This window comes from Rattus norvegicus, chromosome 8 (genome assembly GCF_036323735.1).
Source record: "Rattus norvegicus strain BN/NHsdMcwi chromosome 8, GRCr8, whole genome shotgun sequence".
Lineage (NCBI taxonomy): Eukaryota > Metazoa > Chordata > Mammalia > Rodentia > Muridae > Rattus > Rattus norvegicus.
This window is the reverse complement of record NC_086026.1, coordinates 1,682,870-1,754,958: the sequence shown is the minus strand read 5'-3', so window position 1 is coordinate 1,754,958 and position 72,089 is coordinate 1,682,870.

The window sequence follows — 72,089 nt, the reverse complement described above, 5'->3', positions numbered from 1 at the left end:
ATAGGATTCGCATGTAATAAACTCGTTTTTCAAGATAGAGCAAAGTTTTAATGAACTGAAACACTGTTTCTTTGTGAATTCAGTTAGTTGCAAGTAGAAGGCTCTTGTAATATGTGTACTTTTAAAGATTTATCAAAATTTGGTGATCCGAATCTCAGTAACTTGTTGAATTCGGTTAGTTCCCAATAGGCCACAGAAGTAATAAGTGGACTGTTCCGGATATAGAAAAATTTTCACGAATGGAGTCAAAATTTCTAGATTATTTCAGAGAGTTCCCAATGGGACATGCTTGTATGAGTGTGCATTCAATATATAGCAACATTTTAAAGAACGGAATCTAAGTATCACTGTGAATTCAGTAGGTCCCCAATAGGATTCGCATGTAATAAGCTTGTTATTCAAGATAGAGCATCGTTTTAACGAACTGAAACACTGTTTCTTTGTGAATTCAGTTAGTTCCCAGTAGCAGGCACTTATAATATGTGTACTTTTAAATATTTATCAAAATTTGTTCAGCCGAATCTCAGTAACTTGGTGAATTCAATTAGTTCCCAATAGGCCGCAGTAGCAATAAGTGGACTGTTCGGGATATAGACAAATTATCACGAATGGAATCAAAATTTCTAGGAGAATTCAGTGAGTTCCCAATGGGACATGCTTTTATGAGTTTGCTTTTCAATATATGGCAACATTTTAAGAAACGGAATCAAAGTATCATGTTGAATTCAGTAGGTCCCAATAGGATTCGCATGTAATAAGCTTGTTGTTCAAGATAGAGCAACGTTTTAACGAACTGAAACACTGTTTCTTTGTGAATTCAGTTAGTTCCCAGTAGCAGGCTCTTGTGATATGTGTACTTTTAAAGATTTATCAAAATTTGGTGACCGAATCTCAGAAAATTGGTGAATTCGGTTAGTTCCCAATAGGCCGCAGTAGTAATAAGTGGACTGTTCGGGATATAGAAAATTTTTCACTAATGGAATCAAAATTTCTAGGCGAATTAAGTGAGTTCCCAATGGGTCATGCTTGTATGAGTGTGCTTTTCAATATATAGCAACATTTTAAGGAAGGGAATCTAAGAATCATCGTGATTTCGATAGATTCCAAATAGGATTCGCATGTATTAAGCTTGTTTTTCAAGATAGAGCAACGTTTTAACGAACTGGAACACTGTTTCTTTGTGAATTCAGTTAGTTCCCAGTAGCAGGCTCTTGTAATACGTGTACTTTTAAAGATTTATCAAATTTTGATGAGCCAATCTCAGTAATTGGTGAATTCGGTTAGTTCCCAATACGCCGCCGTAGTAATAAGTGGACTGTTCGGGATATAGAAAAATTGTCACGAATGGAATCAAAATTTCTAGCCCAATTCAGTGAGTTCCAAATGGGACATGCTTGAATGAGTGTGCTTTCAATATATAGCAACATTTTAAGGAACGGAATCTAAGTATCATTGTGAAATCAATAGGTTCCAAAGAGGATTTGCATGTAATAAGCTTGTTATTCAAGATAGAGCAACGTTTTAACGAAGTGAAACACGGTTTCTTTGTGAATTCAATTAGTTCCCAGTAGCAGGCTCTTGTAATGTGTGTACTTTTAAAGATTTATCAAAATTTGGTGAGCCGATTCTCAGTAACTTGGTGAATTCGGTAGGTTCCCAATAGGCCGCAGTAGTAATAAGAGGACTTTTCGGGATATAGAAAAATTTTCACGAATGGAATCAAAATTTCTAGGTGAATTCAGTGAGTTCCCAATGGGACATGCTTGTATGGGTGTGCTTTTCAATATATAGCAACATTTTAATGAAGGGAATCTAAGTATCATCGTGAATTCGATAGGTTCCAAATAGGATTCACATGTATTAAGCTTGTTATTCAAGATAGAGCAAAGTTTTAACGAACTGAAACAGTGTTTCTTTGTGAATTCAGTTAGTTCCCAGTAGCAGGCTCTTGTAATATGTGTACTTTTAAAGATTTACCAAAATTTGGTGAGCCGAATTTCAGTAACTTGCTGAATTCAATTAGTTCCCAATAGGCCACAGAAGTAATATGTGGAGTATTCGGGATATAGAAAAATTTTCGAGAATGGAATCAAAATTTCTAGGCGAATTCATTGAGTTCCCGATGGGACATGCTTGTAGGAGTGTGCTTTTCAGTATATATCAACATTTTAAGGAATGGAATCTAAGTATCATGGTGAATTCAGTAGGTTCCCAATAGGATTCGCATGTAAGAAGCTTGTTATTCAAGATAGAGCAACGTTTTAAAGAACTGAAACACTGTTTCTTTGTGAATTCAATTAGTTCCCAGTAGCAGGCTCTTGTAATATGTGTACTTTTAAAGATTTATCAAAATATCCTGAGCCGAATCTGAGTAACTTGGTGTATTGGGTTAGTTCCCAGTAGGCCGCAGTAGTAATAAGTGGACTGTTCGGGATATAGAAAAATTTTCACGAATGGAATCAGTATTTCTAGGCGAATTCTGTGAGTTCCCAATGGGACATGCTAGTATGAGTTTGCTTTTCAATATATAGCAACATTTTCAGGAACGGAATCTAAGTATCATGGTGAATTCAGTAGGTACCCAATAGGATTCACATGTAATAAGATTGTTGTCAATATTGAGCAACGTTTTAACGAACTGAAACACGGTAAATTTGTTTATTCAATTAGTTCCCAGTAGCAGGCTCTTGTAATATGTGTACTTTTTAAGATTCATCAAAATTTGGTGACCCAAATCTCAGTAACTTGGTGAATTCAGTTAGTTCCCAATAGACCGCAGTAGTAATAAGTGGACTGTTCAGGGTATAGAAAAATTGTCACGAATGGAATCAAAATTTCTAGGCGAATTCAGTGAGTTCCCAATGGGACATGCTTGTATGAGTGTGCTTTTCAATATATAGCAACATTTTAAGGAACGGAATCTAAGTATCATTGTGAATTCAGTAGGTTCCCAATAGGATTCGCATGTAATAAGCTTGTTATTCAAGATAGTGCAACATTTTAACGACTGAAACACTGTATCCTTGTGAATTCATTTAGTTCCCAGTAGCAGGATCTTGTAATATGTGTACTTTTAAAGATTTATCAAAATTTGGTGAGCCGAATCTGAATAACGTGGAGAATTCGGTTAGTTTCCAATAGGCCGCAGAAGTAATAAATAGACTATTCGGGATATAGAAAAATTTTCACGAATGGAATCAAAATTTCTAGGCGAATTCAGTGAGTTCACAATGGGTCATGCTTGCATAAGAGTGCTTTTCAATATATAGCAACATTTTAAGGAACGGAATCTAAGTATCATTGTGATTCAGTAGGTTCCCAATACGATTCGCATGTAATAAGCTTGTTTTTCAAGATAGAGCAACGTTTTAACGAACTGAAACACTGTTTCTTTGTGAATTCAGTTAGTTCCCAATAGCAGGCTCTTGTGATATGTGTACTTTTAAAGATTTATCAAAATTTGGTGACCGAATCTCAGAAAATTGGTGAATTCGGTTAGGTCCCAATAGGCCGCAGTAGTATTAAGTGGAGTGTTCGGGATATAGAAAAATTTTAACGAATGGAATCAAAATTTCTAGGCGAATTCAGTGAGTTCCCATGGGACATGCTTGTATGAGAGTGCTCCTCCGTATTAGCAACATTTTAAGGAACGGAATCTAAGTATCATGGTGATTCAGTAGGTTCCCAATAGGATTCGCATGTAATAAGCTTGTTTTTCAAGATAGAGCAACGTTTTAACGAACTGAAACACTGTTTCTTTGTGAATTCAGTTAGTTCCCAATAGCAGGCTCTTGTGATATGTGTACTTTTAAAGATTTATCAAAATTTGGTGACCGAATCTCAGAAAATTGGTGAATTCGGTTAGGTCCCAATAGGCCGCAGTAGTATTAAGTGGAGTGTTCGGGATATAGAAAAATTTTCACGAATGGAATCAAAATTTCAAGGCGAATTCAGTGAGTTCCCAATGGGACATGATTGTATGCGTGAGCTTTTCAATATATATCAAAATTTTAGGTTCAGAATCTAAGTATCATGGTGAATTCAGTAGGTTCGCATTAGGATTCACATGTAATAAGCTTGTTATTTAAGATAGAGCAACGTTTTAACGGACTGAAACGCTGTTTCTTTGTGAATTCAGTTAGTTGCTAGTAGCAGGCTCTTGTAATATGTGTACTTTTAAAGATTTATCAAAATTTGATGAGCCGTATCTGAGTAACATGGGGAATTCGGTTTGTTCCAAATAGGCCTCAGTAGTAATAAGTGGAGTGTTCGGGATATAGAAAAATTTTAACGAATGGAATCAAAATTTCTAGGCGAATTCAGTGAGTTCCCATGGGACATGCTTGTATGAGAGTGCTTTTCCGTATTAGCAACATTTTAAGGAACGGAATCTAAGTATCATGGTGAATTCGGTAGGTTCCCAATGGATTCGCATATAATAAGAATTTTGTTCAAGATAGAGCAAAGTTTTAACGACTGAAACACTGTTTCTTTGTGACTTCAGTGAGTTCCCAGTAGCAGGCTCTTGTAATATGTGTACTTTTAAAGATTTATCAAAATTTGTTGTGCAGAATCTCAGTAACATGGTGAATTCGGTTAGTTCCAAATAGGCCGCAGTAGTAATAATTGGACTGTTCGGGGTATAGAAAAATTTTCACGAATGGAATCAAAATTTCTTGGCGAATTCAGTCAGTTCCCAATGGGAAGTGCTTGAATGAGTGTGCTTTTCAATATATAACAACATTTTAAGGAACGGAATCTAAGTATCATGGTGAATTCAGTAGGTTCCCAATAGGATTCGCATGTAATAAGCTTGTTATTCAAGATAGAGCAACGTTTTAACGAACTGAAACACTGTTTCTTTGTGAATTCAGTTATTTCCCAGTAGCAGGCTCTTGTAATATGTGTACTTTTAAAGATTTATCAAAATTTGCTGTGCCGAATCTCAGTAACTTGTTGAATTCGGTTAGTTCCCAGTAGGCCACAGAATTAATAAGTGGTCTGTTCGGGTTATAGACAAATTTTCACGAATGGAGTCAAAATTTCTAGATGATTTCGGAGAGTTCCCAATGGGACATGCTTGTATGAGTGTGCATTTCAATATAAAGCAACATTTTAAAAAACGGAATCTAAGTGTCAGGGTGAATTCAGTAGGTCCCCAATAGGATTCGCATGTAATAAGCTTGTTATTCAAGATAGAGCAAAGTTTTAACGAACTGAAACACTGTTTCTTTGTGAATTCAGTTAGTTCCCAGTAGCAGGCTCTTTTAATATGTGTACTTTTAAAGATTTATCAAAATTTGGTGAGCCGAATCTCAGTAACTTGGTGAATTCGATTAGTTCCCAATAGGCCGCAGTAGTAATAAGTGGACTGTCCGGATATAGAAAAATTTGCACGAATGGAATCAAAATTTCTAGGAGAATTCAGTGACTTCCCAATGGGACATGCTTGTAGGAGTGTGCTTTTCAATATATAGCAACATTTGAAGGAACGGAATCTAAGTATCATGGTGAATTCAGTAGGTTCCCAATAGGATTCGCATGTAATAAGCATGTTGTTCAAGATAGAGCAACGTTTTAACGAACTGAAACACTGTTTCTGTGTGAATTCAGTTAGTTGTTAGTAGAAGGCTCTTGTAAAATGTGTATTTTTAAAGATTTATCAAAATTTGTTGAGCCGAACCTGAGTAACATGGGGAATTCGGTTAGTTCCAAATAGGCCGCAGTCGTAATAAGTGGACTGTTTGGGGTATAGAAAAATTTCAACGAATGGAATCAAAATTTCTAGGCGAATTCAGTGAGTTCCCAATGGGACATGCTTGTATGAGTGTGCTTTTCCGTATATAGCAACAATTTTAGAAACGGAATCTAAGTATCATGGTGAATTCAGTAGGTTCCCAATAGGATTCGCATGTAATAAGCTTGTTAATCTATATAGAGCAAGGTTTTAACGAACTGAAACCTTGTTTCTTTGTGAATTCAATTAGTTCCCAGTAGCAGGCTCTTGTGATATGTGTCCTTTTAAAGATTTATCAAAATTTCCTGAGCCGAATCTCAGTAACTTGGTGAATTCGGTTAGTTCCCAAGAGGCCGCAGTAGTAATAAGTGGACTGGTCGGGATATAGAAAAATTTTCACGAATGGAATCAAAATTTCTAGGCGAATTCCATGAATTCCCAATATGATGTGCTTGTCTGAGTGTGCTTTTCAATATATACCAACATTTTAAGGAACGGAATCTAAGTATCATGGTTAATTCAGTAGTTTCCCAATAGGATTCGCATGTAATAAACTCGTTTTTCAAGATAGAGCAAAGTTTTAATGAACTGAAACACTGTTTCTTTGTGAATTCAGTTAGTTGCAAGTAGAAGGCTCTTGTAATATGTGTACTTTTAAAGATTTATCAAAATTTGGTGATCCGAATCTCAGTAACTTGTTGAATTCGGTTAGTTCCCAATAGGCCACAGAAGTAATAAGTGGACTGTTCCGGATATAGAAAAATTTTCACGAATGGAGTCAAAATTTCTAGATTATTTCAGAGAGTTCCCAATGGGACATGCTTGTATGAGTGTGCATTCAATATATAGCAACATTTTGAAGAACGGAATCTAAGTATCACTGTGAATTCAGTAGGTCCCCAATAGGATTCGCATGTAATAAGCTTGTTATTCAAGATAGAGCATCGTTTTAACGAACTGACACACTGTTTCTTTGTGAATTCAGTTAGTTCCCAGTAGCAGGCACTTATAATATGTGTACTTTTAAATATTTATCAAAATTTGGTGAGCCGAATCTCAGTAACTTGGTGAATTCAATTAGTTCCCAATAGGCCGCAGTAGCAATAAGTGGACTGTTCGGGATATAGACAAATTATCACGAATGGAATCAAAATTGCTAGGAGAATTCAGTGAGTTCCCAATGGGACATGCTTTTATGAGTTTGCTTTTCAATATATAGCAACATTTTAAGAAACGGAATCAAAGTATCATGTTGAATTCAGTAGGTCCCAATAGGATTCGCATGTAATAAGCTTGTTGTTCAAGATAGAGCAACGTTTTAACGAACTGAAACACTGTTTCTTTGTGAATTCAGTTAGTTCCCAGTAGCAGGCTCTTGTGATATGTGTACTTTTAAAGATTTATCAAAATTTGGTGACCGAATCTCAGAAAATTGGTGAATTCGGTTAGTTCCCAATAGGCCGCAGTAGTAATAAGTGGACTGTTCGGGATATAGAAAATTTTTCACTAATGGAATCAAAATTTCTAGGCGAATTAAATGAGTTCCCAATGGGTCATGCTTGTATGAGTGTGCTTTTCAATATATAGCAACATTTTAAGGAAGGGAATCTAAGAATCATCGTGATTTCGATAGGTTCCAAATAGGATTCGCATGTATTAAGCTTGTTTTTCAAGATAGAGCAACGTTTTAACGAACTGGAACACTGTTTCTTTGTGAATTCAGTTAGTTCCCAGTAGCAGGCTCTTGTAATACGTGTACTTTTAAAGATTTATCAAATTTTGATGAGCCAATCTCAGTAATTGGTGAATTCGGTTAGTTCCCAATACGCCGCCGTAGTAATAAGTGGACTGTTCGGGATATAGAAAAATTGTCACGAGTGGAATCAAAATTTCTAGCCCAATTCAGTGAGTTCCAAATGGGACATGCTTGAATGAGTGTGCTTTCAATATATAGCAACATTTTAAGGAACGGAATCTAAGTATCATTGTGAAATCAATAGGTTCCAAAGAGGATTTGCATGTAATAAGCTTGTTATTCAAGATAGAGCAACGTTTTAACGAAGTGAAACACGGTTTCTTTGTGAATTCAATTAGTTCCCAGTAGCAGGCTCTTGTAATGTGTGTACTTTTAAAGATTTATCAAAATTTGGTGAGCCGAATCTCAGTAACTTGGTGAATTCGGTAGGTTCCCAATAGGCCGCAGTAGTAATAAGAGGACTTTTCGGGATATAGAAAAATTTTCACGAATGGAATCAAAATTTCTAGGTGAATTCAGTGAGTTCCCAATGGGACATGCTTGTATGGGTGTGCTTTTCAATATATAGCAACATTTTAATGAAGGGAATCTAAGTATCATCGTGAATTCGATAGGTTCCAAATAGGATTCACATGTATTAAGCTTGTTATTCAAGATAGAGCAAAGTTTTAACGAACTGAAACAGTGTTTCTTTGTGAATTCAGTTAGTTCCCAGTAGCAGGCTCTTGTAATATGTGTACTTTTAAAGATTTATCAAAATTTGGTGAGCCGAATTTCAGTAACTTGCTGAATTCAATTAGTTCCCAGTAGGCCACAGAAGTAATATGTGGAGTATTCGGGATATAGAAAAATTTTCGAGAATGGAATCAAAATTTCTAGGCGAATTCATGGAGGTCCCGATGGGACATGCTTGTAGGAGTGTGCTTTTCAGTATATATCAACATTTTAAGGAATGGAATCTAAGTATCATGGTGAATTCAGTAGGTTCCCAATAGGATTCGCATGTAAGGAGCTTGTTATTCAAGATAGAGCAACGTTTTAACGAACTGAAACACTGTTTCTTTGTGAATTCAATTAGTTCCCAGTAGCAGGCTCTTGTGATATGTGTACTTTTAAAGATTTATCAAAATATCCTGAGCCGAATCTGAGTAACTTGGTGTATTCGGTTAGTTCCCAGTAGGCCGAAGTAGTAATAAGTGGACTGTTCGGGATATAGAAAAATTTTCACGAATGGAATCAGTATTTCTAGGCGAATTCTGTGAGTTCCCAATGGGACATGCTAGTATGAGTCAGCTTTTCAATATATAGCAACATTTTCAGGAACGGAATCTAAGTATCATGGTGAATTCAGTAGGTACCCAATAGGATTCACATGTAATAAGATTGTTGTCAATATTGAGCAACGTTTTAACGAACTGAAACACGGTTTCTTTGTGAATTCAATTAGTTCCCAGTAGCAGGCTCTTGTAATATGTGTACTTTTTAAGATTTATCAAAATTTGGTCAGCCGAATCTCAGTAACTTGGTGAATTCAATTAGTTCCCAATAGGCCGCAGTAGCAATAAGTGGACTGTTCGGGATATAGACAAATTATCACGAATGGAATCAAAATTTCTAGGAGAATTCAGTGAGTTCCCAATGGGACATGCTTTTATGAGTTTGCTTTTCAATATATAGCAACATTTTAAGAAACGGAATCAAAGTATCATGTTGAATTCAGTAGATCCCAATAGGATTCGCATGTAATAAGCTTGTTGTTCAAGATAGAGCAACGTTTTAACGAACTGAAACACTGTTTCTTTGTGAATTCAGTTAGTTCTCAGTAGCAGGCTCTTGTGATATGTGTACTTTTAAAGATTTATCAAAATTTGGTGACCGAATCTCAGAAAATTGGTGAATTCGGTTAGTTCCCAATAGGCCGCAGTAGTAATAAGTGGACTGTTCGGGATATAGAAAATTTTTCACTAATGGAATCAAAATTTCTAGGCGAATTAAATGAATTCCCAATGGGTCATGCTTGTATGAGTGTGCTTTTCAATATATAGCAACATTTTAAGGAAGGGAATCTAAGAATCATCGTGATTTCGATAGGTTCCAAATAGGATTCGCATGTATTAAGCTTGTTTTTCAAGATAGAGCAACGTTTTAACGAACTGGAACACTGTTTCTTTGTGAATTCAGTTAGTTCCCAGTAGCAGGCTCTTGTAATATGTGTACTTTTAAAGATTTATCAAATTTTGATGAGCCAATCTCAGTAATTGGTGAATTCGGTTAGTTCCCAATACGCCGCCGTAGTAATAAGTGGACTGTTCGGGATATAGAAAAATTGTCACGAATGGAATCAAAATTTCTAGCCCAATTCAGTGAGTTCCAAATGGGACATGCTTGAATGAGTGTGCTTTCAATATATAGCAACATTTTAAGGAACGGAATCTAATTATCTTTGTGAAATCAATAGGTTCCAAAGAGGATTTGCATGTAATAAGCTTGTTATTCAAGATAGAGCAACGTTTTAACGAAGTGAAACACGGTTTCTTTGTGAATTCAATTAGTTCCCAGTAGCAGGCTCTTGTAATGTGTGTACTTTTAAAGATTTATCAAAATTTGTTGAGCCGAACCTGAGTAACATGGGGAATTCGGTTAGTTCCAAATAGGCCGCAGTCGTAATAAGTGGACTGTTTGGGGTATAGAAAAATTTCAACGAATGGAAGCAAAATTTCTAGGCGAATTCAGTGAGTTCCCAATGGGACATGCTTGTATGAGTGTGCTTTTCCGTATATAGCAACAATTTTAGAAACGGAATCTAAGTATCATGGTGAATTCAGTAGGTTCCCAATAGGATTCGCATATAATAAGCTTGTTAATCTATATAGAGCAAGGTTTTAACGAACTGAAACCTTGTTTCTTTGTGAATTCAATTAGTTCCCAGTAGCAGGCTCTTGTTATATGTGTCCTTTTAAAGATTTATCAAAATTTCCTGAGCCGAATCTCAGTAACTTGGTGAATTCGGTTAGTTACCAAGAGGCCGCAGTAGTAATAAGTGGACTGGTCGGGATATAGAAAAATTTTCACGAATGGAATCAAAATTTCTAGGCGAATTCCATGAATTCCCAATATGATGTGCTTGTCTGAGTATGCTTTTCAATATATACCAACATTTTAAGGAACGGAATCTAAGTATCATGGTTAATTCAGTAGTTTCCCAATAGGATTCGCATGTAATAAACATGTTTTTCAAGATAGAGCAAAGTTTTAATGAACTGAAACACTGTTTCTTTGTGAATTCAGTTAGTTGCAAGTAGAAGGCTCTTGTAATATGTGTACTTTTAAAGATTTATCAAAATTTGGTGATCCGAATCTCAGTAACTTGTTGAATTCGGTTAGTTCCCAATAGGCCACAGAAGTAATAAGTGGACTGTTCCGGATATAGAAAAATTTTCACGAATGGAGTCAAAATTTCTAGATTATTTCAGAGAGTTCCCAATGGGACATGCTTGTATGAGTGTGCATTCAATATATAGCAACATTTTAAAGAACGGAATCTAAGTATCACTGTGAATTCAGTAGGTCCCCAATAGGATTCGCATGTAATAAGCTTGTTATTCAAGATAGAGCATCGTTTTAACGAACTGAAACACTGTTTCTTTGTGAATTCAGTTAGTTCCCAGTAGCAGGCACTTATAATATGTGTACTTTTAAATATTTATCAAAATTGGTCAGCCGAATCTCAGTAACTTGGTGAATTCAATTAGTTCCCAATAGGCCGCAGTAGCAATAAGTGGACTGTTCGGGATATAGACAAATTATCACGAATGGAATCAAAATTTCTAGGAGAATTCAGTGAGTTCCCAATGGGACATGCTTTTATGAGTTTGCTTTTCAATATATAGCAACATTTTAAGGAACGGAATCAAAGTATCATGTTGAATTCAGTAGGTCCCAATAGGATTCGCATGTAATAAGCTTGTTGTTCAAGATAGAGCAATGTTTTAACGAACTGAAACACTGTTTCTTTGTGAATTCAGTTAGTTCCCAGTAGCAGGCTCTTGTGATATGTGTACTTTTAAAGATTTATCAAAATTTGGTGACCGAATCTCAGAAAATTGGTGAATTCGGTTAGGTCCCAATAGGCCGCAGTAGTATTAAGTGGAGTGTTCGGGATATAGAAAAATTTTCACGAATGGAATCAAAATTTCAAGGCGAATTCAGTGAGTTCCCAATGGGACATGATTGTATGCGTGAGCTTTTCAATATATACCAAAATTTTAGGTTCAGAATCTAAGTATCAAGGTGAATTCAGTAGGTTCGCATTAGGATTCGCATGTAATAAGCTTGTTATTCAAGATAGAGCAACGTTTTAACGGACTGAAACACTGTTTCTTTGTGAATTCAGTTAGTTGCTAGTAGCAGGCTCTTGTAATATGTGTACTTTTAAAGATTTGTCAAAATTTGATGAGCCGTATCTGAGTAACATGGGGAATTCGGTTTGTTCCAAATAGGCCTCAGTAGTAATAAGTGGAGTGTTCGGGATATAGAAAAATTTTAACGAATGGAATCAAAATTTCTAGGCGAATTCAGTGAGTTCCCATGGGACATGCTTGTATGAGAGTGCTTTTCCGTATTAGCAACATTTTAAGGAACGGAATCTAAGTATCATGGTGAATTCGGTAGGTTCCCAATAGGATTCGCATATAGTAAGAATTTTGTTCAAGTTAGAGCAACGTTTTAACGACTGAAACACTGTTTCTTTGTGAATTCAGTGAGTTCCCAGTAGCAGGCTCTTGTAATATGTGTACTTTTAAAGATTTATCAAAATTTGTTGTGCAGAATCTCAGTAACATGGTGAATTCGGTTAGTTCCAAATAGGCCGCAGTAGTAATAATTGGACTGTTCGGGGTATAGAAAAATTTTCACGAATGGAATCAAAATTTCTTGGCGAATTCAGTCAGTTCCCAATGGGACGTGCTAGAATGAGTGTGCTTTTCAATATACAACAACATTTTAAGGAACGGAATCTAAGTATCATGGTGAATTCAGTAGGTTCCCAATAGGATTCGCATGTAATAAGCTTTTTATTCAAGATAGAGCAACGTTTTAACGAACTGAAACACTGTTTCTTTGTGAATTCAGTTATTTCCCAGTAGCAGGCTCTTGTAATATGTGTACTTTTAAAGATTTATCAAAATTTGGTGTGCCGAATCTCAGTAACTTGTTGAATTCGTTTAGTTCCCAGTAGGCCACAGAATTAATAAGTGGTCTGTTCGGGATATAGAAAAATTTTCACGAATGGAGTCAAAATTTCTAGATGATTTCGGAGAATTCCCAATGGGACATGCTTGTATGAGTGTGCATTTCAATATAAAGCAACATTTTAAATAACGGAATCTAAGTGTCAGGGTGAATTCAGTAGGTCCCCAATAGGATTCGCATGTAATAAGCTTGTTATTCAAGATAGAGCAAAGTTTTAACGAACTGAAACACTGTTTCTTTGTGAATTCAGTTAGTTCCCAGTAGCAGGCTCTTGTAATATGTGTACTTTTAAAGATTTATCAAAATTTGGTGAGCCGAATCTCAGTAACTTGGTGAATTCGATTAGTTCCCAATAGGCCGCAGTAGTAATAAGTGGACTGTCGGGATATAGAAAAATTTGCACGAATGGAATCAAAATTTCTAGGAGAATTCAGTGACTTCCAAATGGGACATGCTTGTAGGAGTGTGCTTTTCAATATATAGCAATATTTGAAGGAACGGAATCTAAGTATCATGGTGAATTCAGTAGGTTCCCAATAAAATTCGCATGTAATAAGCATGTTGTTCAAGATAGAGCAACGTTTTAACGAACTGAAACACTGTTTCTGTGTGAATTCAGTTAGTTGTTAGTAGAAGGCTCTTGTAATATGTGTATTTTTAAAGATTTATCAAAATTTGTTGAGCCGAACCTGAGTAACATGGGGAATTCGGTTAGTTCCAAATAGGCCGCAGTCGTAATAAGTGGAGTGTTCGGGATATAGAAAAATTTCAACGAATGGAATCAAAATTTCTAGGCGAATTCAGTGAGTTCCCAATGGGACATGCTTGTATGAGTGTGCTTTTCCATATATAGCAACAATTTTAGAAACGGAATCTAAGTATCATGGTGAATTCAGTAGGTTCCCAATAGGATTCGCATGTAATAAGCTAGTTAATCTAGATAGAGCAACGTTTTAATGAACTGAAAAAATGTTTCTTTGTGAATTCAGTTAGTTCCCAGTAACAGGCTCTTGTGATATGTGTCCTTTTAAAGATTTATCAAAATTTCCTGAGCCGAATCTCAGTAACTTGGTGAATTCGTTTAGTTCCCAATAGGCCGCAGTCGTAATAAGTGGACTGGTCAGGATATAGAAAAATTTTCACGAATGGAATCAAAATTTCTAGGCGTATTCCATGAGTGCCCAATATGATGTGCTTGTATGAGTGTGCATTTCAATATATAGCAACATTTTAAGGAACGGAATCTAAGTATCATGGTTAATTCAGTAGGTTCCTAATAGGATTCGCATGTAATAAGCTCGTTTTTCAAGATAGAGCAAAGTTTTAATGAACTGAAACACTGTTTCTTTGTGAATTCAGTGAGTTCCCAGTAGCAGGCTCTTGTAATATGTGTACTTTTAAAGATTTATCAAAATTTGGTGAGCAGAATATCAGTAACTTGTTGAATTCGGTTAGTTCCCAATAGGCCGCAGTAGTAATAAGTGGAGTGTTCCGGATATAGAAACATTTTCACGAATGGAGTCAAAATTTCTAGACGAATTCAGTGAGTTCCCAATGGGACATGCTTGTATGAGTGAGCTTTTCAATATATAGCAACATTATAGGAACAGAATCTAAGTATCATGGTGAATACAGTAGGTTCCCAATAGGATTTGCATGTAACAAGCTTGTTATTCAAGATAGAGCAAGGTTTTAACGAACTGAAACACTCTTTCTTTGAGAATTCAGTTAGTTGCTGGTAGCAGGCTCTTGTAATATGTGTACTTTTAATTTATCAAAATTTGGTAAGCCGAATCTGAGTAACTTTTGAATTCGGTTAGTTCCAAATAGGCCGCAGTAGTAATTAGGGGACTGTTCGGGGTATAGAAAAATTTTAACGAATGGAATCAAAATTTCTAGGGGAATTCAGTGAGTTCCCAATGGGACATGCTTGTATGAGTGTGCTTTTCAATATATAGCAACATTTTAAGGATCGGAATCTAAGTATCATGGTGAATTCTGTAGGTCCCCATAGGATTCGCATGTAATAAGCTTCTTAATCAAGATAGAGCAACGTTCTAACGAACTGAAACACTATTCCATGTGAATTCAGTTAGTTCCCCGTAGCAAGCACCAGTAATGGGTGTACTTTAAAGATTTATCAAAATTTGGTGAGCCGAATCTCAGTAGCTTGGTGAATTCTGGAGGTTCCCAATAGGCCGCAGTAGTAATAAGTGGACTGTTCGGGATATAGAAAATTTTTCACTAATGGAATCAAAATTTCTAGGCGAATTAAGTGAGTTCCCAATGGGTCATGATTGTATGAGTGTGCTTTTCAATATATAGCAACATTTTAAGGAAGGGAATCTAAGAATCATCGTGATTTCGATAGGTTCCAAATAGGATTCGCATGTATTAAGCTTGTTTTTCAAGATAGAGCAACGTTTTAACGAACTGGAACACTGTTTCTTTGTGAATTCAGTTAGTTCCCAGTAGCAGGCTCTTGTAATATGTGTACTTTTAAAGATTTATCAAATTTTGATGAGCCAATCTCAGTAATTGTTGAATTCGGTTAGTTCCCAATACGCCGCCGTAGTAATAAGTGGACTGTTCGGGATATAGAAAAATTGTCACGAATGGAATCAAAATTTCTAGCCCAATTCAGTGAGTTCCAAATGGGACATGCTTGAATGAGTGTGCTTTCAATATATAGCAACATTTTAAGGAACGGAATCTAAGTATTATTGTGAAATCAATAGGTTCCAAAGAGGATTTGCATGTAATAAGCTTGTTATTCATGATAGAGCAACGTTTTAACGAAGTGAAACACGGTTTCTTTGTGAATTCAATTAGTTCCCAGTAGCAGGCTCTTGTAATGTGTGTACTTTTAAAGATTTATCAAAATTTGGTGAGCCGAATCTCAGTAACTTGGTGAATTCGGTAGGTTCCCAATAGGCCGCAGTAGTAATAAGAGGACTGTTCGGGATATAGAAAAATTTTCACGAATGGAATCAAAATTTCTAGGTTAATTCAGTGAGTTCCCAATGGGACATGCTTGTATGAGTGTGCTTTTCAATATATAGCAACATTTTAAAGAACGGAATCTAGTATCATAGTGAATTCAGTAGGTTCCCAATAGGATTCGCATGTAAGAAGCTTGTTATTCAAGATAGAGCAACGTTTTAACGAACTGAAACACTGTTTCTTTGTGAATTCAATTAGTTCCCAGTAGCAGGCTCTTGTAATATGTGTACTTTTAAAGATTTATCAAAATATCCTGAGCCGAATCTGAGTAACTTGGTGTATTCGGTTAGTTCCCAGTAAGACGCAGTAGTAATAAGTGGACTGTTCGGGATATAGAAAAATTTTCACGAATGGAATCAGTATTTCTAGGCGAATTCAGTGAGTTCCCAATGGGACATGCTAGTATGAGTCTGCTTTTCAATATATAGCAACATTTTCAGGAACGGAATCTAAGTATCATGGTGAATTCAGTAGGTACCCAATAGGATTCACATGTAATAAGATTGTTGTCACTATTGAGCAACGTTTTAACGAACTGAAACACGGTTTCTTTGTGAATTCAATTAGTTCCCAGTAGCAGGCTCTTGTAATATGTGTACTTTTTAAGATTTATCAAAATTTGGTGACCCAAATCTCAGTAACTTGGTGAATTCAGTTAGTTCCCAATAGACCGCAGTAGTAATAAGAGGACTGTTCAGGGTATAGAAAAATTGTCACGAATGGAATCAAAATTTCTAGGCGAATTCAGTGAGTTCCCAATGGGACATGCTTGTATGAGTGTGCTTTTCAATATATAGCAACATTTTAAGGAACGGATTCTAAGTGTCATGTTGAATTCAGTAGGTTCCCAAAAGGACTCGCATGTAATAAGCTTGTTATTCAAGATAGAGCAACGTTTTAACGACTGAAACACTGTATCCTTGTGAATTCAGTTAGTTCCCAGTAGCAGGATCTTGTAATATGTGTACTTTTAAAGATTTATCAAAATTTGGTGAGCCGAATCTGAATAACGTGGAGAATTCGGTTAGTTTCCAATAGGCCGCAGAAGTAATAAATAGACTATTCGGGATATAGAAAAATTTTCACGAATGGAATCAAAATTTCTAGGCGAATTCAGTGAGTTCACAATGGGACATGCTTGCATAAGAGTGCTTTTCAATATATAGCAACATTTTAAGGAACGGAATCTAAGTATCATGGTGATTCAGTAGGTTCCCAATAGGATTCGCATGTAATAAGCTTGTTTTTCAAGATAGAGCAACGTTTTAAAACTGAAACACTGTTTCTTTGTGAATTCAGTTAGTTTCCAGTAGCAGGCTCTTGTAATATGTGTACTTTTAAAGATTTATCAAAATTTGGTGAGCCGCATCTGAGTAACTTTGTGAATTCGGTTATTTCCCAATAGGCGGCAGTAGTAATAAGTGGACTTTTCGGAATATAGAAAATTTTCATGAATGGAATCAGAATTTCTAGGCGAATTCAGTGAGTTCCCAATGGGACATGCTTGTATGAGTGTGCTTTTCAATATATAGCAACATTTTAAGGAACGGAATCTAAGTATCTTGGTGAATTCAGTAGGTTCCCAGTAGGATTCGCATGTATTATACTTGTTATTCAAGATAGAGCAATGTTTTAACGAACTGAAACACTGTTACTTTGTGAATTCCGTTAGTTCCCAGTAGCAGGCTCTTGTAATAAGTGTACTTTTAAAGATTAATCAAAATTTGGTGATCCGAATCTCAGTAATTGTTGAATTTGTTTAGTTCCCAATAGGCCGCAGTAGTAATAAGTGGACTGTTTGGGATATAGAAAAATTGTCACGATTGGAATCAAAATTTCTAGGCGAATTCTGTGAGTTCCCAATGGGACATGCTTGTATGAGTGTGCTTTTCCGTATATAGCAACATTTTAAGGAACGGAATCTAAGTATCCTGGTGAATTCAGTAGGTTCCCAATAGGATTCGCATGTAATAAGCTTGTTATTCAAGATAGAGCAACGTTTTAATGACTGAAACACTGTATCCTTGTGAATTCAGTTAGCTCCCAGTAGCAGGATCTTGTAATATGTGTACTTTTAAAGATTTATGAAAATTTCCTTAACCCAATCACAGAAAGACATACATGGTATGCACTCATTGATAAGTGGCTTTTAGCCCAAATGCTTGAATTACCCTAGATCCCTAGAACAAACGAAATTCAAGACGGATGATCAATATGTGAATGCTTCACTCCTTCTTTAAATGAGGAAAAAGAATACCCGTGGCAGGGAAGGGAGAGGCAAAGATTAAAACAGAGACTGAAGGAACACCCATTCAGAACCTGCCCCACATGTGACCCATACATATACAGCCACCCAATTAGACAAGATGGATGAAGCAAAGAAGTGCAGACCGACAGGAGCCGGATGTAGATAGCTCCTGAGAGACACAGCCAGAATACAGCAAATACAGAGGCGAATGCCAGCAGCAAACCACTGAACTGAGAATAAGTCCCCCGTTGAAGGAATCAGAGAAAGAACTGGAAGAGCTTGAAGGGGCTCGAGACCCCAAAAGTACAACAATGTCAAGCAACCAGAGCTTCCAGGGACTAAGTCACTACCTACATACTATACATGGACTGACCCTGGACGCTGACCCCATAGGTAGCAATGAATATCCTAGTAAGAGCACCAGTGGAAGGGGAAGCCCTGGGTCCTGCTAAGTCTGAACCCCCAGTGAACTAGATTATGGGGGGAGGGCGGCAATGGGGGGAGGGTTTGGGGGGAACACCCATAAGGAAGGGGAGGGGGGAGGGGGATGTTTGCCCAGAAACCGGGAAAGGGAATAACACTTGAAATATATATAAGAAATACTCAAGTTAATAAAAAAAAAATTCCTGAGCCGAATCTCAATAACGTGGAGAATTCGGTTAGTGCCCAATAGGCCACAGTAGTAATAAATAGACTAATCGGGATATAGAAAAATTTTCACGAATGAAATCAAAATTTCTAGGCGAATTCAGTGCGTTCCCAATGGGACATGCTTGTATGAGTGTGTCTTTCTATATATAGCAACATTTTAAGGAACGGAATCTAAGTATCATGGTGAATTCAATAGGTTCCCAATAGGATTTGCATGTAATAAGCTTGTTATTCAAGATAGAGCCACGTTTTAACGAACTGAAACACTGTTTCTTTGTGAATTCAGTTAGATCCCAGTAGCCTGCTCTTGTAATATGTGTACTTTTAAAGATTTATCAAAAATTTGGTGAGCCGAATCTCAGTAAATTGGTGAAATCGGTTAGTTCCCAATAGGCCGCAGTAGTAATAAGTGGACTGTTCGGAATATAGAAAAAATTTTCATGAATGGAATCAGAATTTCTAGACGAATTCTGTGGGTTCCCAATGGGACATGCTTGTATGAGTGTGCTTTTCTATATATAGCAACATTTTAAGGAACGGTTTCTAAGTATCATGGTGAATTAAGTAGGTTCCCAATAGGATTCGCATGTATAAGCTTGTTATTCAAGATAGAGCAACGTTTTAACGAACTGAAACACTGTTTCTGTGTGAAATCAGTTAGTTCCCAATAGCAGGCTCTTGTAATATGTGTACTTTTATAGATTTATCAAAATTTGGTGAGCCGAATCTCAGTAACTTAGTGAATTCGGTTAGTTCCCAATAGGCCGCAGTAGTAATAAGTGGACTCTTTGGGATATAGAAAAATTTTCTGGAATGGAATCAAAATTTCTAGGCGAATTCAGTGACTTCCCAGTGGCACATGCTTGTATGAGTGTGCTTTTCAATATATAGCAACATTATAAGGAACGGAATCTAAGTATCATTGTGAATTTAGTAGGTTCCCATTAGGATTTGCATGTAATAAGCTTTTTATTCAAGATAGAGCAACGTTTTAACGAAGTGAAACACTGTTTCTTTGTGAATTCAATTAGTTCCCAGTAGCAGGCTCTTGTAATGTGTGTACTTTTAAAGATTCATGAAAATTTGGTGAGCCGAATCTCAGTAACTTGGTGAATTCGGTAGGTTCCCGTTAGGCCGCAGTAGAAATAAGTGGACAGTTCAGGATATAGAAAAATTTTCATGAATGGAATCAAAATTTCTAGGCGAATTCAGTGACTTCCCAGTGGCACATGCTTGTATGAGTGTGCTTTTCAATATATATCAACATTATAAGGAACGGAATCTAAGTATCATTGTGAATTTAGTAGGTTCCCATTAGGATTTGCATGTAATAAGCTTGTTGTTCAAGATAGAGCAAAGTTTTAACAATCTAAACCCTGTTTCTTTGTGAATTCAGTGAGATCCCAGTAGCAGGCTCTTGTGATATGTGTACTTTTAAAGATTTATCAAAATTTGCTGAGCCGATTCTCAGTAAATTTGTGAATTCGTTTAGTTCCCAGTAGGCCGCAGTAGTAATAAGTGGAGTGTTCGGGTATTGAAAAATTTAGACGAATGGAATCAAAATTTCTAGGCGAATTCAGTGAGTTCCCAATGGGACATGATTGTATGAGTGAGCTTTTCAATATATAGCAACATTTTAGGAACGGAATCTAAGTATCATGGTGAATTCAGTAGGTTCCAAATAGGATTCGCATGTAATAAGCTTGTTATTCAAGATAGAGCAACGTTTTAACGAACTGAAACACTGTTTCTTCGTGAATTCAGTTAGTTGCTAGTAGCAGGCTCTTGTAATATGTGTACTTTTAAAGATTTAACAAAATTTGGTGAGCCGAATCTGAGTAACATGGTGAATTCGGTTAGTTCCCAATAGGCCGCAGTAGTAATAAGTGGACTGTTCGGGGTATAAAAAAAATTTAAAGAATGGAATCAAAATTTCTAGGCGAATTCAGTGAGTTCCCAATGGGTCATGCTTGTATGAGTGTGCTTTTCCGTATATACCAACATTTTAAGAAACGGAATCTAAGTAACATCGTGAATTCAGTAGGTTCCCAAAAGGATTCGCATGTAATAAGCATGTTGTTCAAGATAGAGCAACGTTTTAACGAACTGAAACACTGTTTCTTTGTGAATTCAGTGAATTCCCAGTAGCAGGCTCTTGTAATATGTGTACTTTTAAAGATTATTCGGTTAGTTCCCAATAGGCCGCAGTAGTAATAAGTGGACTGTTCGGGATATAGAAAAATTTTCACGAATGGAATCAAAATTTCTAGGCGAATTCAGTGAGTTCCAATAGAATGTGCTTGTATGGGTGTGCATTTCAATATATAGCAATATTTTAAGGAATGGAATCTAAGTATCATAGTGAATTCACTAGGTTCCCAATAGGTTTCGCATGTAATAAGCATTTTGTTCAAGATAGAGCAACGTTTTAACGAACTGAAACACTGTTTCTTTGTGAATTCAGTGAGTTCCCAGTAGCAGGCTCTTGTAATATGTGTACTTTTAAAGATTTATCAAAATTTTGTGAGCCGAGTCTGAGTAACTTGTTGAATTCGGTTAGTTCCCAATAGGCCGCAGTAGTAATAAGTGGACTGTTCGGGATATAGAAAAATTTTCACGAATGGAATCAAAATTTCTAGGCAAAGACAGTGAGTTTCCAATGTGACATGCTTGTATGAGTGTGCTTTTCAATATATAGCAACATTTTAAGGAACGGAATCTAAGTATCATGGTGAATTCAGTAGGTTTCAATATGATTCGCATGTAATAATCTTGTTATTCAAGAATGAGCAACGTTTTAATGAACTGAAACACTGTATCTTTGTGAATTCAGTTGGTTCCCAGTAGCAGGCTCTTGTAATATGTGTACTTTTAAATATTTATCAAAATTTGGTGAGATGAATCTCAGTAACTTGGTGAATTCGGTTAGTTCCAATAGGCCGCAGTAGTAATAACTGGACACCTCGGGATATAGAAAAATTTTCACGAATGGAATCAAAATTTCTAGGGGAATTCAGTGAGTTCCCAATGGGACATGCTTGTATGAGTATGCTTTTAAATATATAGCAACATTTTAAGGAACGGAATCTAAGTATCATGGTGAATTCTGTAGGTCCCCATAGGATTCGCATGTAATAAGCTTCTTAATCAAGATAGAGCAACGTTCTAACGAACTGAAACACTATTCCATGTGAATTCAGTTAGTTCCCAGTAGCAAGCACCAGTAATGGGTGTACTTTAAAGATTAATCAAAATTTGTTGAGCCGAATCTCAGTAACTTGGTGGTTTCGGTTAGTTCCCAATAGGCCGCAGTAGTAATAAGTGGACTTTTCGGGATATAGAAAAATTTTCACGAATGGAATCAGAATTTCTAGGCGAATTCAGTGAGTTCCCAATGGGGCATGCTTGTATGAGTGTGCTTTTCAATATATAGCAACATTTTAAGGAACGGAATCTAAGTATCTTGGTGAATTCAGTAGGTTCCCAATAGTATTCGCTTGTATTATACATGTTATTCAAGATAGAGCAATGTTTTAACCAACTGAAACACTGTTTCTTTGTGAATTCCGTTAGTTCCCAGTAGCAGGCTCTTGTAATATGTGTCCTTTTAAAGATTAATCAAAATTTGGTGATCCGAATCTCAGTAATTGTTGAATTTGGTTAGTTCCCAATAAGCCGCAGTAGTAATAAGTGGACTCTTCGGGATATAGAAAAATTTCAAAGAATGGAATCAAAATTTCTAGGGGAATTCAGTGAGTTCCAAATGGGACATGCTTGTATGAGTGTGATTTTAAATATATAGCAACATTTTAAGGAACGGAATCTAAGTATCATTGTGAATTCAATAGGTTCCAAATAGGATTTGCATGTATTATACTTGTTATTCAAGATAGAGCAACGTTTTAACGAAGTGAAACAGTTTCTTTGTGAATTCAGTTAGTTCCCAGTAGCCGGCTCTTGTAATGTGTGTACTTCTAAAGATTTATCAAAATTTGCTGAGCCGAATCTCAGTAGCTTGGTGAATTCGGTAGGTTCCCAATAGGCCGCAATAGTAATAAGTGGACTGTTCGGGATATAGAAAAATTTTCACTAATGGAATCAAAATTTCTAGGTGAATTCAGTGAGTTCCCAATGGGTCATGCTTGTATGAGTTTGTTTTTCAATATATAGCAACATTTTAAGGAAGGGAATCTAAGTATCATCGTGAATTCGATAGGTTCCAAATAGGATTCGCATGTATTAAGCTTGTTATTCAAGATAGAGCAACGTTTTAACGAACTGAAACACTGTTTCTTTGTGAATTCAGTTAGTTCCCAGTAGCAGGCTCTTGTAATATGTGTTCTTTTAAAGATTTACCATAATTTGGTGAGCCGATTTTCAGTAACTTGGTGAATTCAATTAGTTCCGTATTGGCGCAGAGGTAATATGTGGACTGTTCGGGATATAATAAAATATTCTCGAACGAAATCAGTATTTCAAGGCGTATTCAGTGAGTTCCCAATGCTACATGCTAGTATGAGTCTGCTTTTCAATATATAGCAACATTTTAAGGAACGGAATCTAAGTATCATGGTGAATTCAGTAGGTAACCAATAGGATTCACATGTAATAAGCTTGTTGTCAAGATTGAGCAACGTTTTAACGAACTGAAACACGGTTTCTTTGTGAATTCCATTATCTCCAGTAGCAGGCTCTTATAATATGTGTACTTTTAAAGATTTATCAAAATTTGGTGACCCAAATCTCAGTAACTTGGTGAATTCAGTTAGTTCTCAATAGACCGCAGTAGTAATAAGAGGACTGTTCGGGGTATAGAAAAATTTTCACGAATGGAATCAAAATTTCTCGGCGAATTCAGTGAGTTCCCAATGGGACATGCTTGTATGAGTGTGCTTTTCAATATATAGCAACATTTTAAGGAACGGAATCTAAGTATCATTGTGAATTCAGTAATATCCCAATAGGATTCGCATGTAATAAGCTTGTTATTCAAGATAGAGTAACGTTTTAACGACTGAAACACTGTATCCCTGTGAATTCAGTTAGTTCCCAGTAGCAGGATCTTGTAATATGTGTACTTTTAAAGATTTATCAAAATTTGGTTAGCCGAATCTGAATAACGTGGAGAATTTTGTTAGTTCCCAATATGCCGCAGAAGTAATAAATAGACTATTCGGGATATAGAAAAATTTTCACGAATGGAATCAAAATTTCTAGACGAATTCAGTGATTTCCCAATGGGACATGCTTGTATGAGTGTGCTTTTCAGTATATAGCAACATTTTAAGGAACGGAATCAAAGTATCATGGTGAATTCAGTAGGTACCCAATAGGATTCGCATGTAATAAGCTTGTTATCAAGAGAGAGCAAAGTTTTAACGAACTGAAACACTGTTTCTTTGTGAATTCGGTTAGTTCCCAGTAGCAGGCTCTTGTAATATGTGTACTTTTAAAGATTTATCAAAATTTGGTGACCAAAATCTCAGTAACTTGGTGAATTCAGTTAGTTCCCAATAGAGCGCAGTCGTAATAAGTGGACTGTTCGGGATATAGAAAATTTTCATAAATGGAATCAGAATTTCTAGGTGAATTCAGTGAGTTCCCAATGGGTCATGCTTGTATGAGTGTGCTTTTCAATATATAGCAACATTTTAAAAAAGGGAATCTAATTATCATCGTGAATACGATAGGTTCCAAATAGGATTCTCATGTATTAAGCTTGTTATTCAAGATAGAGCAACGTTTTAACGAACTGAAACACTGTTTCTTTGTGAATTCAGTTAGTTCCCAGTAGCAGGCTCTTGTAATATGTGTACTTTTAAAGATTTATCAAAATTTGGTGGGCCAATCTCAGTAATTGGTGAATTCGGTTACTTCCCAATAGGCCGCAGTAGTAATAAGTGGACTGTTCGGAATATAGAAAAATTTTCACGAATGGAATCAAAATTTCTAGGCGAATTCAGTGAGTTTCCAATGGGATATGCTTGTATGAGTGTGCTTTTCAATATATAGCAACATTTTAAGGAACGGGATCTAAGTATCATGGTGAATTCAGTAGGTTCCCAATAGGATTCGCATGTAATAAGCTTGTTATTAAAGATAGAGCAACGTTTTAACGACTGAAACACTGTATCCTTGTGAATTCAGTTAGTTCCCAGTAGCAGGATCTTGTAATATGTGTACTTTTAAAGATTTATCAAAATTTCCTTAACCCAATCACAGAAAGACATACATGGTATGCACTCATTGATAAGTGGCTTTTAGCCCAAATGCTTGAATTACCCTAGATCCCTAAAACAAACGAAACTCAAGACGGATGATCAAAATGTGAATGCTTCACTCCTTCTTTAAATGAGGAAAAAGAATACCCTTGGCAGGGAAGGGAGAGGCAAAGATTAAAACAGAGACTGAAGGAACACCCATTCAGAACCTGCCCCACATGTGACCCATACATATACAGCCACCCAATTAGACAAGATGGATGAAGCAAAGAAGTGCAGACCGACAGGAGCCGGATGTCGATCGCTCCTGAGAGACACAGCCAGAATACAGCAAATACAGAGGAGAATGCCAGCAGCAAACCACTGAACTGAGAATAAGTCCCCCGTTGATGGAATCAGAGAAAGAATTGGAAGAGCTTGAAGGGACTCGAGACCCCAAAAGTACAACAATGTCAAGCAACCAGAGCTTCTAGGGACTAAGTCACCACCTAAATACTATACATGGACTGACCCTGGACGCTGACCCCATAGGTAGCAATGAATATCCTAGTAAGAGCACCAGTGGAAGAGGAAGCCCTGGGTCCTGCTAAGTCTGAAGCCCCAGTGAACTAGACTATGGGGGGAAGGTGGCAATGGGGGGAGGGTTGGGTGGGAAACACCCACAAGGAAGGGGAGGGGGGGGATGTTTGCCCAGAAACCGGGAAAGGGAATAACACTTGAAATATATATAAGAAATACTCAAGTTAATAAAAAAAATTTCCTGAGCCGAATCTCAATAACGTGGAGAATTCGGTTAGTGCCCAATAGGCCGCAGTAGTAATAAATAGACTATTCGGGATATAGAAAAATTTTCACGAATGGAATCAAAATTTCTAGGCGAATTCAGTGCGTTCCCAATGGGACATGCTTGTATGAGTGTGTCTTTCTATATATAGCAACATTTTAAGGAACTGATTCTAAGTATCATGGTGAATTCAATAGGTTCCCAATAGGATTCGCATGTAATAAGCTTGTTATTCAAGATAGAGCAACGTTTTAACGAACTGAAACACTGTTTCTTTGTGAATTCAGTTAGTTCACTGTAGCCTGCTCTTGTAATATGTGTACTTTTAAAGATTTATCAAAATTTGGTGAGCCGAATCTGAGTAACATGGTGAATTCGGTTAGTTCCCAATAGGCCGCAGTAGTAATAAGTGGACTGCACGGAATATAGAAAAATTTTCATGATGGAATCAGAATTTCTAGACGAATTCAGTGATTTCCAAATGGGACATGCTTGTATGAGTGTGCTTTTCAATATATAGCAACATTTTAAGGAACGGAATCTAAGTATCATGGTGAATTCAGTAGGTTCCCAATAGGATTTGCATGTAATAAGCTTGTTATCAAGATAGAGCAAAGTTTTAACGAACTGAAACACTGTTTCTTTGTGAATTCGGTTAGTTCCCAGTAGCAGGCTCTTGTAATATGTGTACTTTTAAAGATTTATCAAAATTTGGTGACCAAAATCTCAGTAACTTGGTGAATTCAGTTAGTTCCCAATAGAGCGCAGTCGTAATAAGTGGACTGTTCGGGATATAGAAAATTTTCATAAATGGAATCAGAATTTCTAGGCGAATTCAGTGAGCTCCCAATGGGACATGCTTGTATGAGTGCGCCTTTCTATATATAGCAACATATTAAGGAACGGAATCTAAGTTTCACGGTGAATTCAGTAGGTTCCCAATAGGATTCGCATGTAATAAGCTTGTTATTCAAGATAGAGCAACGTTTTAACGAACTGAAACACTGTTTCTTTGTGAATTCAGTTAGTTCCCACTAGCCTGCTCGTGTAATATGTGCACTTTTAAAGATTTATCAAAATTTGGTGAGCCGAATCTGAGTAACATATGTGAATTCGGTTAGTTCCCAATAGGCCGCAGTAGTAATAAGTGGACTGTTCGGAATATAGAAAAATTTTCAAGAATGGAATCAGAATTTCTAGACGAATTCAGTGGGTTCCCAATGGGACATGCTTGTATGAGTGTGATTTTCTATATATAGCAACATTTTAAGGAAGGGAATCTAATTATCATCTTGAATACGATAGGTTCCAAATAGGATTCTCATGTATTAAGCTTGTTATTCAAGATAGAGCAACGTTTTAACGAACTGAAACACTGTTTCTTTGTGAATTCAGTTAGTTCCCAGTAGCAGGCTCTTGTAATATGTGTACTTTTAAAGATTTATCAAAATTTGGTGGGCCAATCTCAGTAATTGGTGAATTCGGTTACTTCCCAATAGGCCGCAGTAGTAATAAGTGGACTGTTCGGAATATAGAAAAATTTTCACGAATGGAATCAAAATTTCTAGGCGAATTCAGTGAGTTTCCAATGGGATATGCTTGTATGAGTGTGCTTTTCAATATATAGCAACATTTTAAGGAACGGGATCTAAGTATCATCATGAATTCAGTAGGTTCCCAATAGGATTCGCATGTAATAAGCTTGTTATTAAAGATAGAGCAACGTTTTAACGACTGAAACACTGTATCCTTGTGAATTCAGTTAGTTCCCAGTAGCAGGATCTTGTAATATGTGTACTTTTAAAGATTTATCAAAATTTCCTTAACCCAATCACAGAAAGACATACATGGTATGCACTCATTGATAAGTACTTTTAGCCCAAATGCTTGAATTACCCTAGATCCCTAAAACAAACGAAACTCAAGACGGATGATCAAAATGTGAATGCTTCACTCCTTCTTTAAATGAGGAAAAAGAATACCCTTGGCAGGGAAGGGAGAGGCAAAGATTAAAACAGAGACTGAAGGAACACCCATTCAGAACCTGCCCCACATGTGACCCATACATATACAGCCACCCAATTAGACAAGATGGATGAAGCAAAGAAGTGCAGACCGACAGGAGCCGGATGTCGATCGCTCCTGAGAGACACAGCCAGAATACAGCAAATACAGAGGAGAATGCCAGCAGCAAACCACTGAACTGAGAATAAGTCCCCCGTTGAAGGAATCAGAGAAAGAATTGGAAGAGCTTGAAGGGACTCGAGACCCCAAAAGTACAACAATGTCAAGCAACCAGACCTTCCAGGGACTAAGTCACCACCTAAATACTATACATGGACTGACCCTGGACGCTGACCCCATAGGTAGCAATGAATATCCTAGTAAGAGCACCAGTGGAAGAGGAAGCCCTGGGTCCTGCTAAGTCTGAACCCCCAGTGAACTAGACTATGGGGGGAAGGTGGCAATGGGGGGAGGGTTGGGAGGGAAACACCCGCAAGGAAGGGGAGGGAGGGATGTTTGCCCAAAAACCGGGAAAGGGAATAACACTTGAAATATATATAAGAAATACTCAAGTTAATAAAAAAAATTTCCTGAGCCGAATCTCAATAACGTGGAGAATTCGGTTAGTGCCCAATAGGCCGCAGTAGTAATAAATAGACTATTCGGGATATAGAAAAATTTTCACGAATGGAATCAAAATTTCTAGGCAAATTCAGTGCGTTCCCAATGGGACATGCTTGTATGAGTGTGTCTTTCTATATATAGCAACATTTTAAGGAACTGATTCTAAGTATCATGGTGAATTCAATAGGTTCCCAATAGGATTCGCATGTAATAAGCTTGTTATTCAAGATAGAGCAACGTTTTAACGAACTGAAACACTGTTTCTTTGTGAATTCAGTTAGTTCACTGTAGCCTGCTCTTGTAATATGTGTACTTTTAAAGATTTATCAAAATTTGGTGAGCCGAATCTGAGTAACATGGTGAATTCGGTTAGTTCCCAATAGGCCGCAGTAGTAATAAGTGGACTGCACGGAATATAGAAAAATTTTCATGATGGAATCAGAATTTCTAGACGAATTCAGTGATTTCCAAATGGGACATGCTTGTATGAGTGTGCTTTTCAATATATAGCAACATTTTAAGGAACGGAATCTAAGTATCATGGTGAATTCAGTAGGTTCCCAATAGGATTTGCATGTAATAAGCTTTTTATTCAAGATAGAGCAACGTTTTAACGAAGTGAAACACTGTTTCTTTGTGAATACAATTAGTTCCCAGTAACAGGCTCTTGTAATGTGTGTAGCTTTAAAGATTTATGAAAATTTGGTGAGCCGAATCTCAGTAACTTGGTGAATTCGGTAGGTTCCCAATAGGCCGCAGTAGTAATAAGTGGACTGTTCGGGATATAGAAAAATTTTCACGAATGGAATCAAAATTTCTAGGCGAATTCAGTGACTTCCCAGTGGGACATGCTTGTATGAGTGTGCTTTTCATTATATAGCAAAATTTTAAGGAACGGTATCTAAGTATCATGGTGAATTCAGTAGGTTCCGAATAGGATACGCATGTAATAAGCTTGTTATTCAAGATAGAGCAACGTTTTAACGAACTGAAACACTGTTCCTTTGTGAATTAAGTTAGTTCCCAGTAGCAGGATCTTGTAATATGTGTACTTTTAAAGATTAATCAAAATTTGGTGAGCTGAATCTCAATAACGTGGAAAATTCGGTTAGTTCCCGATAGGACGCAGTAGTAATAAATAGTCTGTTCAGGATATACAAAAATTTTCATGAATGGAATCAATATTTCTAGGCGAATTCAGTGAGATCCCATGGGACACGCTTGTATGACCGTGCTTTTCAATATATAGCAACATTTTAAGGAACGGAATCTAAGTATCATGGTGAATTCAGTAGGTTCCCAATAGGATACACGTATAATAAGCTTTTTATTCAAGATAGAGCAACGTTTTGACGAAATGAAGCACTGTTTCTTTGTGAATTCAGTTAGTTCCCAGTAGCAGGCTCTTGTAATATGTGTACTTTTAAAGATTTATCAAAATTTGGTGAGCCGCATCTGAGTAACTTTGTGAATTCGGTTAGTTCCCAATAGGCGGCAGTAGTAATAAGTGGACTTTTCGGAATATAGAAAATTTTCATGAATAGAATCAGAATTTCTAGGCGAATTCAGTGAGTTCCCAATGGGACATGCTTGTATGAGTGTGCTTTTCAATATATAGCAACATTTTAAGGAACGGAATCTAAGTAACTTGGTGAATTCAGTAGGTTCCCAGTAGGATTCGCATGTATTATACTTGTTATTCAAGATAGAGCAATGTTTTAACGAACTGAAACACTGTTTCTTTGTGAATTCCGTTAGTTCCCAGTAGCAGGCTCTTGTAATAAGTGTACTTTTAAAGATTAATCAAAATTTGGTGATCCGAATCTCAGTAATTTTTGAATTTGGTTAGTTACCAATAGGCCGCAGTAGTAATAAGTGGACTGTTCAGGATATAGAACAATTTTCACGAACGGAATCAAAATTTCTAGGCGGATTCAGTGAGTTCCCAATGGGACATGCTTGTATGAGTGTGATTTTAAATATAAAGCAACATTTTAAGGAACGGAATCTAAGGACCATTGTGAATTCAATAGGTTCCAAATAGGATTTGCATGTATTAAGCTTGTTATTCAAGATAGAGCAAAGTTTTAACGAAGTTAAACACTGTTTCTTTGTGATTTCAGTTAGTTCCCAGTAGCAGGCTCTTGTAATGTGTTTACTTTTAAAGATTTATCAAAATTTGGTGAGCCGAATCTCAGTAGCTTGGTGAATTCTGTAGGTTCCCAATAAGCCGCAGTAGTAATAAGTGGACTGTTCAGGATATAGAAAATTTTTCACTAATGGAATCAAAATTTCTAGGTGAATTCAGTGAGTTCCCAATGGGTCATGCTTGTATGAGTGTGCTTTTCAATATATAGCAACATTTTAAGAAAGGGAATCTAATTATCATCGTGAATACGATAGGTTCCAAATAGGATTCTCATGTATTAAGCTTGTTATTCAAGATAGAGCAACGTTTTAACGAACTGAAACACTGTTTCTTTGTGAATTCAGTTAGTTCCCAGTAGCAGGCTCTTGTAATATGTGTACTTTTAAAGATTTATCAAAATTTCGTGGGCCAATCTCAGTAATTGGTGAATTCGGTTACTTCCCAATAGGCCGCAGTAGTAATAAGTGGACTGTTCGGAATATAGAAAAATTTTCACGAATGGAATCAAAATTTCTAGGCAAATTCAGTGAGTTTCCAATGGGATATGCTTGTATGAGTGTGCTTTTCAATATATAGCAACATTTTAAGGAACGGGATCTAAGTATCATGGTGAATTCAGTAGGTTCCCAATAGGATTCGCATGTAATAAGCTTGTTATTAAAGATAGAGCAACGTTTTAACGACTGAAACACTGTATCCTTGTGAATTCAGTTAGTTCCCAGTAGCAGGATCTTGTAATATGTGTACTTTTAAAGATTTATCAAAATTTCCTTAACCCAATCACAGAAAGACATACATGGTATGCACTCATTGATAAGTGGCTTTTAGCCCAAATGCTTGAATTACCCTAGATCCCTAAAACAAACGAAACTCAAGACGGATGATCAAAATGTGAATGCTTCACTCCTTCTTTAAATGAGGAAAAAGAATACCCTTGGCAGGGAAGGGAGAGGCAAAGATTAAAACAGAGACTGAAGGAACACCCATTCAGAACCTGCCCCACATGTGACCCATACATATACAGCCACCCAATTAGACAAGATGGATGAAGCAAAGAAGTGCAGACCGACAGGAGCCGGATGTCGATCGCTCCTGAGAGACACAGCCAGAATACAGCAAATACAGAGGCGAATGCCAGCAGCAAACCACTGAACTGAGAATAAGTCCCCCGTTGAAGGAATCAGAGAAAGAATTGGAAGAGCTTGAAGGGACTCGAGACCCCAAAAGTACAACAATGTCAAGCAACCAGAGCTTCCAGGGACTAAGTCACCACCTAAATACTATACATGGACTGACCCTGGACGCTGACCCCATAGGTAGCAATGAATATCCTAGTAAGAGCACAAGTGGAAGAGGAAGCGCTTGGTCCTGCTAAGTCTGAACCCCAAGTGAACTAGACTATGGTGGGAAGGTGGCAATGGGGGGAGGGTTGGGAGGGGAACACCCACAAGGAAGGGGAGGGGGGGGATGTTTGCCCAGAAACCGGGAAAGGGAATAACACTTGAAATATATATAAGAAATACTCAAGTTAATAAAAAAAATTTCCTGAGCCGAATCTCAATAACGTGGAGAATTCGGTTAGTGCCCAATAGGCCGCAGTAGTAATAAATAGACTATTCGGGTTATAGAAAAATTTTCACGAATGGAATCAAAATTTCTAGGCGAATTCAGTGCGTTCCCAATGGGACATGCTTGTATGAGTGTTTCTTTCTATATATAGCAACATTTTAAGGAACTGATTCTAAGTATCATGGTGAATTCAATAGGTTCCCAATAGGATTCGCATGTAATAAGCTTGTTATTCAAGATAGAGCAACGTTTTAACGAACTGAAACACTGTTTCTTTGTGAATTCAGTTAGTTCCCAGTAGCCTGCTCTTGTAATATGTGTACTTTTAAAGATTTATCAAAATTTGGTGAGCCTAATCTGAGTAACATGGTGAATTCGGTTAGTTCCCAATAGGCCGCAGTAGTAATAAGTGGACTGCACGGAATATAGAAAAATTTTCATGATGGAATCAGAATTTCTAGACGAATTCAGTGATTTCCAAATGGGACATGCTTGTATGAGTGTGCTTTTCAATATATAGCAACATTTTAAGGAACGGAATCTAAGTATCATGGTGAATTCAGTAGGTTCCCAATAGGATTTGCATGTAATAAGCTTTTTATTCAAGATAGAGCAACGTTTTAACGAAGTGAAACACTGTTTCTTTGTGAATACAATTATTTCCCAGTAGCAGGCTCTTGTAATGTGTGTAGCTTTAAAGATTTATGAAAATTTGGTGAGCCGAATCTCAGTAACTTGGTGAATTCGGTAGGTTCCCAATAGGCCGCAGTAGTAATAAGTGGACTGTTCGGGATATAGAAAAATTTTCACGAATGGAATCAAAACTTCTAGGCGAATTCAGTGATTTCCCAATGGGACATGCTTGTATGAGTGTGCTTTTCAATATATAGCAAAATTTTAAGGAACGGAATCTAAGTATCATGGTGAATTCAGTAGGTTCCGAATAGGATACGCATGTAATAAGCTTGTTATTCAAGATAGAGCAACGTTTTAACGAACTGAAACACTGTTCCTTTGTGAATTAAGTTAGTTCCCAGTAGCAGGATCTTGTAATATGTGTACTTTTAAAGATTAATCAAAATTTGGTGAGCTGAATCTCAATAACGTGGAAAATTCGGTTAGTTCCCAATAGGATGCAGTAGTAATAAATAGTCTGTTCAGGATATACAAAAATTTTCATGAATGGAATCAATATTTCTAGGCGAATTCAGTGAGTTCCCATGGGACACGCTTGTATGACCGTGCTTTTCAATATATAGCAACATTTTAAGGAACGGAATCTAAGTATCATGGTGAATTCAGTAGGTTCCCAATAGGATACACGTATAATAAGCTTGTTATTCAAGATAGAGCAACGTTTTGACGAAATGAAGCACTGTTTCTTTGTGAATTCAGGTAGTTCCCAGTGGCAGGCTCTTGTAATATGTGTACTTTTAAAGATTTATCAAAATTTGGTGAGCCGCATCTGAGTAACTTTGTGAATTCGGTTAGTTCCCAATAGGCGGCAGTAGTAATAAGTGGACTTTTCGGAATATAGAAAATTTTCATGAATAGAATCAGAATTTCTAGGCGAATTCAGTGAGTTCCCAATGGGACATGCTTGTATGAGTGTGCTTTTCAATATATAGCAACATTTTAAGGAACGGAATCTAAGTATCTTGGTGAATTCAGTAGGTTCCCAGTAGGATTCGCATGTATTATACTTGTTATTCAAGATAGAGCAATGTTTTAACGAACTGAAACACTGTTTCTTTGTGAATTCCGTTAGTTCCCAGTAGCAGGCTCTTGTAATAAGTGTACTTTTAAAGATTAATCAAAATTTGGTGATCCGAATCTCAGTAATTTTTGAATTTGGTTAGTTACCAATAGGCCGCAGTAGTAATAAGTGGACTGTTCAGGATATAGAACAATTTTCACGAACGGAATCAAAATTTCTAGGCGGATTCAGTGAGTTCCCAATGGGACATGCTTGTATGAGTGTGATTATAAATATAAAGCAACATTTTAAGGAACGGAATCTAAGTACCATTGTGAATTCAATAGGTTCCAAATAGGATTTGCATGTAATAAGTTTGTTATTCAAGATAGAGCAAAGTTTTAACGAAGTTAAACACTGTTTCTTTGTGATTTCAGTTAGTTTCCAGTAGCAGGCTCTTGTAATGTGTTTACTTTTAAATATTTATCAAAATTTGTTGAGCCGAATCTCAGTAGCTTGGTGAATTCGGTAGGTTCCCAATAGGCCGCAGTAGTAATAAGTGGACTGTTCGGGATATAGAAAATTTTTCACTAATGGAATCAAAATTTCTAGGTGAATTCAGTGAGTTCCCAATGGGTCATGCTTGTATGAGTGTGCTTTTCAATATATAGCAACATTTTAAGAAAGGGAATCTAATTATCATCGTGAATACGATAGGTTCCAAATAGGATTCTCATGTATTAAGCTTGTTATTCAAGATAGAGCAACGTTTTAACGAACTGAAACACTGTTTCTTTGTGAATTCAGTTAGTTCCCAGTAGCAGGCTCTTGTAATATGTGTACTTTTAAAGATTTATCAAAATTTGGTGACCCAAATCTCAGTAACTTGGTGAATTCAGTTAGTTCCAAATAGACCGCAGTAGTAATAAGTGGACTGTTCGGGATATAGAAAAATTTTCATAAATGGAATAAAAATTTCTAGGAGAATTCATTGAGTTCCCATGGGACATGCTCCTATGAGTGTTTTTTTCAATATATAGCAACATTTAAGGAATGGAATCTAAGTATCACGTTGAATTTAGTAGGTTCCCAATAGGATTCGCATATAATAAAATTGTTATTCAAGATGGAGCATCGTTTTCACGAACTGAAACACTGTTACTATGTGAAATCAATTAGTTCCCAGTAGCAGGCTCTTCTGATATGTGTACTTTTAAAGTTTAATCAAAATTTCCTCAGCCTAATCTGAGTAACTTGGTGAATTCGGTTAGTTCCCAATAGGCCGCAGTAGTAATTAGTGGACTGTTCGGGATATAGAAAAATTTTCATGAATGGAATCAAAATTTCTAGGCGAATTCAGTGATTTCCCAATGGGACATGCTTGTATGAGTGTGCTTTCCAATATATGGCAACATTTTAAAGAACGGAATCTAAGTATCATGGTGAATTCAGTAGGTTCCCAATAGGATTCGCATGTAATAAGCTTGTTATTCAAGATAGAGCAACGTTGTAACGAACTGAAACACTGTTTCTTTGTGAATTCAGTTAGTTCCCAGTAGCAGGCTCTTGTAATATGTGTACTTTTAAAGATTTATCAAAATTTGGTGTGTCGAATCTCAGTAACTTGGTGAATTCGTTTAGTTCACATTAAGCCGCAGTAGTAATAAGTGGACTGTTCGGTATATAGAAAATTTTCAAGAATGGATTCAAAATTTCTAGGCGAATTTAGTGAGTTTCCATGGGACATGCTTGTATGAGTGTGCTTTTCAATATATAGCAATATTTTAAGGAAAGGAATCTAAGTATCATGGTGAATTCAGTAGGTCCCCATAGGATTCACATGTAATAAGCTTGTTATTAAAGATAGATCAAAGTTCTTACGAACTGAAACACTGTTTCTTTGTGAATTCAGTTAGTTCCCAGTAGCAGGCTCTTGTAATATGTGTACTTTTAAAGATTTATCAAAATTTGGTGACCCAAATCTCAGTAACTTGGTGAATTCAGTTAGTTCCAAATAGACCGCAGTAGTAATAAGTGGACTGTTCGGGATATAGAAAAATTTTCATAAATGGAATAAAAATTTCTAGGAGAATTCATTGAGTTCCCATGGGACATGCTCCTATGAGTGTTTTTTTCAATATATAGCAACATTTAAGGAATGGAATCTAAGTATCACGTTGAATTTAGTAGGTTCCCAATAGGATTCGCATATAATAAAATTGTTATTCAAGATGGAGCATCGTTTTCACGAACTGAAACACTGTTACTATGTGTAATCAATTAGTTCCCAGTAGCAGGCTCTTCTGATATGTGTACTTTTAAAGTTTAATCAAAATTTCCTCAGCCTAATCTGAGTAACTTGGTGAATTCGGTTAGTTCCCAATAGGCCGCAGTAGTAATTAGTGGACTGTTCGGGATATAGAAAAATTTTCATGAATGGAATCAAAATTTCTAGGCGAATTCAGTGATTTCCCAATGGGACATGCTTGTATGAGTGTGCTTTCCAATATATGGCAACATTTTAAAGAACGGAATCTAAGTATCATGGTGAATTCAGTAGGTTCCCAATAGGATTCGCATGTAATAAGCTTGTTATTCAAGATAGAGCAACGTTGTAACGAACTGAAACACTGTTTCTTTGTGAATTCAGTTAGTTCCCAGTAGCAGGCTCTTGTAATATGTGTACTTTTAAAGATTTATCAAAATTTGGTGTGTCGAATCTCAGTAACTTGGTGAATTCGTTTAGTTCACATTAAGCCGCAGTAGTAATAAGTGGACTGTTCGGTATATAGAAAATTTTCAAGAATGGATTCAAAATTTCTAGGCGAATTTAGTGAGTTTTCATGGGACATGCTTGTATGAGTGTGCTTTTCAATATATAGCAATATTTTAAGGAAAGGAATCTAAGTATCATGGTGAATTCAGTAGGTCCCCATAGGATTCACATGTAATAAGCTTGTTATTAAAGATAGATCAAAGTTCTAACGAACTGAAACACTGTTTCTTTGTGAATTCAGTTAGTTCCCAATAGCAAGCTCTTGTAATATGTGTACTTTTAAAGATTTATCAAAATTTGGTGAGCCGAATATCAGTTACTTGGTGAATTCGGTTAGTTCCAAATAGGCCGCAGTAGTAATAAGTGGACTGTTCGGGATATAGAAAAATTTTCACGAATGGAATGAAAATTTCAAGGCAAATTCAGTGAGTTCCCACGGGACATGCTTGTATGAGTTTGTTTTTTAATATATAGCAACATTTTAAGGAACGGAATCAAGTAACACGGTGAACTCAGTAGATCTCCAATAGGATTCGCATGTAATAAGCTTGTTATTCAAGATAGAGCAACGTTTTAGCGAACTGAAACACTGTTTCTTTGTGAGTTCAGTTAGTTTCCAGTTGCAGGCTCTTGTAATATGTGTACTTTTAAAGATTTATCAAAATTTGGTGAGCCGAATCTGAGTAACATGGTGAATTCGGTTAGTTCCCAATAGGCCGCAGTAGTAATAAGTGGACTGTTCAGATAGAAAAATATTCAAGAATGGAATCAAAATTTCTAGGCAAATCAGTGAGTTCCCACTGGGACATGCTTGTATGAGTGTGCTTCTCAATATATAGCAACATTTAAGGAACAGAATCTAAGTATCATGGTGAATTCAGTAGGTTCCCAAAAGGATTCGCATGTAATAAGCTTGTTATTCAAGATAGAGCAACGTTTTAACAAACTGAAACACTGTTTCTTTGTGAATTCAGTTAGGTCCAAATAGCCGGCTCTTGTAATATGTGTACTTTTAAATATTTATCAAATTTGGTGAGCAGAATCTCAGGAACTTGGTGAATTCGGTTAGTTCCCAATAGGCCGCAGTATTAATAAGTGGAGTGTTCGGAATATAGAAAAATTTTCACGAATGGAATAAAAATTTCTAGGCAAAGTCAGTGAGTTTCCAATGTGACATGCTTGTATGAGTGTGCTTTACAATATATAGCAACATTAAGGAACGGAATCTAAGTATCATGGTGAATTCAGTAGGTCCCCAATAGGATTCGCATGTTATAAGCTTGTTATTCAAGATAGAGCAACGATTTAAGGAACTGAAACACTGTTTCTTTGTGAATTCCGTTAGTTCCCAGTAGCAAGCTCTTGTAATATGTGTACATTTGAAGATTTATCAAAATTTGTTGAGCCGAGTCACAGCAGCTTGGTGAATTCGATTAGTTCCAATAGGGGGCAGTAGTAATAAGTGGACTGTTCGGGATATAGAAAAATTTTCACGAATGGAATCAAAATTTCTAGGCGAATTCAGAGAGTTCCCAATGGGACATGCTTGTATGAGTGTGCTTTTCAATATATAGCAACATTTTAAGGAATAGAATCTAAGTATCATGGTGAATTCAGTAGGATCCCAATATAATTCGCATGCAATAAGCTTGTTATTCAAGATAGAGCAACGTTTTAAAAAACTGAAACACTGTTTCTTTGTGAATTCAGTTAGTTCCCAGTAGCAGGCTCTTGTAATATGTGTACATTTGAAGATTTATCAAAATTTGGTGAGCCGAATCTCAGGAACTTGGTGAATATGGTTAGTTCCCAAAAGGTCGCAGTAGTAATAAGTGGACTGTTCGGGATATAGAAAAATTTTCATGAATGGAATAAAAATTTCTAGGAGAATTCAGTGAGTTCCCATGGGACATGCTTCTATGAGTGTGTTTTTCAATATATAGCAACATTTAAGGAATGGAATCTAAGTATCACGTTGAATTTAGTAGGTTCCCAATAGGATTCGCATGTAATAAAATTGTTATTCAAGATGGAGCATCGTTTTCACGAACTGAAACACTGTTACTATGTGAAATCAATTAGTTCCCAGTAGCAGGCTCTTGTGATATGTGTACTTTTAAAGTTTAATCAAAATTTCCTGAGCCTAATCTGAGTAACTTGGTGAATTCGGTTAGTTCCCAATAGGCCGCAGTAGTAATAAGTGGACTGTTCGGAATATAGAAAAATTTTCAAGAATGGAATCAGAATTTCTAGACGAATTCAGTGGGTTCCCAATGGGACATGCTTGTATGAGTGTGATTTTCTATATATAGCAACATTTTAAGGAAGGGAATCTAATTATCATCTTGAATACGATAGGTTCCAAATAGGATTCTCATGTATTAAGCTTGTTATTCAAGATAGAGCAACGTTTTAACGAACTGAAACACTGTTTCTTTGTGAATTCAGTTAGTTCCCAATAGCAGGCTCTTGTAATATGTGTACTTTTAAAGATTTATCAAAATTTGGTGGGCCAATCTCAGTAATTGGTGAATTCGGTTACTTCCCAATAGGCCGCAGTAGTAATAAGTGGACTGTTCGGAATATAGAAAAATTTTCACGAATGGAATCAAAATTTCTAGGCGAATTCAGTGAGTTTCCAATGGGATATGCTTGTATGAGTGTGCTTTTCAATATATAGCAACATTTTAAGGAACGGGATCTAAGTATCATCATGAATTCAGTAGGTTCCCAATAGGATTCGCATGTAATAAGCTTGTTATTAAAGATAGAGCAACGTTTTAACGACTGAAACACTGTATCCTTGTGAATTCAGTTAGTTCCCAGTAGCAGGATCTTGTAATATGTGTACTTTTAAAGATTTATCAAAATTTCCTTAACCCAATCACAGAAAGACATACATGGTATGCACTCATTGATAAGTACTTTTAGCCCAAATGCTTGAATTACCCTAGATCCCTAAAACAAACGAAACTCAAGACGGATGATCAAAATGTGAATGCTTCACTCCTTCTTTAAATGAGGAAAAAGAATACCCTTGGCAGGGAAGGGAGAGGCAAAGAATAAAACAGAGACTGAAGGAACACCCATTCAGAACCTGCCCCACATGTGACCCATACATATACAGCCACCCAATTAGACAAGATGGATGAAGCAAAGAAGTGCAGACCGACAGGAGCCGGATGTCGATCGCTCCTGAGAGACACAGCCAGAATACAGCAAATACAGAGGCGAATGCCAGCAGCAAACCACTGAACTGAGAATAAGTCCCCCGTTGAAGGAATCAGAGAAAGAATTGGAAGAGCTTGAAGGGACTCGAGACCCCAAAAGTACAACAATGTCAAGCAACCAGACCTTCCAGGGACTAAGTCACCACCTAAATACTATACATGGACTGACCCTGGACGCTGACCCCATAGGTAGCAATGAATATCCTAGTAAGAGCACCAGTGGAAGAGGAAGCCCTGGGTCCTGCTAAGTCTGAAGCCCCAGTGAACTAGACTATGGGGGGAAGGTGGCAATGGGGGGAGGGTTGGGAGGGAAACACCCGCAAGGAAGGGGAGGGGGGGATGTTTGCCCAGAAACCGGGAAAGGGAATAACACTTGAAATATATATAAGAAATACTCAAGTTAATAAAAAAAATTTCCTGAGCCGAATCTCAATAACGTGGAGAATTCGGTTAGTGCCCAATAGGCCGCAGTAGTAATAAATAGACTATTCGGGATATAGAAAAATTTTCACGAATGGAATCAAAATTTCTAGGCAAATTCAGTGCGTTCCCAATGGGACATGCTTGTATGAGTGTGTCTTTCTATATATAGCAACATTTTAAGGAACTGATTCTAAGTATCATGGTGAATTCAATAGGTTCCCAATAGGATTCGCATGTAATAAGCTTGTTATTCAAGATAGAGCAACGTTTTAACGAACTGAAACACTGTTTCTTTGTGAATTCAGTTAGTTCACTGTAGCCTGCTCTTGTAATATGTGTACTTTTAAAGATTTATCAAAATTTGGTGAGCCGAATCTGAGTAACATGGTGAATTCGGTTAGTTCCCAATAGGCCGCAGTAGTAATAAGTGGACTGCACGGAATATAGAAAAATTTTCATGATGGAATCAGAATTTCTAGACGAATTCAGTGATTTCCAAATGGGACATGCTTGTATGAGTGTGCTTTTCAATATATAGCAACATTTTAAGAACGGAATCTAAGTATCATGGTGAATTCAGTAGGTTCCCAATAGGATTTGCATGTAATAAGCTTTTTATTCAAGATAGAGCAACGTTTTAACGAAGTGAAACACTGTTTCTTTGTGAATACAATTAGTTCCCAGTAACAGGCTCTTGTAATGTGTGTAGCTTTAAAGATTTATGAAAATTTGGTGAGCCGAATCTCAGTAACTTGGTGAATTCGGTAGGTTCCCAATAGGCCGCAGTAGTAATAAGTGGACTGTTCGGGATATAGAAAAATTTTCACGAATGGAATCAAAATTTCTAGGCGAATTCAGTGACTTCCCAGTGGGACATGCTTGTATGAGTGTGCTTTTCATTATATAGCAAAATTTTAAGGAACGGTATCTAAGTATCATGGTGAATTCAGTAGGTTCCGAATAGGATACGCATGTAATAAGCTTGTTATTCAAGATAGAGCAACGTTTTAACGAACTGAAACACTGTTCCTTTGTGAATTAAGTTAGTTCCCAGTAGCAGGATCTTGTAATATGTGTACTTTTAAAGATTAATCAAAATTTGGTGAGCTGAATCTCAATAACGTGGAAAATTCGGTTAGTTCCCGATAGGACGCAGTAGTAATAAATAGTCTGTTCAGGATATACAAAAATTTTCATGAATGGAATCAATATTTCTAGGCGAATTCAGTGAGATCCCATGGGACACGCTTGTATGACCGTGCTTTTCAATATATAGCAACATTTTAAGGAACGGAATCTAAGTATCATGGTGAATTCAGTAGGTTCCCAATAGGATACACGTATAATAAGCTTTTTATTCAAGATAGAGCAACGTTTTGACGAAATGAAGCACTGTTTCTTTGTGAATTCAGTTAGTTCCCAGTAGCAGGCTCTTGTAATATGTGTACTTTTAAAGATTTATCAAAATTTGGTGAGCCGCATCTGAGTAACTTTGTGAATTCGGTTAGTTCCCAATAGGCGGCAGTAGTAATAAGTGGACTTTTCGGAATATAGAAAATTTTCATGAATAGAATCAGAATTTCTAGGCGAATTCAGTGAGTTCCCAATGGGACATGCTTGTATGAGTGTGCTTTTCAATATATAGCAACATTTTAAGGAACGGAATCTAAGTATCTTGGTGAATTCAGTAGGTTCCCAGTAGGATTCGCATGTATTATACTTGTTATTCAAGATAGAGCAATGTTTTAACGAACTGAAACACTGTTTCTTTGTGAATTCCGTTAGTTCCCAGTAGCAGGCTCTTGTAATAAGTGTACTATTAAAGATTAATCAAAATTTGGTGATCCGAATCTCAGTAATTTTTGAATTTGGTTAGTTACCAATAGGCCGCAGTAGTAATAAGTGGACTGTTCAGGATATAGAACAATTTTCACGAACGGAATCAAAATTTCTAGGCGGATTCAGTGAGTTCCCAATGGGACATGCTTGTATGAGTGTGATTTTAAATATAAAGCAACATTTTAAGGAACGGAATCTAAGTACCATTGTGAATTCAATAGGTTCCAAATAGGATTTGCATGTATTAAGCTTGTTATTCAAGATAGAGCAAAGTTTTAACGAAGTTAAACACTGTTTCTTTGTGATTTCAGTTAGTTCCCAGTAGCAGGCTCTTGTAATGTGTTTACTTTTAAAGATTTATCAAAATTTGGTGAGCCGAATCTCAGTAGCTTGGTGAATTCTGTAGGTTCCCAATAAGCCGCAGTAGTAATAAGTGGACTGTTCAGGATATAGAAAATTTTTCACTAATGGAATCAAAATTTCTAGGTGAATTCAGTGAGTTCCCAATGGGTCATGCTTGTATGAGTGTGCTTTTCAATATATAGCAACATTTTAAGAAAGGGAATCTAATTATCATCGTGAATACGATAGGTTCCAAATAGGATTCTCATGTATTAAGCTTGTTATTCAAGATAGAGCAACGTTTTAACGAACTGAAACACTGTTTCTTTGTGAATTCAGTTAGTTCCCAGTAGCAGGCTCTTGTAATATGTGTACTTTTAAAGATTTATCAAAATTTCGTGGGCCAATCTCAGTAATTGGTGAATTCGGTTACTTCCCAATAGGCCGCAGTAGTAATAAGTGGACTGTTCGGAATATAGAAAAATTTTCACGAATGGAATCAAAATTTCTAGGCAAATTCAGTGAGTTTCCAATGGGATATGCTTGTATGAGTGTGCTTTTCAATATATAGCAACATTTTAAGGAACGGGATCTAAGTATCATGGTGAATTCAGTAGGTTCCCAATAGGATTCGCATGTAATAAGCTTGTTATTAAAGATAGAGCAACGTTTTAACGACTGAAACACTGTATCCTTGTGAATTCAGTTAGTTCCCAGTAGCAGGATCTTGTAATATGTGTACTTTTAAAGATTTATCAAAATTTCCTTAACCCAATCACAGAAAGACATACATGGTATGCACTCATTGATAAGTGGCTTTTAGCCCAAATGCTTGAATTACCCTAGATCCCTAAAACAAACGAAACTCAAGACGGATGATCAAAATGTGAATGCTTCACTCCTTCTTTAAATGAGGAAAAAGAATACCCTTGGCAGGGAAGGGAGAGGCAAAGATTAAAACAGAGACTGAAGGAACACCCATTCAGAACCTGCCCCACATGTGACCCATACATATACAGCCACCCAATTAGACAAGATGGATGAAGCAAAGAAGTGCAGACCGACAGGAGCCGGATGTCGATCGCTCCTGAGAGACACAGCCAGAATACAGCAAATACAGAGGCGAATGCCAGCAGCAAACCACTGAACTGAGAATAAGTCCCCCGTTGAAGGAATCAGAGAAAGAATTGGAAGAGCTTGAAGGGACTCGAGACCCCAAAAGTACAACAATGTCAAGCAACCAGAGCTTCCAGGGACTAAGTCACCACCTAAATACTATACATGGACTGACCCTGGACGCTGACCCCATAGGTAGCAATGAATATCCTAGTAAGAGCACAAGTGGAAGAGGAAGCGCTTGGTCCTGCTAAGTCTGAACCCCAAGTGAACTAGACTATGGTGGGAAGGTGGCAATGGGGGGAGGGTTGGGAGGGGAACACCCACAAGGAAGGGGAGGGGGGGGATGTTTGCCCAGAAACCGGGAAAGGGAATAACACTTGAAATATATATAAGAAATACTCAAGTTAATAAAAAAAATTTCCTGAGCCGAATCTCAATAACGTGGAGAATTCGGTTAGTGCCCAATAGGCCGCAGTAGTAATAAATAGACTATTCGGGTTATAGAAAAATTTTCACGAATGGAATCAAAATTTCTAGGCGAATTCAGTGCGTTCCCAATGGGACATGCTTGTATGAGTGTTTCTTTCTATATATAGCAACATTTTAAGGAACTGATTCTAAGTATCATGGTGAATTCAATAGGTTCCCAATAGGATTCGCATGTAATAAGCTTGTTATTCAAGATAGAGCAACGTTTTAACGAACTGAAACACTGTTTCTTTGTGAATTCAGTTAGTTCCCAGTAGCCTGCTCTTGTAATATGTGTACTTTTAAAGATTTATCAAAATTTGGTGAGCCTAATCTGAGTAACATGGTGAATTCGGTTAGTTCCCAATAGGCCGCAGTAGTAATAAGTGGACTGCACGGAATATAGAAAAATTTTCATGATGGAATCAGAATTTCTAGACGAATTCAGTGATTTCCAAATGGGACATGCTTGTATGAGTGTGCTTTTCAATATATAGCAACATTTTAAGGAACGGAATCTAAGTATCATGGTGAATTCAGTAGGTTCCCAGTAGGATTTGCATGTAATAAGCTTTTTATTCAAGATAGAGCAACGTTTTAACGAAGTGAAACACTGTTTCTTTGTGAATACAATTATTTCCCAGTAGCAGGCTCTTGTAATGTGTGTAGCTTTAAAGATTTATGAAAATTTGGTGAGCCGAATCTCAGTAACTTGGTGAATTCGGTAGGTTCCCAATAGGCCGCAGTAGTAATAAGTGGACTGTTCGGGATATAGAAAAATTTTCACGAATGGAATCAAAACTTCTAGGCGAATTCAGTGATTTCCCAATGGGACATGCTTGTATGAGTGTGCTTTTCAATATATAGCAAAATTTTAAGGAACGGAATCTAAGTATCATGGTGAATTCAGTAGGTTCCGAATAGGATACGCATGTAATAAGCTTGTTATTCAAGATAGAGCAACGTTTTAACGAACTGAAACACTGTTCCTTTGTGAATTAAGTTAGTTCCCAGTAGCAGGATCTTGTAATATGTGTACTTTTAAAGATTAATCAAAATTTGGTGAGCTGAATCTCAATAACGTGGAAAATTCGGTTAGTTCCCAATAGGATGCAGTAGTAATAAATAGTCTGTTCAGGATATACAAAAATTTTCATGAATGGAATCAATATTTCTAGGCGAATTCAGTGAGTTCCCATGGGACACGCTTGTATGACCGTGCTTTTCAATATATAGCAACATTTTAAGGAACGGAATCTAAGTATCATGGTGAATTCAGTAGGTTCCCAATAGGATACACGTATAATAAGCTTTTTATTCAAGATAGAGCAACGTTTTGACGAAATGAAGCACTGTTTCTTTGTGAATTCAGTTAGTTCCCAGTGGCAGGCTCTTGTAATATGTGTACTTTTAAAGATTTATCAAAATTTGGTGAGCCGCATCTGAGTAACTTTGTGAATTCGGTTAGTTCCCAATAGGCGGCAGTAGTAATAAGTGGACTTTTCGGAATATAGAAAATTTTAATGAATAGAATCAGAATTTCTAGGCGAATTCAGTGAGTTCCCAATGGGACATGCTTGTATGAGTGTGCTTTTCAATATATAGCAACATTTTAAGGAACGGAATCTAAGTATCTTGGTGAATTCAGTAGGTTCCCAGTAGGATTCGCATGTATTATACTTGTTATTCAAGATAGAGCAATGTTTTAACGAACTGAAACACTGTTTCTTTGTGAATTCCGTTAGTTCCCAGTAGCAGGCTCTTGTAATAAGTGTACTTTTAAAGATTAATCAAAATTTGGTGATCCGAATCTCAGTAATTTTTGAATTTGGTTAGTTACCAATAGGCCGCAGTAGTAATAAGTGGACTGTTCAGGATATAGAACAATTTTCACGAACGGAATCAAAATTTCTAGGCGGATTCAGTGAGTTCCCAATGGGACATGCTTGTATGAGTGTGATTATAAATATAAAGCAACATTTTAAGGAAAGGAATCTAAGTACCATTGTGAATTCAATAGGTTCCAAATAGGATTTGCATGTAATAAGTTTGTTATTCAAGATAGAGCAAAGTTTTAACGAAGTTAAACACTGTTTCTTTGTGATTTCAGTTAGTTCCCAGTAGCAGGCTCTTGTAATGTGTTTACTTTTAAATATTTATCAAAATTTGTTGAGCCGAATCTCAGTAGCTTGGTGAATTCGGTAGGTTCCCAATAGGCCGCAGTAGTAATAAGTGGACTGTTCGGGATATAGAAAATTTTTCACTAATGGAATCAAAATTTCTAGGTGAATTCAGTGAGTTCCCAATGGGTCATGCTTGTATGAGTGTGCTTTTCAATATATAGCAACATTTTAAGAAAGGGAATCTAATTATCATCGTGAATACGATAGGTTCCAAATAGGATTCTCATGTATTAAGCTTGTTATTCAAGATAGAGCAACGTTTTAACGAACTGAAACACTGTTTCTTTGTGAATTCAGTTAGTTCCCAGTAGCAGGCTCTTGTAATATGTGTACTTTTAAAGATTTATCAAAATTTGGTGACCCAAATCTCAGTAACTTGGTGAATTCAGTTAGTTCCAAATAGACCGCAGTAGTAATAAGTGGACTGTTCGGGATATAGAAAAATTTTCATAAATGGAATAAAAATTTCTAGGAGAATTCATTGAGTTCCCATGGGACATGCTCCTATGAGTGTTTTTTTCAATATATAGCAACATTTAAGGAATGGAATCTAAGTATCACGTTGAATTTAGTAGGTTCCCAATAGGATTCGCATATAATAAAATTGTTATTCAAGATGGAGCATCGTTTTCACGAACTGAAACACTGTTACTATGTGAAATCAATTAGTTCCCAGTAGCAGGCTCTTCTGATATGTGTACTTTTAAAGTTTAATCAAAATTTCCTCAGCCTAATCTGAGTAACTTGGTGAATTCGGTTAGTTCCCAATAGGCCGCAGTAGTAATTAGTGGACTGTTCGGGATATAGAAAAATTTTCATGAATGGAATCAAAATTTCTAGGCGAATTCAGTGATTTCCCAATGGGACATGCTTGTATGAGTGTGCTCTCCAATATATGGCAACATTTTAAAGAACGGAATCTAAGTATCATGGTGAATTCAGTAGGTTCCCAATAGGATTCGCATGTAATAAGCTTGTTATTCAAGATAGAGCAACGTTGTAACGAACTGAAACACTGTTTCTTTGTGAATTCAGTTAGTTCCCAGTAGCAGGCTCTTGTAATATGTGTACTTTTAAAGATTTATCAAAATTTGGTGTGTCGAATCTCAGTAACTTGGTGAATTCGTTTAGTTCACATTAAGCCGCAGTAGTAATAAGTGGACTGTTCGGTATATAGAAAATTTTCAAGAATGGATTCAAAATTTCTAGGCGAATTTAGTGAGTTTCCATGGGACATGCTTGTATGAGTGTGCTTTTCAATATATAGCAATATTTTAAGGAAAGGAATCTAAGTATCATGGTGAATTCAGTAGGTCCCCATAGGATTCACATGTAATAAGCTTGTTATTAAAGATAGATCAAAGTTCTAACGAACTGAAACACTGTTTCTTTGTGAATTCAGTTAGTTCCCAATAGCAAGCTCTTGTAATATGTGTACTTTTAAAGATTTATCAAAATTTGGTGAGCCGAATATCAGTTACTTGGTGAATTCGGTTAGTTCCAAATAGGCCGCAGTAGTAATAAGTGGACTGTTTGGGATATAGAAAAATTTTCACGAATGGAATGAAAATTTCAAGGCAAATTCAGTGAGTTCCCACGGGACATGCTTGTATGAGTTTGTTTTTTAATATATAGCAACATTTTAAGGAACGGAATCAAGTAACACGGTGAACTCAGTAGATCTCCACGGTGAACTCAGTAGATCTCCAATAGGATTCGCATGTAATAAGCTTGTTATTCAAGATAGAGCAACGTTTTAGCGAACTGAAACACTGTTTCTTTGTGAGTTCAGTTAGTTTCCAGTTGCAGGCTCTTGTAATATGTGTACTTTTAAAGATTTATCAAAATTTGGTGAGCCGAATCTGAGTAACATGGTGAATTCGGTTAGTTCCCAATAGGCCGCAGTAGTAATAAGTGGACTGTTCAGATAGAAAAATATTCAAGAATGGAATCAAAATTTCTAGGCAAATCAGTGAGTTCCCAGTGGGACATGCTTGTATGAGTGTGCTTCTCAATATATAGCAACATTTAAGGAACAGAATCTAAGTATCATGGTGAATTCAGTAGGTTCCCAAAAGGATTCGCATGTAATAAGCTTGTTATTCAAGATAGAGCAACGTTTTAACAAACTGAAACACTGTTATTTGGGAATTCAGTTAGGTCCAAATAGCCGGCTCTTGTAATATGTGTACTTTTAAATATTTATCAAATTTGGTGAGCAGAATCTCAGGAACTTGGTGAATTCGGTTAGTTCCCAATAGGCCGCAGTATTAGTAAGTGGAGTGTTCGGGATATAGAAAAATTTTCACGAATGGAATAAAAATTTCTAGGCAAAGTCAGTGAGTTTCCAATGTGACATGCTTGTATGAGTGTGCTTTACAATATATAGCAACATTAAGGAACGGAATCTAAGTATCATGGTGAATTCAGTAGGTCCCCAATAGGATTCGCATGTAATAAGCTTGTTATTCAAGATAGAGCAACGATTTAAGGAACTGAAACACTGTTTCTTTGTGAATTCCGTTAGTTCCCAGTAGCAAGCTCTTGTAATATGTGCACTTTTAAAGATTTATCAAAATTTGGTGAGCCGAATCTCAGTAACTTGGTGAATTCGGTTAGTTCCCAATAGGCCGCAGTAATAATAAGTGGAGTGTTCGGGATATAGAAAAATTTTCACGAATGGAATCAAAATTTCTAAGCAAATCAGTGAGTTCCCAATGGGACATGCTTGTATGAGTGTGCTATTCAATATATAGCAACATTTAATGAACGGAATCTAAGTATCATGGTGAACTCAGTAGGTTCCCAATAGGATTCGCATGTAATAAGCTTGTTATTCAAGATAGAGCAACGTTTTAATGAACTGAAACACTGTTTCTTTGTGAATTCAGTTAGTTCCCAGTACCAGGCTCATTTAATATGTGTACTTTTAAAGATTTATCAAAATTTGTTGAGCCGAGTCACAGCAGCTTGGTGAATTCGATTAGTTCCAATAGGGGGCAGTAGTAATAAGTGGACTGTTCGGGATATAGAAAAATTTTCACGAATGGAATCAAAATTTCTAGGCGAATTCAGAGAGTTCCCAATGGGACATGCTTGTATGAGTGTGCTTTTCAATATATAGCAACATTTTAAGGAATAGAATCTAAGTATCATGGTGAATTCAGTAGGATCCCAATATAATTCGCATGTAATAAGCTTGTTATTCAAGATAGAGCAACGTTTTAAAAAACTGAAACACTGTTTCTTTGTGAATTCAGTTAGTTCCCAGTAGCAGGCTCTTGTAATATGTGTACATTTGAAGATTTATCAAAATTTGGTGTGCCGAATCTCAGGAACTTGGTGAATATGGTTAGTTCCCAAAAGGTCGCAGTAGTAATAAGTGGACTGTTCGGGATATAGAAAAATTTTCATGAATGGAATAAAAATTTCTAGGAGAATTCAGTGAGTTCCCATGGGACATGCTTCTATGAGTGTGTTTTTCAATATATAGCAACATTTAAGGAATGGAATCTAAGTATCACGTTGAATTTAGTAGGTTCCCAATAGGATTCGCATGTAATAAAATTGTTATTCAAGATGGAGCATCGTTTTCACGAACTGAAACACTGTTACTATGTGAAATCAATTAGTTCCCAGTAGCAGGCTCTTGTGATATGTGTACTTTTAAAGTTTAATCAAAATTTCCTGAGCCTAATCTGAGTAACTTGGTGAATTCGGTTAGTTCCCAATAGGCCGCAGTAGTAATTAGTGGACTGTTCGGGATATAGAAAAATTTTCACGAATGGAATCAAAATTTCTAGGCGAATTCAGTGATTTCCCAATGGGACATGCTTGTATGAGTGTGCTTTTCAATATATGGCAACATTTTAAAGAACGGAATCTAAGTATCATGGTGAATTCAGTAGGTTCCCAATAGGATTCGCATGTAATAAGCTTGTTATTCAAGATAGAGCAACGTTGTAACGAACTGAAACACTGTTTCTTTGTGAATTCAGTTAGTTCCCAGTAGCAGGCTCTTGTAATATGTGTACTTTTAAAGATTTATCAAAATTTGGTGTGTCGAATCTCAGTAACTTGGTGAATTCGTTTAGTTCACATTAAGCCGCAGTAGGAATAAGTGGACTGTTCGGTATATAGAAAATTTTCAAGAATGGATTCAAAATTTCTAGGCGAATTTAGTGAGTTTCCATGGGACATGCTTGTATGAGTGTGCTTTTCAATATATAGCAATATTTTAAGGAAAGGAATCTAAGTATCATGGTGAATTCAGTAGGTCCCCATAGGATTCACATGTAATAAGCTTGTTATTAAAGATAGATCAAAGTTCTAACGAACTGAAACACTGTTTCTTTGTGAATTCAGTTAGTTCCCAGTAGCAAGCTCTTGTAACATGTGTACTTTTAAAGATTTATCAAAATTTGGTGAGCCGAATCTCAGTTACTTGGTGAATTCGGTTAGTTCCAAATAGGCCGCAGTAGTAATAAGTTTACTGTTTGGGATATAGAAAAATTTTCACGAATGGAATGAAAATTTCTAGGCAAATTCAGTGAGTTCCCAATGGACATGCTTGTATGAGTTTGCTTTTTAATATATAGCAACATTTTAAGGAACGGAATAAAGTAACACGGTGAATTCAGTAGATCTCCAATAGGATTCGCATGTAATAAGCTTGTTATTCAAGATAGAGCAAAGTTTTAGCGAACTGAAAGACTGTTTCTTTGTGAATTCAGTTACTTCCCAGTTGCAGGCTCATGTAATATGTGTACTTTTAAAGATTTATCAAAATTTGGTGAGCCGAATCTGAGTAACATGGTGAATTCGGTTAGTTCCCAATAGGCCACAGTAGTAATAAGTGGACTGTTCAGATAGAAAAATATTCAAGAATGGAATCAAAATTTCTAGGCAAATCAGTGAGTTCCCAGTGGGACATGCTTGTATGAGTGTGCTTCTCAATATGTAGCAACATTTAAGGAACAGAGTCTAAGTATCATGGTGAATTCAGTAGGTTCCCAAAAGGATTCGCATGTAATAAGCTTGTTATTCAAGATAGAGCAACGTTTTAACAAACTGAAACACTGTTTCTTTGTGAATTCAGTTAGGTCCAAATAGCCAGCTCTTGTAATATGTGTACTTTTAAATATTTATCAAATTTGGTGAGCAGAATCTCAGGAACTTGGTGAATTCGTTTAGTTCACATTAAGCCGCAGTAGTAATAAGTGGACTGTTCGGTATATAGAAAATCTTCAAGAATGGATTCAAAATTTCTAGGCGAATTTAGTGAGTTTCCATGGGACATGCTTGTATGAGTGTGCTTTTCAATATATAGCAATATTTTAAGGAAAGGAATCTAAGTATCACGGTGTATTCAGTAGGTCCCCATAGGATTCACATGTAATAAGCTTGTTATTAAAGATAGATCAAAGTTCTAACGAACTGAAACACTGTTTCTTTGTGAATTCAGTTAGTTCCCAGTAGCAAGCTCTTGTAATATGTGTACTTTTAAAGATTTATCAAAATTTGGTGAGCCGTATCTCAGTTACTTGGTGAATTCGGTTAGTTCCAAATAGGCCGCAGTAGTAATAAGTGGACTGTTTGGGATATAGAAAAATTTTCACGAATGGAATGAAAATTTCTAGGCAAATTCAGTGAGTTCCCACGGGACATGCTTGTATGAGTTTGCTTTTTAATATATAGCAACATTTTAAGGAACGGAATAAAGTAACACGGTGAATTCAGTAGATCTCCAATAGGATTCGCATGTAATAAGCTAGTTATTCAAGATAGAGCAAAGTTTTAGCGAACTGAAACACTGTTTCTTTGTGAATTCAGTTAGTTCCCAGTTGCAGGCTCATGTAATATGTGTACTTTTAAAGATTTATCAAAATTTGGTGAGCCGAATCTGAGTAACATGGTGAATTAGGTTAGTTCCCAATAGGCCGCAGTAGTAATAATTGGACTGTTCAGATAGAAAAATATTCAAGAATGGAATCAAAATTTCTAGGCAAATCAGTGAGTTCCCAGTGGGACATGCTTGTATGAGTGTGCTTCTCAATATGTAGCAACATTTAAGGAACAGAATCTAAGTATCATGGTGAATTCAGTAGGTTCCCAAAAGGATTCGCATGTAATAAGCTTGTTATTCAAGATAGAGCAACGTTTTAACAAACTGAAACACTGTTTCTTTGTGAATTCAGTTAGGTCCAAATAGCCGGCTCTTGTAATATGTGTACTTTTAAATATTTATCAAATTTGGTGAGCAGAATCTCAGGAACTTGGTGAATTCGGTTAGTTCCCAATAGGCCGCAGTATTAATAAGTGGACTGTTCGTGATATAGAAAAATTTTCACGAATGTAATAAAAATTTCTAGGCAAAGTCACTGAGTTTCCAATGTGACATGCTTGTATGAGTGTGCTTTTCAATATATAGCAACATTTTAAGGAACGGAATCTAAGTATCATGGTGAATTCAGTAGGTCCCCAATAGGATTCGCATGTAATAAGCTTGTTATTCAAGATAGAGCAACGATTTAAGGAACTGAAACACTGTATCTTTGTGAATTCAGTTAGTTCCCAGTAGCAAGCCCTTGTAATATGTGCACTTTTAAAGAATTATCAAAGTTTGGTGAGCCGAATCTCAGTAACTAGGTGAATTCGGTTAGTTCCCAATAGGCCGCAGTAATAATAAGTGGAGTGTTCGGGATATAGAAAAATTTTCACGAATGGAATCAAAATTTCTAAGCAAATCAGTGAGTTCCCAATGGGACATGCTTGTATGAGTGTGCTTTTCAATATATAGCAACATTTAAGGAACGGAATCTAAGTATCATGGTGAACTCAGTAGGTTCCCAATAGGATTCGCATGTAATAAGCTTGTTATTCAAGATAGAGCAACGTTTTAACGAACTGAAACACTGTTTCTTTGTGAATTCAGTTAGTTCCCAGTACCAGGCTCATTTAATATGTGTACTTTTAAAGATTTATCAAAATTTGTTGAGCCGAATCACAGCAGCTTGGTGAATTCGATTAGTTCCAATAGGGGGCAGTAGTAATAAGTGGACTGTTCGGGATATAGAAAAATTTTCACGAATGGAATCAAAATTTCTAGGCGAATTCAGAGAGTTCCCAATGGGACATGCTTGTATGAGTGTGCTTTTCAATATATAGCAACATTTTAAGGAATAGAATCTAAGTATCATGGTGAATTCAGTAGGATCCCAATATAATTCGCATGTAATAAGCTTGTTATTCAAGGTAGAGCAACGTTTTAAAAAACTGAAACACTGTTTCTTTGTTAATTCAGTTAGTTCCCAGTAGCAGGCTCTTGTAATATGTGTACATTTGAAGATTTATCAAAATTTGGTGAGCCGAATCTCAGGAACTTGGTGAATATGGTTAGTTCCCAAAAGGCCGCAGTAGTAATAAGTGGACTGTTCGGGATATAGAAAAATTTTCATGAATGGAATAAAAATTTCTAGGAGAATTCAGTGAGTTCCCATGGGACATGCTTCTATGAGTGTGTTTTTCAATATATAGCAACATTTAAGGAATGGAATCTAAGTATCACGTTGAATTTAGTAGGTTCCCAATAGGATTCGCATGTAATAAAATTGTTATTCAAGATGGAGCATCGTTTTCACGAACTGAAACACTGTTACTATGTGAAATCAATTAGTTCCCAGTAGCAGGCTCTTGTGATATGTGTACTTTTAAAGTTTAATCAAAATTTCCTCAGCCTAATCTGAGTAACTTGGTGAATTCGGTTAGTTCCCAATAGGCCGCAGTAGTAATTAGTGGACTGTTCGGGATATAGAAAAATTTTCAAGAATGGATTCAAAATTTCTAGGCGAATTTAGTGAGTTTCCATGGGACATGCTTGTATGAGTGTGCTTTTCAATATATAGCAATATTTTAAGGAAAGGAATCTAAGTATCATGGTGAATTCAGTAGGTCCCCATAGGATTCACATGTAATAAGCTTGTTATTAAAGATAGATCAAAGTTCTAACGAACTGAAACACTGTTTCTTTGTGAATTCAGTTAGTTCCCAGTAGCAAGCTCTTGTAATATGTGTACTTTTAAAGATTTATCAAAATTTGGTGAGCCGAATCTCAGTTACTTGGTGAATTCGGTTAGTTCCAAATAGGCCGCAGTAGTAATAAGTGGACTGTTCGGTATATAGAAAATTTTCAAGAGTGGATTCAAAATTTCTAGGCGAATATAGTGAGTTTCCATGGGACATGCTTGTATGAGTGTGCTTTTCAATATATAGCAATATTTTAAGGAAAGGAATCTAAGTATCATGGTGAATTCAGTAGGTCCCCATAGGATTCACAGGTAATAAGCTTGTTATTAAAGATAGATCAAAGTTCTAACGAACTGAAACACTGTTTCTTTGTGAATTCAGTTAGTTCCCAGTAGCAAGCTCTTGTAATATGTGTACTTTTAAAGATTTATCAAAATTTGGTGAGCCGAATCTCAGTTACTTGGTGAATTCGGTTAGTTCCAAATAGGCCACAGTAGTAATAAGTGGACTGTTCGGGATATAGAAAAATTTTCACGAATGGAATGAAAATTTCTAGGCAAATTCAGTGAGTTCCCACGGTACATGCTTGTATGAGTTTGCTTTTTAATATATAGCAACATTTTAAGGAACGGAATAAAGTAACACGGTGAATTCAGTAGATCTCCAATAGGATTCGCATGTAATAAGCTTGTTATTCAAGATAGAGCAAAGTTTTAGCGAACTGAAACACTGTTTCTTTGTGAATTCAGTTAGTTCCCAGTTGCAGGCTCATGTAATATGTGTACTTTTAAAGATTTATCAAAATTTGGTGAGCCGAATCTGAGTAACATGGTGAATTCGGTTAGTTCCCAATAGGCCGCAGTAGTAATAAGTGGACTGTTCAGATAGAAAAATATTCAAGAATGGAATCAAAATTTCTAGGCAAATCAGTGAGTTCCCAGTGGGACATGCTTGTATGAGTGTGCTTCTCAATATATAGCAACATTTAAGGAACAGAATCTAAGTATCATGGTGAATTCAGTAGGTTCCCAAAAGGATTCGCATGTAATAAGCTTGTTGTTCAAGATAGAGCAACGTTTTAACAAACTGAAACACTGTTTCTTTGTGAATTCAGTTAGGTCCAAATAGCCGGCTCTTGTAATATGTGTACTTTTAAATATTTATCAAATTTGGTGAGCAGAATCTCAGGAACTTGGTGAATTCGGTTAGTTCCCAATAGGCCGCAGTATTAATAAGTGGACTGTTCGTGATATAGAAAAATTTTCACGAATGTAATAAAAATTTCTAGGCAAAGTCAGTGAGTTTCCAATGTGACATGCTTGTATGAGTATGCTTTTCAATATATAGCAACATTTTAAGGAACGGAATCTAAGTATCATGGTGAATTCAGTAGGTCCCCAATAGGATTCGCATGTAATAAGCTTGTTATTCAAGATAGAGCACGATTTAAGGAACTGAAACACTGTTTCTTTGTGAATTCAGTTAGTTCCCAGTAGCAAGCTCTTGTAATATGTGCACTTTTAAAGATTTATCAAAGTTTGGTGAACCGAATCTCAGTAACTTGGTGAATTCGGTTAGTTCCCAATAGGCCGCAGTAATAATAAGTGGAGTGTTCGGGATATAGAAAAATTTTCACGAATGGAATCAAAATTTCTAAGCAAATCAGTGAGTTCCCAATGGGACATGCTTGTATGAGTGTGCTTTTCAATATATAGCAACATTTAAGGAACGGAATCTAAGTATCATGGTGAACTCAGTAGGTTCCCAATAGGATTCGCATGTAATAAGCTTGTTATTCAAGATAGAGCAACGTTTTAACGAACTGAAACACTGTTTCTTTGTGAATTCAGTTAGTTCCCAGTACCAGGCTCATTTAATATGTGTACTTTTAAAGATTTATCAAAATTTGTTGAGCCGAATCACAGCAGCTTGGTGAATTCGATTAGTTCCAATAGGGGGCAGTAGTAATAAGTGGACTGTTCGGGATATAGAAAAATTTTCACGAATGGAATGAAAATTTCCAGGCAAATTCAGTGAGTTCCCACGGGACATGCTTGTATGAGTTTGCTTTTTAATATATAGCAACATTTTAAGGAACGGAATAAAGTAACACGGTGAATTCAGTAGATCTCCAATAGGATTCGCATGTAATAAGCTTGTTATTCAAGATAGAGCAAAGTTTTAGCGAACTGAAACACTGTTTCTTTTGAATTCAGTTAGTTCCCAGTTGCAGGCTCATGTAATATGTGTACTTTTAAAGATTTATCAAAATTTGGTGAGCCGGATCTGAGTAACATGGTGAATTCGGTTAGTTCCCAATAGGCCGCAGTAGTAATAATTGGACTGTTCAGATAGAAAAATATTCAAGAATGGAATCAAAATTTTTAGGCAAATCAGTGAGTTCCCAGTGGGACATGCTTGTATGAGTGTGCTTCTCAATATATAGCAACATTTAAGGAACAGAATCTAAGTATCATGGTGAATTCAGTAGGTTCCCAAAAGGATTCGCATTTAATAAGCTTGTTATTCAAGATAGAGCAACGTTTTAACAAACTGAAACACTGTTTCTTTGTGAATTGAGTTAGGTCCAAAAACCCGCTCTTGTAATATGTGTACTTTTAAATATTTATCAAATGTGGTGAGCAGAATCTCAGGAACTTTGTGAATTCGGTTAGTTCCCAATAGGCCGCAGTATTAATAAGTGGACTGTTCGGGATATTGAAAAATTTTCACGAATGGAATAAAAATTTCTAGGCAAAGTCAGTGAGTTTCCAATGTGACATGCTTTTATGAGTGTGCTTTTCAATATATAGCAACATTTTAAGGAACGGAATCTAAGTATCATGGTGAATTCAGTAGGTCCCCAATAGGATTCGCATGTAATAAGCTTGTTATTCAAGATAGAGCAACGATTTAAGGAACTGAAACACTGTTTCTTTGTGAACTCAGTTAGTTCCCAGTAGCAAGCTCTTGTAATATGTGCACTTTTAAAGATTTATCAAAGTTTGGTGAGCCGAATCTCAGTAACTTGGTGAATTCGGTTAGTTCCCAATAGGCCGCAGTAATAATAAGTGGAGTGTTCGGGATATAGAAAAATTTTCAAGAATGGAATCAAAATTTCTAAGCAAATCAGTGAGTTCCCAATGGGACATGCTTGTATGAGTGTGCTTTTCAATATATAGCAACATTTAAGGAACGGAATCTAAGTATCATGGTGCACTCAGTAGGTTCCCAATAGGATTCGCATGTAATAAGCTTGTTATTCAAGATAGAGCAACGTTTTAACGAACTGAAACACTGTTTCTTTGTGAATTCAGTTAGTTCCCAGTACCAGGCTCATTTAATATGTGTACTTTTAATGATTTATCAAAATTTGTTGAGCCGAATCACAGCAGCTTGGTGAATTCGATTAGTTCCAATAGGGGGCAGTAGTAATAAGTGGACTGTTCGGGATATAGAAAAATTTTCACGAATGGAATCAAAATTTCTAGGCGAATTCAGAGAGTTCCCAATGGGACATGCTTGTATGAGTGTGCTTTTCAATATATAGCAACATTTTAAGGAATAGAATCTAAGTATCATGGTGAATTCAGTAGGATCCCAATATAATTCGCATGTAATAAGCTTGTTATTCAAGATAGAGCAACGTTTTAAAAAACTGAAACACTGTTTCTTTGTGAATTCAGTTAGTTCCAAGTAGCAGGCTCTGGTAATATGTGTACATTTGAAGATTTATCAAAATTTGGTGAGCCGAATCTCAGGAACTTGGTGAATATGGTTAGTTCCCAAAAGGCCGCAGTAGTAATAAGTGGACTGTTCGGGATATAGAAAAATTTTCATGAATGGAATAAAAATTTCTAGGAGAATTCAGTGAGTTCCCATGGGACATGCTTCTATGAGTGTGTTTTTCAATATATAGCAACATTTAAGGAATGGAATCTAAGTATCACGTTGAATTTAGTAGGTTCCCAATAGGATTCGCATGTAATAAAATTGTTATTCAAGATGGAGCATCGTTTTCACGAACTGAAACACTGTTACTATGTGAAATCAATTAGTTCCCAGTAGCAGGCTCTTGTGATATGTGTACTTTTAAAGTTTAATCAAAATTTCCTGAGCCTAATCTGAGTAACTTGGTGAATTCGGTTAGTTCCCAATAGGCCGCAGTAGTAATTAGTGGACTGTTCGGGATATAGAAAAATTTTCACGAATGGAATCAAAATTTCTAGGCGAATTCAGTTAGTTCCCATGGGACATGCTTGTATGAGTGTGCTTTTCAATATATAGCAACATTTTAAGGAATAGAATCTAAGTATCATGGTGAATTCAGTAGGATCCCAATATAATTCGCATGTAATAAGCTTGTTATTCAAGATAGAGCAACGTTTTAAAAACTGAAACACTGTTTCTTTGTGAATTCAGTTAGTTCCCAGTAGCAGGCTCTTGTAATATGTGTACATTTGAAGATTTATCAAAATTTGGTGAGCCGAATCTCAGGAACTTGGTGAATATGGTTAGTTCCCAAAAGGCCGCTGTAGTAATAAGTGGACTGTTCGGGATACAGAAAAATTTTCATGAATGGAATAAAAATTTCTAGGAGAATTCAGTGAGTTCCCATGGGACATGCTTCTATGAGTGTGTTTTTCAATATATAGCAACATTTAAGGAATGGAATCTAAGTATCACGTTGAATTAAGTAGGTTCCCAATAGGATTCGCATGTAATAAAATTGTTATTCAAGATGGAGCATCGTTTTCACGAACTGAAACACTGTTACTATGTGAAATCAATTAGTTCCCAGTAGCAGGCTCTTGTGATATGTGTACTTTTAAAGTTTAATCAAAATTTCCTGAGCCTAATCTGAGTAACTTGGTGAATTCGGTTAGTTCCCAATAGGCCGCAGTAGTAATTAGTGGACTGTTCGGGATATAGAAAAATTTTCACGAATGGAATCAAAATTTCTAGGCGAATTCAGTTAGTTCCCATGGGACATGCTTGTATGAGTGTGCTTTTCAATATATAGCAACATTTTAAGGAATAGAATCTAAGTATCATGGTGAATTCAGTAGGATCCCAATATAATTCGCATGTAATAAGCTTGTTATTCAAGATAGAGCAACGTTTTAAAAAACTGAAACACTGTTTCTTTGTGAATTCAGTTAGTTCCCAGTAGCAGGCTCTTGTAATATGTGTACATTTGAAGATTTATCAAAATTTGGTGAGCCGAATCTCAGGAACTTGGTGAATTCGGTTAGTTCCCAATAGGCCGCAGTAATAATAAGTGGAGTGTTCGGGATATAGAAAAATTTTCACGAATGGAATCAAAATTTCTAAGCAAATCAGTGAGTTCCCAATGGGACATGCTTGTATGAGTGTGCTTTTCAATATATAGCAACATTTAAGGAACGGAATCTAAGTATCATGGTGAACTCAGTAGGTTCCCAATAGGATTCGCATGTAATAAGCTTGTTATTCAAGATAGAGCAACGTTTTAACGAACTGAAACACTGTTTCTTTGTGAATTCAGTTAGTTCCCAGTACCAGGCTCATTTAATATGTGTACTTTTAAAGATTTATCAAAATTTGTTGAGCCGAATCACAGCAGCTTGGTGAATTCGATTAGTTCCAATAGGGGGCAGTAGTAATAAGTGGACTGTTCGGGATATAGAAAAATTTTCACGAATGGAATGAAAATTTCTAGGCAAATTCAGTGAGTTCCCACGGGACATGCTTGTATGAGTTTGCTTTTTAATATATAGCAACATTTTAAGGAACGGAATAAAGTAACACGGTGAATTCAGTAGATCTCCAATAGGATTCGCATGTAATAAGCTTGTTATTCAAGATAGAGCAAAGTTTTAGCGAACTGAAACACTGTTTCTTTTGAATTCAGTTAGTTCCCAGTTGCAGGCTCATGTAATATGTGTACTTTTAAAGATTTATCAAAATTTGGTGAGCCGAATCTGAGTAACATGGTGAATTCGGTTAGTTCCCAATAGGCCGCAGTAGTAATAATTGGACTGTTCAGATAGAAAAATATTCAAGAATGGAATCAAAATTTCTAGGCAAATCAGTGAGTTCCCAGTGGGACATGCTTGTATGAGTGTGCTTCTCAATATATAGCAACATTTAAGGAACAGAATCTAAGTATCATGGTGAATTCAGTAGGTTCCCAAAAGGATTCGCATTTAATAAGCTTGTTATTCAAGATAGAGCAACGTTTTAACAAACTGAAACACTGTTTCTTTGTGAATTGAGTTAGGTCCAAAAACCCGCTCTTGTAATATGTGTACTTTTAAATATTTATCAAATGTGGTGAGCAGAATCTCAGGAACTTGGTGAATTCGGTTAGTTCCCAATAGGCCGCAGTATTAATAAGTGGACTGTTCGGGATATTGAAAAATTTTCACGAATGGAATAAAAATTTCTAGGCAAAGTCAGTGAGTTTCCAATGTGACATGCTTGTATGAGTGTGCTTTTCAATATATAGCAACATTTTAAGGAACGGAATCTAAGTATCATGGTGAATTCAGTAGGTCCCCAATAGGATTCGCATGTAATAAGCTTGTTATTCAAGATAGAGCAACGATTTAAGGAACTGAAACACTGTTTCTTTGTGAACTCAGTTAGTTCCCAGTAGCAAGCTCTTGTAATATGTGCACTTTTAAAGATTTATCAAAGTTTGGTGAGCCGAATCTCAGTAACTTGGTGAATTCGGTTAGTTCCCAATAGGCCGCAGTAATAATAAGTGGAGTGTTCGGGATATAGAAAAATTTTCAAGAATGGAATCAAAATTTCTAAGCAAATCAGTGAGTTCCCAATGGGACATGCTTGTATGAGTGTGCTTTTCAATATATAGCAACATTTAAGGAACGGAATCTAAGTATCATGGTGAACTCAGTAGGTTCCCAATAGGATTCGCATGTAATAAGCTTGTTATTCAAGATAGAGCAACGTTTTAACGAACTGAAACACTGTTTCTTTGTGAATTCAGTTAGTTCCCAGTACCAGGTTCATTTAATATGTGTACTTTTAATGATTTATCAAAATTTGTTGAGCCGAATCACAGCAGCTTGGTGAATTCGATTAGTTCCAATAGGGGGCAGTAGTAATAAGTGGACTGTTCGGGATATAGAAAAATTTTCACAAATGGAATCAAAATTTCTAGGCGAATTCAGAGAGTTCCCAATGGGACATGCTTGTATGAGTGTGCTTTTCAATATATAGCAACATTTTAAGGAATAGAATCTAAGTATCATGGTGAATTCAGTAGGATCCCAATATAATTCGCATGTAATAAGCTTGTTATTCAAGATAGAGCAACGTTTTAAAAAACTGAAACACTGTTTCTTTGTGAATTCAGTTAGTTCCAAGTAGCAGGCTCTGGTAATATGTGTACATTTGAAGATTTATCAAAATTTGGTGAGCCGAATCTCAGGAACTTGGTGAATATGGTTAGTTCCCAAAAGGCCGCAGTAGTAATAAGTGGACTGTTCGGGATATAGAAAAATTTTCATGAATGGAATAAAAATTTCTAGGAGAATTCAGTGAGTTCCCATGGGACATGCTTCTATGAGTGTGTTTTTCAATATATAGCAACATTTAAGGAATGGAATCTAAGTATCACGTTGAATTTAGTAGGTTCCCAATAGGATTCGCATGTAATAAAATTGTTATTCAAGATGGAGCATCGTTTTCACGAACTGAAACACTGTTACTATGTGAAATCAATTAGTTCCCAGTAGCAGGCTCTTGTGATATGTGTACTTTTAAAATTTAATCAAAATTTCCTGAGCCTAATCTGAGTAACTTGGTGAATTCGGTTAGTTCCCAATAGGCCGCAGTAGTAATTAGTGGACTGTTCGGGATATAGAAAAATTTTCACGAATGGAATCAAAATTTCTAGGCGAATTCAGTTAGTTCCCATGGGACATGCTTGTATGAGTGTGCTTTTCAATATATAGCAACATTTTAAGGAATAGAATCTAAGTATCATGGTGAATTCAGTAGGATCCCAATATAATTCGCATGTAATAAGCTTGTTATTCAAGATAGAGCAACGTTTTAAAAACTGAAACACTGTTTCTTTGTGAATTCAGTTAGTTCCCAGTAGCAGGCTCTTGTAATATGTGTACATTTGAAGATTTATCAAAATTTGGTGAGCCGAATCTCAGGAACTTGGTGAATATGGTTAGTTCCCAAAAGGCCGCAGTAGTAATAAGTGGACTGTTCGGGATACAGAAAAATTTTCATGAATGGAATAAATATTTCTAGGAGAATTCAGTGAGTTCCCATGGGACATGCTTCTATGAGTGTGTTTTTCAATATATAGCAACATTTAAGGAATGGAATCTAAATATCACGTTGAATTTAGTAGGTTCCCAATAGGATTCGCATGTAATAAAATTGTTATTCAAGATGGAGCATCGTTTTCACGAACTGAAACACTGTTACTATGTGAAATCAATTAGTTCCCAGTAGCAGGCTCTTGTGATATGTGTACTTTTAAAGTTTAATCAAAATTTCCTGAGCCTAATCTGAGTAACTTGGTGAATTCGGTTAGTTCCCAATAGGCCGCAGTAGTAATTAGTGGACTGTTCGGGATATAGAAAAATTTTCACGAATGGAATCAAAATTTCTAGGCGAATTCAGTTAGTTCCCATGGGACATGTTGTATGAGTGTGCTTTTCAATATATAGCAACATTTTAAGGAATAGAATCTAAGTATCATGGTGAATTCAGTAGGATCCCAATATAATTCGCATGTAATAAGCTTGTTATTCAAGATAGAGCAACGTTTTAAAAAACTGAAACACTGTTTCTTTGTGAATTCAGTTAGTTCCCAGTAGCAGGCTCTTGTAATATGTGTACATTTGAAGATTTATCAAAATTTGGTGAGCCGAATCTCAGGAACTTTGTGAATATGATTAGTTCCCAAAAGGCCGCAGTAGTAATAAGTGGACAGTTCGGGATACAGAAAAATTTTCATGAATGGAATAAAAATTTCTAGGAGAATTCAGTGAGTTCCCATGGGACATGCTTCTATGAGTGTGTTTTTCAATATATAGCAACATTTAAGGAATGGAATCTAAGTATCACGTTGAATTTAGTAGGTTCCCAATAGGATTCGCATGTAATAAAATTGTTATTCAAGATGGAGCATCGTTTTCACGAACTGAAACACTGTTACTATGTGAAATCAATTAGTTCCCAGTAGCAGGCTCTTGTGATATGTGTACTTTTAAAGTTTAATCAAAATTTCCTGAGCCTAATCTGAGTAACTTGGTGAATTCGGTTAGTTTCCAATAGGCCGCAGTAGTAATTAGTGGACTGTTCGGGATATAGAAAAATTTTCACGAATGGAATCAAAATTTCTAGGCGAATTCAGTGATTTCCCAATGGGACATGCTTGTATGAGTGTGCTTTTCAATATATGGCAACATTTTAAGGAACGGAATCTAAGTATCATGGTGAATTCAGTAGGTTCCCAATAGGATTCGCATGTAATAAGCTTGTTATTCAAGATAGAGCAACGTTGTAACGAACTGAAACACTGTTTCTTTGTGAATTCAGTTAGTTCCCAGTAGCAGGCTCTTGTAATATGTGTACTTTTAAAGATTTATCAAAATTTGGTGAGTCGAATCTCAGTAACTTGGTGAATTCGTTTAGTTCACATTAAGCCGCAGTAGTAATAAGTGGACTGTTCGGTATATAGAAAATTTTCAAGAATGGATTCAAAATTTCTAGGCGAATTTAGTGAGTTTCCATGGGACATGCTTGTATGAGTGTGCTTTTCAATATATAGCAATATTTTAAGGAAAGGAATCTAAGTATCATGGTGAATTCAGTAGGTCCCCATAGGATTCACATGTAATAAGCTTGTTATTAAAGATAGATCAAAGTTCTAACGAACTGAAACACTGTTTCTTTGTGAATTCAGTTAGTTCCCAGTAGCAAGCTCTTGTAATATGTGTACTTTTAAAGATTTATCAAAATTTGGTGAGCTGAATCTCAGTTACTTGGTGAATTCGGTTAGTTCCAAATAGGCCGCAGTAGTAATAAGTGGACTGTTCGGGATATAGAAAAATTTTCACGAATGGAATGAAAATTTCTAGGCAAATTCAGTGAGTTCCCACGGGACATGCTTGTATGAGTTTGCTTTTTAATATATAGCAACATTTTAAGGAACGGAATAAAGTAACACGGTGAATTCAGTAGACCTCCAATAGGATTCGCATGTAATAAGCTTGTTATTCCTGATAGAGCAAAGTTTTAGCGAACTGAAACACTGTTTCTTTGTGAATTCAGTTAGTTCCCAGTTGCAGGCTCATGTAATATGTGTACTTTTAAAGATTTATCAAAATTTGGTGAGCCGAATCTGAGTAACATGGTGAATTCGGTTAGTTCCCAATAGGCCGCAGTAGAAATAAGTGGACTGTTCAGATAGAAAAATATTCAAGAATGGAATCAAAATTTCTAGGCAAATCAGTGAGTTCCCAGTGGGACATGCTTGTATGAGTGTGCTTCTCAATATATAGCAACTTTTAAGGAACAGAATCTAAGTATCATGGTGAATTCAGTAGGTTCCCAAAAGGATTCGCATGTAATAAGCTTGTTATTCAAGATAGAGCAACGTTTTAACAAACTGAAACACTGTTTCTTTGTGAATTGAGTTAGGTCCAAATAGCCGGCTCTTGTAATATGTGTACTTTTAAATATTTATCAAATTTGGTGAGCAGAATCTCAGGAACTTGGTGAATTCGGTTAGTTCCCAATAGGCCGCAGTATTAATAAGTGGACTGTTCGTGATATAGAAAAATTTTCACGAATGTAATAAAAATTTCTAGGCAAAGTCAGTGAGTTTCCAATGTGACATGCTTGTATGAGTATGCTTTTCAATATATAGCAACATTTTAAGGAACGGAATCTAAGTATCATGGTGAATTCAGTAGGTCCCCAATAGGATTCCCATGTAATAAGCTTGTTATTCAAGATAGAGCACGATTTAAGGAACTGAAACACTGTTTCTTTGTGAATTCAGTTAGTTCCGAGTAGCAAGCTCTTGTAATATGTGCACTTTTAAAGATTTATCAAAGTTTGGTGAGCCGAATCTCAGTAAATTGGTGAATTCGGTTAGTTCCCAATAGGCCGCAGTAATAATAAGTGGAGTGTTCGGGATATAGAAAAATTTTCACGAATGGAATCAAAATTTCTAAGCAAATCAGTGAGTTCCCAATGGGACATGCTTGTATGAGTGTGCTTTTCAATATATAGCAACATTTAAGGAACGGAATCTAAGTATCATGGTGAACTCAGTAGGTTCCCAATAGGATTCGCATGTAATAAGCTTGTTATTCAAGATAGAGCAACGTTTTAACGAACTGAAACACTGTTTCTTTGTGAATTCAGTTAGTTCCCAGTACCAGGCTCATTTAATATGTGTACTTTTAAAGATTTATCAAAATTTGTTGAGCCGAATCACAGCAGCTTGGTGAATTCGATTAGTTCCAATAGGGGGCAGTAGTAATAAGTGGACTGTTCGGGATATAGAAAAATTTTCACGAATGGAATGAAAATTTCTAGGCAAATTGAGTGAGTTCCCACGGGACATGCTTGTATGAGTTTGCTTTTTAATATATAGCAACATTTTAAGGAACGGAATAAAGTAACACGGTGAATTCAGTAGATCTCCAATAGGATTCGCATGTAATAAGCTTGTTATTCAAGATAGAGCAAAGTTTTAGCGAACTGAAACACTGTTTCTTTTGAATTCAGTTAGTTCCCAGTTGCAGGCTCATGTAATATGTGTACTTTTAAAGATTTATCAAAATTTGGTGAGCCGAATCTGAGTAACATGGTGAATTCGGTTAGTTCCCAATAGGCCGCAGTAGTAATAAGTGGACTGTTCAGATAGAAAAATATTCAAGAATGGAATCAAAATTTCTAGGCAAATCAGTGAGTTCCCAGTGGGACATGCTTGTATGAGTGTGCTTCTCAATATATAGCAACATTTAAGGAACAGAATCTAAGTATCATGGTGAATTCAGTAGGTTCCCAAAAGGATTCGCATGTAATAAGCTTGTTATTCAAGATAGAGCAACGTTTTAACAAACTGAAACACTGTTTCTTTGTGAATTGAGTTAGGTCCAAAAACCCGCTCTTGTAATATGTGTACTTTTAAATATTTATCAAATTTGGTGAGCAGAATCTCAGGAACTTGGTGAATTCGGTTAGTTCCCAATAGGCCGCAGTATTAATAAGTGGACTGTTCGGGATATTGAAAAATTTTCACGAATGGAATAAAAATTTCTAGGCAAAGTCAGTGATTTCCCAATGTGACATGCTTGTATGAGTGTGCTTTTCAATATATAGCAACATTTTAAGGAACGGAATCTAAGTATCATGGTGAATTCAGTAGGTCCCCAATAGGATTCGCATGTAATAAGCTTGTTATTCAAGATAGAGCAACGATTTAAGGAACTGAAACACTGTTTCTTTGTGAACTCAGTTAGTTCCCAGTAGCAAGCTCTTGTAATATGTGCACTTTTAAAGATTTATCAAAGTTTGGTGAGCCGAATCTCAGTAACTTGGTGAATTCGGTTAGTTCCCAATAGGCCGCAGTAATAATAAGTGGAGTGTTCGGGATATAGAAAAATTTTCACGAATGGAATCAAAATTTCTAAGCAAATCAGTGAGTTCCCAATGGGACATGCTTGTATGAGTGTGCTTTTCAATATATACTAACATTTAAGGAACGGAATCTAAGTATCATGGTGAACTCAGTAGGTTCCCAATAGGATTCGCATGTAATAAGCTTGTTATTCAAGATAGAGCAACGTTTTAACGAACTGAAACACTGTTTCTTTGTGAATTCAGTTAGTTCCCAGTACCAGGCTCATTTAATATGTGTACTTTTAAAGAATTATCAAAATTTGTTGAGCCGAATCACAGCAGCTTGGTGAATTCGATTAGTTCCAATAGGGGGCAGTAGTAATAAGTGGACTGTTCGGGATATAGAAAAATTTTCACAAATGGAATCAAAATTTCTAGGCGAATTCAGAGAGTTCCCAATGGGACATGCTTGTATGAGTGTGCTTTTCAATATATAGCAACATTTTAAGGAATAGAATCTAAGTATCATGGTGAATTCAGTAGGATCCCAATATAATTCGCATGTAATAAGCTTGTTATTCAAGATAGAGCAACGTTTTAAAAAACTGAAACACTGTTTCTTTGTGAATTCAGTTAGTTCCCAGTAGCAGGCTCTTGTAATATGTGTACATTTGAAGATTTATCAAAATTTGGTGAGCCGAATCTCAGGAACTTTGTGAATATGGTTAGTTTCCAAAAGGCCGCAGTAGTAATAAGTGGACTGTTCGGGATATAGAAAAATTTTCATGAATGGAATAAAAATTTCTAGGAGAATTCAGTGAGTTCCCATGGGACATGCTTCTATGAGTGTGTTTTTCAATATATAGCAACATTTAAGGAATGGAATCTAAGTATCACGTTGAATTTAGTAGGTTCCCAATAGGATTCGCATGTAATAAAATTGTTATTCAAGATGGAGCATCGTTTTCACGAACTGAAACACTGTTACTATGTGAAATCAATTAGTTCCCAGTAGCAGGCTCTTGTGATATGTGTACTTTTAAAGTTTAATCAAAATTTCCTGAGCCTAATCTGAGTAACTTGGTGAATTCGGTTAGTTTCCAATAGGCCGCAGTAGTAATTAGTGGACTGTTCGGGATATAGAAAAATTTTCACGAATGGAATCAAAATTTCTAGGCGAATTCAGTGATTTCCCAATGGGACATGCTTGTATGAGTGTGCTTTTCAATATATGGCAACATTTTAAGGAACGGAATCTAAGTATCATGGTGAATTCAGTAGGTTCCCAATAGGATTCGCATGTAATAAGCTTGTTATTCAAGATAGAGCAACGTTGTAACGAACTGAAACACTGTTTCTTTGTGAATTCAGTTAGTTCCCAGTAGCAGGCTCTTGTAATATGTGTACTTTTAAAGATTTATCAAAATTTGGTGAGTCGAATCTCAGTAACTTGGTGAATTCGTTTAGTTCACATTAAGCCGCAGTAGTAATAAGTGGACTGTTCGGTATATAGAAAATTTTCAAGAATGGATTCAAAATTTCTAGGCGAATTTAGTGAGTTTCCATGGGACATGCTTGTATGAGTGTGCTTTTCAATATATAGCAATATTTTAAGGAAAGGAATCTAAGTATCATGGTGAATTCAGTAGGTCCCCATAGGATTCACATGTAATAAGCTTGTTATTAAAGATAGATCAAAGTTCTAACGAACTGAAACACTGTTTCTTTGTGAATTCAGTTAGTTCCCAGTAGCAAGCTCTTGTAATATGTGTACTTTTAAAGATTTATCAAAATTTGGTGAGCTGAATCTCAGTTACTTGGTGAATTCGGTTAGTTCCAAATAGGCCGCAGTAGTAATAAGTGGACTGTTCGGGATATAGAAAAATTTTCACGAATGGAATGAAAATTTCTAGGCAAATTCAGTGAGTTCCCACGGGACATGCTTGTATGAGTTTGCTTTTTAATATATAGCAACATTTTAAGGAACGGAATAAAGTAACACGGTGAATTCAGTAGACCTCCAATAGGATTCGCATGTAATAAGCTTGTTATTCCTGATAGAGCAAAGTTTTAGCGAACTGAAACACTGTTTCTTTGTGAATTCAGTTAGTTCCCAGTTGCAGGCTCATGTAATATGTGTACTTTTAAAGATTTATCAAAATTTGGTGAGCCGAATCTGAGTAACATGGTGAATTCGGTTAGTTCCCAATAGGCCGCAGTAGAAATAAGTGGACTGTTCAGATAGAAAAATATTCAAGAATGGAATCAAAATTTCTAGGCAAATCAGTGAGTTCCCAGTGGGACATGCTTGTATGAGTGTGCTTCTCAATATATAGCAACTTTTAAGGAACAGAATCTAAGTATCATGGTGAATTCAGTAGGTTCCCAAAAGGATTCGCATGTAATAAGCTTGTTATTCAAGATAGAGCAACGTTTTAACAAACTGAAACACTGTTTCTTTGTGAATTGAGTTAGGTCCAAATAGCCGGCTCTTGTAATATGTGTACTTTTAAATATTTATCAAATTTGGTGAGCAGAATCTCAGGAACTTGGTGAATTCGGTTAGTTCCCAATAGGCCGCAGTATTAATAAGTGGACTGTTCGTGATATAGAAAAATTTTCACGAATGTAATAAAAATTTCTAGGCAAAGTCAGTGAGTTTCCAATGTGACATGCTTGTATGAGTATGCTTTTCAATATATAGCAACATTTTAAGGAACGGAATCTAAGTATCATGGTGAATTCAGTAGGTCCCCAATAGGATTCCCATGTAATAAGCTTGTTATTCAAGATAGAGCACGATTTAAGGAACTGAAACACTGTTTCTTTGTGAATTCAGTTAGTTCCGAGTAGCAAGCTCTTGTAATATGTGCACTTTTAAAGATTTATCAAAGTTTGGTGAGCCGAATCTCAGTAAATTGGTGAATTCGGTTAGTTCCCAATAGGCCGCAGTAATAATAAGTGGAGTGTTCGGGATATAGAAAAATTTTCACGAATGGAATCAAAATTTCTAAGCAAATCAGTGAGTTCCCAATGGGACATGCTTGTATGAGTGTGCTTTTCAATATATAGCAACATTTAAGGAACGGAATCTAAGTATCATGGTGAACTCAGTAGGTTCCCAATAGGATTCGCATGTAATAAGCTTGTTATTCAAGATAGAGCAACGTTTTAACGAACTGAAACACTGTTTCTTTGTGAATTCAGTTAGTTCCCAGTACCAGGCTCATTTAATATGTGTACTTTTAAAGATTTATCAAAATTTGTTGAGCCGAATCACAGCAGCTTGGTGAATTCGATTAGTTCCAATAGGGGGCAGTAGTAATAAGTGGACTGTTCGGGATATAGAAAAATTTTCACGAATGGAATGAAAATTTCTAGGCAAATTGAGTGAGTTCCCACGGGACATGCTTGTATGAGTTTGCTTTTTAATATATAGCAACATTTTAAGGAACGGAATAAAGTAACACGGTGAATTCAGTAGATCTCCAATAGGATTCGCATGTAATAAGCTTGTTATTCAAGATAGAGCAAAGTTTTAGCGAACTGAAACACTGTTTCTTTTGAATTCAGTTAGTTCCCAGTTGCAGGCTCATGTAATATGTGTACTTTTAAAGATTTATCAAAATTTGGTGAGCCGAATCTGAGTAACATGGTGAATTCGGTTAGTTCCCAATAGGCCGCAGTAGTAATAAGTGGACTGTTCAGATAGAAAAATATTCAAGAATGGAATCAAAATTTCTAGGCAAATCAGTGAGTTCCCAGTGGGACATGCTTGTATGAGTGTGCTTCTCAATATATAGCAACATTTAAGGAACAGAATCTAAGTATCATGGTGAATTCAGTAGGTTCCCAAAAGGATTCGCATGTAATAAGCTTGTTATTCAAGATAGAGCAACGTTTTAACAAACTGAAACACTGTTTCTTTGTGAATTGAGTTAGGTCCAAAAACCCGCTCTTGTAATATGTGTACTTTTAAATATTTATCAAATTTGGTGAGCAGAATCTCAGGAACTTGGTGAATTCGGTTAGTTCCCAATAGGCCGCAGTATTAATAAGTGGACTGTTCGGGATATTGAAAAATTTTCACGAATGGAATAAAAATTTCTAGGCAAAGTCAGTGATTTCCCAATGTGACATGCTTGTATGAGTGTGCTTTTCAATATATAGCAACATTTTAAGGAACGGAATCTAAGTATCATGGTGAATTCAGTAGGTCCCCAATAGGATTCGCATGTAATAAGCTTGTTATTCAAGATAGAGCAACGATTTAAGGAACTGAAACACTGTTTCTTTGTGAACTCAGTTAGTTCCCAGTAGCAAGCTCTTGTAATATGTGCACTTTTAAAGATTTATCAAAGTTTGGTGAGCCGAATCTCAGTAACTTGGTGAATTCGGTTAGTTCCCAATAGGCCGCAGTAATAATAAGTGGAGTGTTCGGGATATAGAAAAATTTTCACGAATGGAATCAAAATTTCTAAGCAAATCAGTGAGTTCCCAATGGGACATGCTTGTATGAGTGTGCTTTTCAATATATACTAACATTTAAGGAACGGAATCTAAGTATCATGGTGAACTCAGTAGGTTCCCAATAGGATTCGCATGTAATAAGCTTGTTATTCAAGATAGAGCAACGTTTTAACGAACTGAAACACTGTTTCTTTGTGAATTCAGTTAGTTCCCAGTACCAGGCTCATTTAATATGTGTACTTTTAAAGAATTATCAAAATTTGTTGAGCCGAATCACAGCAGCTTGGTGAATTCGATTAGTTCCAATAGGGGGCAGTAGTAATAAGTGGACTGTTCGGGATATAGAAAAATTTTCACAAATGGAATCAAAATTTCTAGGCGAATTCAGAGAGTTCCCAATGGGACATGCTTGTATGAGTGTGCTTTTCAATATATAGCAACATTTTAAGGAATAGAATCTAAGTATCATGGTGAATTCAGTAGGATCCCAATATAATTCGCATGTAATAAGCTTGTTATTCAAGATAGAGCAACGTTTTAAAAAACTGAAACACTGTTTCTTTGTGAATTCAGTTAGTTCCCAGTAGCAGGCTCTTGTAATATGTGTACATTTGAAGATTTATCAAAATTTGGTGAGCCGAATCTCAGGAACTTTGTGAATATGGTTAGTTTCCAAAAGGCCGCAGTAGTAATAAGTGGACTGTTCGGGATATAGAAAAATTTTCATGAATGGAATAAAAATTTCTAGGAGAATTCAGTGAGTTCCCATGGGACATGCTTCTATGAGTGTGTTTTTCAATATATAGCAACATTTAAGGAATGGAATCTAAGTATCACGTTGAATTTAGTAGGTTCCCAATAGGATTCGCATGTAATAAAATTGTTATTCAAGATGGAGCATCGTTTTCAC